This window comes from Sturnira hondurensis, unplaced genomic scaffold (genome assembly GCF_014824575.4).
Source record: "Sturnira hondurensis isolate 20B ecotype Veracruz unplaced genomic scaffold, ASM1482457v3 Scaffold0021354, whole genome shotgun sequence".
Taxonomy (NCBI): Eukaryota; Metazoa; Chordata; class Mammalia; order Chiroptera; family Phyllostomidae; genus Sturnira; species Sturnira hondurensis.
Genome location: NW_028093985.1, coordinates 7,279,882 through 7,345,383, shown reverse-complemented (window position 1 = coordinate 7,345,383; position 65,502 = coordinate 7,279,882). Strand labels below are relative to the sequence as shown.

Sequence of the window (65,502 nt, the reverse complement as noted above, 5' to 3'; positions counted from 1 at the left end):
TTTTAAAAAAAATTTGAGACACTATCGATTTGTATTTGATTTGTATTTCCCTCATAATTTAAAATGGATACATTTAAAGTGTACAATTCATTGTATTCGTAGTGTACTCAGATTTATGCAGCCAGCACCACAATCAACTTTCGAACATTTTCATCACCCCAAAGCAGTCATTCCACAAACACCCCTCCCCGCCCACGCCCCGCAACCCTAAGTAACTACTACAAATCATCTTTCTGTCTCCGCAGATTAAACTATTCTGGACATTGTATATAAATGGAGTGATACAATATGTTAGATCGGAGTTGCTCAAGAAACTGAGGGAGGCAATGAACTAAGGAGCAGGGTTTATTAGTGGGAAATAAGAGGGAAAGTGGGGCCAACTAAGTGAGGTTAGGACTCGCTGGGTTGTTCTTAGGTCAGGGTTTTTTAAGCGCAAAAACCTGCTAAGGATAACTGGTTGGATTGCCAGAGTCTGATTGGCTGGAGCTGGCTGCTGGGTGCCATTTCTGCTGGCCATCGTTCTTGATACATCTTGTCAGGTTCAAGTTAACGCTGCATCCTGTTATGACGGATAGGCCAACACCAGACCCCAATCTTTGCCGGGCATCTGTTTGTCCTGGGTAGGGTCAGCAGGCAGTTTCCCAGGCAGGCATACAGGCTAACAAAAGTTTCCCACAGTACAGTTTTCCCACCTGGTGATTTTCCATTCCTGCTAGGCCTACTTAGGTCTGTCACAATATATAGTTTTTTTTGTGACTGGCTTCTTTCACTTGGATTACTATTTTCAAGGTTCATCCATATCGTACTGTGTACCAGTACTTTATTCTTTTTTATGGCCAAATAAAATTCTGTTGTTTGCATATAGCACATTTTATTTATCCATTCTTCAGTTGATAGGCATTTGTATTGTTTCCACTTTTTGTCTACTAATGAATAATGATACTATGAACATTCATGGACCAGTTTTGAGTGGAAGTGTAAAGTATGTGGACATATTTCTCGTGTATATATACATAGGAGTGGAAATGCTCATTCACAAAGTAGCTTTATATTTCACTTTTTGAGGAACTGCCGGTTTTTCAAAACAGCTATACCATTTTATTTTATTATGTGTGTGTAATAAAAGTCTTTATTTAGTGGGATTTTTTTTTCCTTCATAAAAAAAAAAAAGAACCCTCACAGAATGGACAAGTCTTCAGATCAGGCTGTGTAGAATACAGAGGAAATGGTGACAGCATTAGTGCACTTTGGCCTAAGATGTTACAAACATAATGAGTAGCTGGGGATTTCTGGCACACAACTGTGTGGCATAGAAAGCCAAACAGCTGGCCATCCTCAACAAGGGCAGCTGCCACTTGTGTTTGCTTTTCGCAGATGCCCAGCTATACCACTGTACATCCCACAGCAGTGCATGAGAGTTCCAGTTTCTCCACATCCTCACCAACACTATCTGTTTTTTTCAATGATTACAGCCATTCAAGTTGATATAATAGCTCATTGTGTTCATGATTTGCACTTCCCTAGTGAGTAATAATGTTGAGCATGTTTTCAAGTGCTTATTGACTATTCTTTTATTTTCCTTGTTGACACTTCTATTCAAATCATTTGCTCATTTTTACATTGGGTTATTTGTTGAATTGTAAATTTTTTAAAATTATACTTTATTCATTATTCTATTATTGTTGTCCTGGTTTTTCCCCCTTACTCCCTCAGTGCCCCCTACTCCCTCAGGAAATACCCCCACCATTGTTCATGTGCATGGGTCATGCGTATAACTTCTTTGGCTACTCCATTTCCTGTACTGTACATCCCCATGACTATTCTGTAACTACCTATTTGAACTTAATCCCCTTACCTCTTAATCCATTCCCCCGCTCATCCCTCCCAGCTGGCAACCTTCTGGTAACTAACTTGCTTTTGACAGTCTCTCTTTACTGTTAATCTTTGGCCTTTTAATAATGATGTGTCTTGGAGTGGGCCTCTTCGTATCCACTGTAAATGGGACTCTCTTTGCTTCCTGGACTTGCATGTTTATTTCCTTCACCAGAGTAGGGAAGTTTTCTTTCACTGCTTTTCCAGATAGAGTTCCAATTTCTTACTCTATGGTGTGAATGTGGGAATGCTTTTAATTGTCTCACACACTGTTTACACTATCCTCATTTGGGGGGGGGATTCTTTTTTCTTCTTGTTGTTCTGCATGGCTGTTTTTTGCTTCCTTATATTTCAAACCATTTCTATGATTCTCGGCTTCATCCCTTTATTTCAATTAGTGTATCCTTCATTTCTGACTGAGTATTTTTTATGTTGCTGAGGACCTCACTAAATTCCTTGAGCATCCTTATAACCAGTGTTTTGAACTCTGCATCTGATAAATTGCTTCTCTCCATTTCATTTAGTTCTTCTTCTGGAGTTTTTATCTGTTCTTTTATTTGAGCCATGATTTTGTTCTTGTTTTGGAAGCCTCCCTGTGTTTGTATGTATTAGGTAGAGCTGCTTTGACTCCATGTCTCAGTAGTGTGGCCTAATGTAGTGGGTGTCCTGTAGGGTCCACTGGCACAGCCTCTCCTATCACCCAAGCTGTGTACTCAAGGTATGCCCTTTGTGTGGACTCAGTCCACCCTCCTTTTGTAGTTGAGCCTTGGTTGCTGTTGGCAGATCAATGGGAGGGATTTATCCAGTCCAGTCAGCTGCAAGGACTGGCTGTGTGTGACCACTTACCACTAACCTTGGCTCTCTGTGGAGGATCAGCAGTGCAGGGGCAGGGTGGTGGTGCTCTGACATGGTCTGTAGCTATCCCCTGGATGAGTTGGCTCTGAATCCCCAAATGGTGCAGGCCAGGGTCAGCCCCCACCTGTATTTTGCCCGAGGCACCCTGCGTGAGTTGTAAGGCAATCTGAGATGGCTACTACTTGTGCTGAGCTTGCAGATTCCCAAGTCCAGCCAAGCTGTGAATCTAATCTGGCTGCTCCCAGGGCTCACTAAAGCCAGCTGTTGCTTGTTTGATAGGATTTAGGAGCCAAGACCAGCCATTCTTGTGGAAAAGGCAGTTTACAGTGGGCTGGCAAGTTGAGTGGGGTAGAGCCCCTGGTGATCTCCAGAGTAGGCCTCCCAGTGTTAGCCAGGTTGATGGAGTCTCAGGTATGGCACCAGCCTGCCAGCTCAGAGTGGGGAGAGTGCAGCCTAAGAACAATGGCCTTTACTCACCTTGGTGCCAGACACTTCAATCTCTTTCTGGTGCCCTTCAGTCACCTCCTCTGTTGCCCTTCAAGCTGCCACCAGAGGAGGTGAATCTGAGTTAGGTGAGTCTGTGTGTGGGTTCCCCAAAAGGAACTGCTTAGGGCTCCAGCAGCTTCCTCTAGCCACTCAATCCCTGTTGGTTTTCACAGCCAGAAGTTGTGGGGACTTATCTTCCTGGCACTGGAATCCTGGGCTGGGAGGCCTGGTGTGGGTCTGGAACTCCTTCCTTCTGAGATATCCCTCCTGAATTTTTATCCACATGGGTGTGGGGCTCTAAGGGAGTACTAAGCTAGAGGTCCCCCAAGATGAAGAAAAGCCCCACAGCTATCACAATCGGGATGAGGGGAGTGGAGCAGGGCCATTGAGACCTACTTTGCATATCTGAAGAATTTGGCCAGTGGGTTAATAACACCGGGAGCCCAGGAGATGGGTATGACTCTAACTCATGATAAGATGTAGCCAGAGGGTCTTCCTGCACCTACAAGAACTGCTTGGAGTCAGCTTTTGCATCTGGGGCTATACTTGCTTGGTCAAACAATGGCAGCTGAGAAAGGCAGAAGAAATCAGACTTTGTAAAATAATCACAAAATAATAACATATTCAGCACTGGCTGATACAGCTCTGTGGATTGAGCAAGGGCCTGCAAAGCAAAGAGTTGCCAGTTCCCAGTCAGGGCACATGCCTGGGTTGCAGGCCAGATTCCCTCTGGGGGGGCACATGAGAGGCAAACACACTTTGATGTTTCTCTCCCTTACCCTCTCTCTAAAGAGAAATTAATTTTTAAAAAACTTTGTAATGAAAAGGGGCATTTTCTTGTGCCGGGCCTGTATCTTCCATTTGGTTGACAGCCTTTCTGTTTTGTTGATGGTTTCTTTTGAGTTTGATGTTGTCCAGAGACTTGAGAACTTAAATACTTACTTTATAGCTACTTAACTTTTTTAATTTAACAAATCTGTCAGGCATAATTGCCACTCAGCTGTGTTTGGTGTTGAATGAATCATGAAAACACAGAATGATGGATTAAAAATTAATCTTGCCCTGGCCAGGCAGCTCAGCTGTTTGGAGCGTGGTCCAGTATACAGAAAAAAAACTTTTGGGTTTGATCTCAGGTCCGGATGCATACAGGAGAGAAACTGATTAATGTTTTGTCTCACATCAGTGTTTCTCTCTCCCTTTGCTAAAATCAATAAACATATCCTCAGGTGAGGACTTTTTTTTTAAAGAATCCTAGACATCTAGAGAAGAGCACTGGGTGTAGTGAAAAGAGCATCGGTAAGGAGACTTGGCTTCTAGTTTCAACTCTGACCTCTAGCTTTATAAGTAGTCCCTGTGCCTAGAAATAGGACTGCATCTTTTTAAGTGAAAGGAGGGGCCATTATACTTCCATCTGGCTCTAAAATTATAAGCAGAGACAAAAAATCTGTGTGATTAATTTAATACACCTTACTTCACTTTCGGAGAGTCCTAATTGTAGAAAACTAGTCCTTAAATTTTAATTCAGTTAGTTCCTAGACATATGGCCAAGTTAATCTTAGTACTCAGTCTATGAAAATGCAACAATAAACCATATGGTAATTTACCTTTTACTAGTGCTTTATGAGATGTTAACACAACTCCAGGGTTGTGTGTTTTTTGTATTAGCATGATATGCCTTTTTTCATTTTAATTTTTAACCTACCATACCATCATGTTGCATGTGGTTTCTTGCAGATAGTATATGTTTTTTTTTAAATCTAACTTTTGTATTTTAATTGCCATTAGATCATTTAAATTTTTTATATTGTTGGTTATCATCTGCTGCTCTATCATTTATCATTAATTTCTATTTGTCCCTTCTGTTTTTTACTGTTTTCCTTTCTGGCCTCCTTCTTAATTATTTGAAATTTTTTTCGGATTCCATTTTAATTCATATATTGGTTTTTAAAAATATCCTGCTGTGGGTGGTTGCCTTTTTTTAATGGTTTCTCTCTTTCTCTAGAGATTATTGCATAGCAAACTTTTTGCAATCTATCTAGAATCTTTTATCCCTTCAAATAAAATATAGAAACCATACTATAACCATATAGGTCCCTTTACTATCCCATTAGGATGCAGTTCTCATATGTATTATAGGCTATATACATTGAAATTCCTGTCAATGTTATGCTTTTATTTCAGCAACTATACACATTTTAACAAACCTAAAATATGAAAAAAAAAGTCTACTCAGATATTACTTCTGTTGCTCTTCCTTCTTCCTTGTCATTTCAGGGTTCCCTCTGCTATTATTTCCTTACCTGTGAATTTTCTTTAGTATTTCCTGTAAAGCAGGTCTACTGGTAATGAATTCTTAATTTCTCCTCTTCTGAGATTGTTTTTATTTTACTTTTCTTACTGAAGGATATAATTGTTAAAAGATTCTGGGTTGATAATTGACTGTTTCTAAGCACTAAATACATGTTGTTCCACAGTCTCTGGCCTCCTTTTTTTTTTTTACTTTTTAACATTGTTATTCAATTACAGTTGTCCCCATTTTTCCATTACTCTCCCTGGCCCTACCCACTCCCACCTCCCATATTCAATCTCCCCTCCCCACCCCACCACACTGTCTTTATCCATGGATCCTTTATACATGTTCTTTGCCCCATTATCCCCCTCCCCTCTGGTTACTGTTGGTTATTTCATGTCTCTGGTTCTATTTTGCTCACTTGTTTGTTGATTAGGTTCCACTTACAGGTGAGGTCATATGGTATTTGGTCTTTCACTGCCTGGCTTATTGCAGTTAGAATGCTCTCCACTTCCATCTATGTTGTTGCAAAGGGTAGGAGTTCCTTCTTTCTGCTGCGTAGTATTCCATTGTGTAAATGTACCATAGTTTTTTGATCCACTCACTTACTGATGGGCAGTTAGGCTGTTTCCAGCACTTGGCTTGGTCTCCATGATCTCTAATGAAAAGTTGTCCTTAATTCAAATCTTTGTTTTTCCACATGAAGTGTCATTTTCCTCTGCCTGTTTTCAAGATCTTTTCCTTGTTTGGTTAGGAAATGCCTGGTTATGGTTTTTGTTTTATGACTCCAATCTTTTGGGACTCCTATGACTTTTTGATACTGCCCCATAGGTCCTTAAAGCTCTTTATTTTTTACTTTTTTCTTTGTTATTTAGACTGGATATATTCAAATTCACTCACTCTCCCCTTAGTCATCTACATTCTACTATGAAGACCCTTCAGTAAAATTTTTATTACGTTTCTCAATTCTAAAATTTCCACGAAAAAAAAATATATAGCTTCTGTATCTTTGGTTGGGACTTCTATCTTTCATTTCAGTAGTGTTTACTCTTGCCCTGGCCAGTGTGGCTCACCTGGCTGCATTTTTGTGTTCTTCAGTATAAACAGCATGCTATATTTGTATTAAAAAAAAACAGAAAAAATGTATGTATGTATGTATATATTTGCTGCTACTGCACCTAAACCTTGGTAAGATACACAAAACTAATACAACTGATTACTTGTTGAGTTTGGAGAGTGGAAAGGACAAGGTATATGCATACAAGGTGGGAGGTGAAACTTAGACTGGTTAAGTTTTTAATATATTTTTTGATATTTAAATCATGTATATACAGGATCCAGCAGAAGTAATGCCTGCTTGAATGTTGTTGGAAGGGTATTAATATGGCTGTAATCATTTATAGTTTTTACTTATTTATTTTTTTAGACAGAGATGGAAGGAGAAAGAGGGAAACATCCTATGCGTGGTTGCCTCTCAAGCAACCCCTACTGGGGACCTGGCCTGTAACCCAGGCATGTGCCCTGACTGGGAGTCGAACTGGTGACCCTTTGGTTTGCTGATGCTCAATTCACTGAGCCACACCAGCCAGGGCTAATGATTTATAGTTTTAATATGAATTTTAACCTAAAATGTCATATATGCCATGCTTGAGCGTGATATTGTTATGTTACTGAATTACATGCTTATGATTTTACAATAAAAGATTTGTAATAAAAGAGGCGTTATTTGTGCTGGACCCTGTATATTACATATATGAAACAGTTTTTTTAAAAACACAAAGAAAAATGAAAACCTAGTATGGTTTGGAGGTTTCTGGCTTATTTCAAGATATTTTCTTTTACGATATGAGTCAAGTTATCAAAGTTATGTTTCCTGTTTTTAAATAGCTGTTATTTACTTATGAAACAGTATCTAAACCCAAGTTTATAAACTTAGGTAACTGAGACACTACGTTCAAGCTACTACATTTATAATCATTAAATTATTAAGGTAAGATATTCAAACACAAAAAACTTTTTAAATTGCCTTAAAAGGGAAAGTTGGTCTTCTTATATATTACTTTTTAAATTTTTAACTCTTGCGTAGAAAGTTTAGTGCCCACTATCTAACAGGTTCTCAGGCTGCCTTCTCATTATTGGGACAGCTATCCTCCTGGGCTGTTTTCCAGGCACCTCTTGTAGATCCACATTTCTCATGGAGCAGTTACTTTAACTTTATTAATGATCTACTTCACACATTCAGCTCCAAAAGGAAAATAACTATTTTACTCATCTTTCCACAAGTGAAGGCTAATAAAGTGCTCTGCATACAGCAAGTATATAGCCACAAAGTTTGTTGGATGGCTGCCTAAAAGAGGCTAGATTTTATTTCATATTTCAAAATTCAGAGAAAGAGAGTAGTATTAAAAGGCATAAGACCCAAAACGGATCACTGCAGACTGAGTACAAAGAACCATTCTATTTTTTCACCTTGAAAAAAATTAAAAATTCAAATTTAGTTCCAACATGAAGAACATAACCCAATGAGTAACAAATGCATTCAGCATCATACATCTACAGAGAGATATTTAAAAGGTGCCTCCAAATTCCATAATTCTAATTCTTATGAAATATAGAAATTTTTAAAAAATAAATCCAAAGCTATCCCATCATGGGAACAGCCTTCTACCACACTTTAAGTGCCAGTATTCATAGATTGTACAGTTATTTATTGTAAAACAAACACAATGTAAAGAACACATAAACTGAGTTTGATATGTAATTGTTTTTACTTTATACCATTTCAATAAACTTCACAAGTTATTACATGTTACCATTTAATTTAATATCTGCAACATGTTACATTGTTTATGAAGTAGCTACTTCCAGAAGACTAACACTCCTTCATACTGTGTCTTTGGCTAGTACAACACAGGTGATTAGTAGGAACCTACGGCCAAGCTGATTAAAATTCTTAGTCTCTCCTAGCCCGAGACCTCAGTTCCTGAGTTAACCTTGACTTGGTCTTCCAGTTGAGATGCTTCCTAAATACTTTTTCTAAAGCACAGCTATTTAGTGTAATTTCGTTTTCTTGAGATACACAATTGTTTTCATACAAAAACATATACAACATTCCACATAAGTAAAAAAGCATCAAAATATGATTATATTTTATATAACTTAGATGACTGGAGTAACTAAAATATACTGATTACTTTTTTTAACAGAACATACTTCTCTTATTTTGCTGTCTGAAGTAAAGAAGAAAGCTCTAAGTTTTACAGACATAGAATTTAACTTGTTAATATTCTGTTATAAAAAATAACTACCATAGAATTTAAAATATGCAAAGTAATTAGTTCATTTAAATGTATAATTAATACACTGGTGTCAATGAAAATATGTAGACTTGCCTAGAAACTTCTAAGATTTAAAGGTGAGGTAAAAAAAAAAAACCTGTTTCAGGCTTTATTTATTGCTACATAATGACTACTTCAAGGGTCATCTGGCCTGTCGTCAATCACTATTATAAGTGGCAAATACAGTGGTATATTTTGGAAAGAAAGGAAAAATAATATATTGCAATACAAAAATATTGCCTATTTATAAATTATTAAAGATTTATAAAACACATACTGAATCATGTTCTTGTTATAAAAACAATATACTTAAATATATAAGCACAAAATCCTGAAGCACCCACAATTATTTTAAGAATACCCACTTAATCAAGGAAAAAAACATATAATTTGAGAAGAAAAAAGGCAAAATTCTGATTTTAATCCAGAGTTCATCTAGTCATGGAGGTAGGTCTCCACTCCAATTATACAAATAAGTTATCTGCCTTATTCAAAGAATTATCAAGCCTAATATGGAAATTGGTCTGTGCCATTTAAATACATTTTAACAGACTTTAGAAACTGGTAATCTAACTGGCATATACAGAAAACAGATTATTTCCCTCAATAAGGTTACATCTGAAAAGAGCCTTCATTAAAATTGATCTTGGCATCAAGAGGTGTTACCTAAGTGCAGATACTTTGGCATAGCATTTAAGTAACACAGTAATGCTACAAATTTCTTAAAAACAGAACTAATCCTTGTCTTTTTAGCATTTTAAGTGTGAAGCTTCAAAAACTGGATCTCATAAATTTATAGACTAAAATTGTGCTAATGATTTAAAAAAGATCATTCCTGCCTATAAAGCAAAGCTTTTTATGTGTTTCAAACATCAAACATATTTACTTTTAGTGTTTGTGGCCTTTCAGGTTTAGTGCTGGAGTTAGTTTTAACACATCAGCTTGCAATATATAATAATATGATTTACTAACATCTTTTCACTAAAAAAGATTTTCTATAATGAAAAATACTAATTCTATTTCTAATGGTAAACTAGTAGAGCTGGAGGTCCCGCCATGGATCACTGGGATGAGAGCACTGTCAAGGTCATTTAGATAATGCTGAGGAAGAAGTTGGCCTTCCGATCCTGCCTGAAATTCAACCTGGAAAAAAAAATGTTGATAAATCGTCAACCCCAGAAAGTAAGCAATCTTGAGTAGCCCAGCAGACAAATACAAAATAAACTTAAAAAAAAATCCAGTTTAAGGATCTTAAATACATGACTGACATTTTATTCATAATATACTCTCCTGTATTTTTTAATCCATCTATTACATAAATTATAACTGTTCCTCCCACACAGGTCATTAAAATTTTTAAAAACTGCCACAAATTCATATTTTAAGTTTCTTTTCAATGAAGATGTAAACACATTGGAGGGGTAAGGTTTTGAATGATTATCGACATGACTTGAATTAAAACCCCACAGCCCTGGCTGGTGTAGCTCAGTGGATGAAGCATGGGCCCACGAACCAAAGGATCGCAGTTCGATCCCCAGTCAGGGCACATGCCTCAGTTGCAGGCCAGTTCCCAGCAGGGGATGCACAAGAGGCAACCATACATCAGTATTTCTCTCCCAGTCTCCTTCCCTTCCCGTCTAAAGATAAATAAATAAAATCTTAAAAAGATAAAATGAAATAAAAACCCCACAGTATTAAAAAATAATCTACTTTAAAATATTTTGAATTTGTTGTTGCATAATATTTCATACTTGAATGTAATGTTGCTGATGAAAATTACATTCTAATTATTAACAGTGGTTACTCAAATAACAATTATCAAGTGTTTCCTGGAGAAAGGAACTTTTAACAGTGAGATGAAAATGTAAGTTCTTTCAATAAGAACTACAATACATCTTGGCTGACAAAGAGCAAAACTTCAGCACATGAACTCATTCATGTGTAGATAAACCATTCTAATGAAGAACCTGCTTTGAAATTATTTTGGATGTCGGAAATAGTTAGAAATGCACATTAAAATAATAACTGCAGTACTATTTTTTACCTATCAAACTTTGATTCAAAAGTTTGATTACATACTGCTCTTACAAGGATGTGGAGGGAAAGAATGCTCACACAAATTATGATAGAAATATAAATTAGCATAACCTCCACTTGAGACAGTATGGTAATACCTACTGAGTACATACTTGGACCTCACAATTCTACTTCTGGGACTGTTTCTGACATACACTTATGCAAATGCAAAATATTGTGGATAACCAAATGTTAATCAGTACATTCCAAACATGCACAAGAACCACTGGAATACATTATAATACATTTAATAAACTACTACTATGCAACTTAAAAAGAATATACAGTAATATGAAATATCTGTAAGATAAATGAAAGAAGCTAAGTTATAAAAAAAGTGTAAAGGAGGGGGTAAAAGAACACACATTTGTTTGCTTGTTCATATATAAAATCACAAAGAATATGTAGAAATTGGTAACATTTGATTGCTTCATCAGGAAGGAAGATTGAGAAGAGAGCATGGAAGCGGACTAAAGTTTGGAATTAAGGGTAGGAAGGAGATCTTTCCAAGTTTATTACTGTACACAACTGCATTGGACATCATTTATACTGTAGCAGAGAGTTAAAGGGCCAATTTCAGAGACTACAGTGTGAATATTGCTCTCTGGAAATGTTCAATGAGGTTGTACTGCTATATATACAATTTTAGTGTAATTTTAAATCCTGTGAATATAGTCTGTTCAGAATAATAAATTTAAAACCTACTTATCAAGCAAGACTGTTGTGGAGCAGGGGTCAGCAAACTTAAGTCTCACTGGAACACAACCAGCTAGTTAGTTTACATGCCGTGGAAGGCTGTTTTTGCACTATAATGGGGAGAGTTGAGTAGCTGTGAAAGAGACCCTTCAGCCCACAATGCCTAAAATATTTGTTGTCTAGACTTTTATAAAAATGTTTGCATAATGAACAAAACAAATGAGCAAAACATAAACGGAGACATGGAAATAGGAACAAACTGACAATGACCACAGAGGGGAGTGGGTAGAAGGATAACGAGGGAGAGAAGGGGGAAGGATTTAGTCAAGAAGCATGTATAAAGGATCCATGGTAATGGACAACAGGGTGGGGACTGACTGAGGGAGAGGGACTTGGACAGGGGAGAACAATGGGGGGAAAAATTGGGACAACTGTAACTGAAAAACAATTAAAAAAAGTTTGCTGACCCATTGTGGAAAGTAAAGGAGATAATGTACATGAAGTGTATGTACATATTACTGTTCAACAAATATTTGTTTTCATTCATCCCAAAATAAAAGGTAAAGAAAAACCTTTGATCATTTTCATATGTCATCCATTCATTTCAAAAATATATCATGAAAACATGCCTCACCATATCAGTGTCAATGGAAACTCTGAGGCCAATTTTATTCATCCCATTACCCTTTAGAGTTTTCAGATGAGGGCACAGTGCAGCACTACAAGCCATGGCTATTTCTTTTGCAAACTGGTAACGAGTTGCTGAAATAGATAAATCCTGGTCCTTTGGAAAGTAGAACACCTGAAATGTATTTAATTAGGAAACAAGTCATGATTTTAAAATACAACAATTACTACTTTTGTTTCAACTTTATTAATAACATTCCAATGTTAGTGTGTCATGAAATTCACTGGCTTAAGGGTAATATATATATGAGCATTACACACACACACCATGATCTGTAAGTTGATTTCAGTAGGTGGCAATGCCTTAACCATATGTGTGTCGTTAGGCCCAAGGACCTCTTCCATCCTTGTAAAGGGGAGTGCTAACCTTCTCTCCTTTCATACAACACTGTAAATAGATTTAAAATCAAAGGTTATGGAATTTAGGACTGACTTAGCTAGTTTTGCCTAAAGTTAACCAGTAGCAATAAAAGCCTTATGAACTTCTGTTTAGAGAAGGATATACTAGTAATTCTTCCCTATAAGATCACTGTTCTATACGGACATCTTAATAAAGTTAAGATGAAGCAAAGAAATAATGTTCTATAATTTCTATATCCTCTATATTTTCTATCTTGTGCATGCAGAAAATCACAAATAGATACACAATGAGTAACACTGCCTGACCTGGGAGAGTGAGTATGGAAGTGGACTAAGGGTTTAGGAGTCTATAGTTTCATATCCTCCTCTTAAGAAAGGAAGGAAGGAAGAACATTTAAAAATAACTTGCATATGTGATTATAAATAGATGTAAGATATTTTAATTTTTGTAATTAAGATAAAAATAAAAATAATATGGTCAGCCCTGGCTGGATGGTTCAGGTGGTTGGAGCATTGTCCCATACACCAAAAGGTTGTGGGCTTGATAACTGAGGTGGTGAACAATACCATCATACACTAGTCTGAAATAATAGTGTGAAATACAAATCTGGTGTTATAAAAGGAAGTCTGGTAAGAAATATGTGTCTCAATGTGTAGTGTAAAAAGTGTAATAAGCTGTACTTAAACATTCAGAGGTTGAATATTGTAAAATCTCCCAGTTAAAAAAAAACATATCCAAACATAGCATGTAAGGGGAAGGGAATCTTTCTCAGTTACCTCAGTACACTTGACAATCTTCTCATCAGTTTCAAAATCTGCTTCCAGTTTTATTTTTTCACTTGGAAATCCTTGTAATGATATTCCATCCACAGAACTAATAACACTACAGAATAAAACATAGTACAACAGAATTATTACTACCAAGGTGCTTCTTATGAAATGGATTTTTAGATTTGAACAAATATAATAAGGGGAAAAATTATGAAAGTTATAAATTTAAACCAGCAGTACTGTATCTGTTTTTTCATTATGTCCAATCCAGACCTGAGGTTTAAAATAAGTAAAACAGTCTCCTAACAGAAAAGCTGTCTCATGAATTTCAACAATTCTATTTTAGTATCTTTCAGCATTAGTTCTCTTCTCCCTTCTTTGCTTCAGACCCTTAGCCATGAGAGACAGAGAGAGGGAGAGGGAGGGAGGGAGGAAATAGGTAACTGAAAAGAGGAAGGAAAGGCAGTAATATTCTGTAATGCCTCTAAAGTATGTATTATTAGATTCAGTTGTTTGTATTTGCAGTGAATCAATATAAAAACAATAAACATCCAAAGGGGATCCTTCACCCACTTGACAAAAATAGGTCCCATACCACAGAGAAAGTACCTTGCCTTTCTCAGCCCAGGCATTAAGCCTACACTGCTATACAACAGAGACTTTGCCACTGGCCCCCTCTCAACTGACCACCCTTCAGTAATTTACAGCATCCTGGCCAAGGAAACACACACGGGTCTGTTAGGCACATGTCTGAAAAAAATCATACTGCATTCATTAATTGGAGGATAAGCACTGAAATCCATAGTATAATCCTGTATTTATTCATAAAATATTTTTATTAACATAATGTTTTTATTTCTCCCTCACCCATCAAATCAGTTACATTTTAGCAACAGAAAGTTCCTACCCTTTGTTTCCTTTTTCTTCAGAATCTACCCAGCAGATATCCACATATTCTCTCAGGTCTACAGCATCAGCTTTCCCACATGTAATTTTAAAGTCTTTTTGTTCTCGTAGAGCTATCCGCAAGCCATCCATGGTCTCTGGAGTTATTTGTACCATTAAACCATCTAAAAATAAGAGTTATGTTTCACATTTATTTTACTAAATACCAATTTATACGTCTAAGCCACATATACTTGTGATCCATGGACATGGGGGTGGGATGGGTGGAGGGAGGCAAAGGAGGAAAAACTGGGACAACTAATAACAAAAACAAAAAATATTTAAAAGAAAAAAACTGGTATGTCTAAGCCATAAAATGTGTATCAAAATACATATGTATTTTGTTCTGTACAAGACATGTTTTAAATCATCTGTTAAATCATCTTAATGGTTGTTTTCTATTGGAAAATAAAACTATTTCACAAAGTTAAGGATTCTTTCTTTAATGGTAAAAATTTTTTTTTTAAATTTCTGCCCTGGCAGGTGTGGCTCCATGGGGCGTTGTCCCGCAAACCAAAAGATCGCAGGTTTGATTCCCGGTGAAGGCACATGCCTGGATTAAGGGTTCAGTCCCCGGTTGGGGACCAGATGAGAGGCAACTGATCCATGTTTCCCTCTCACATCAATGTTATTTTCTCTCTCCCCCTCCCTTCCTCTCTCTCTAGAATCAATAAAAGAAAAAACATTAATGGTGAAAAAGGAAATTTTAAGGAAAGGCTAAAAAAATCTCACTACTGGCTATGATACCAAACTAGCCCTATAAAAATAAACAACGATAAAACTAGACAAAATGTATGGGGCAATTATTTCAGGTAGTAGACAGCAGGAAGTGCAATACCATGAGCCCACAACTGCCCAGGGTCTCTTCTTGGGACAATTTCTACATGGTGATCCATTAATCCTGCAATGGTGGCCTTATAGGCCTAAAAAGCCAGAAATAACAGTCTGGGGGATCCTGGAATCTGGGGTCATGACAGTGAAGAAGGGGCACCAGAAGGGGTCACTTTGCGTCCTTTGACTAGAACTGGGGAAAAGGGCTGGAGATTGAGTTCAATTAGCAATGGCCAATGATTTCATCAATCATGCCTATATAATGCAACTTCCATGAAAACCAGTAAAATCCAGGGTGTAGAAAGCTCCTGAGCTGGCAAACATATCAAGGTACTAGAGGGTGATGTGATGGAAGGGTGGTATGGCTGGAGAGAGCACTGACCCCTTCCCCCTCTCCATGACCCCTTCCCCCATACCTTGTCCTATGCTTATCTTCCATTTGGCTGTTCCTAAGTTATATCCTTTACAAATGTTTTATAATGAACCAGTAAACACAAAGTATTTCCTGAGTTCTGTGAGCTATTCTAGCAAATTATTAAACGTGAGGAGGAAGTGGTAAGATCCTGTTATTTATAACCAGTTAGACAGAAGTATTAAGAGGCCCCAGACTTCTAATTGGCACCTGAAATGGGGGGCAGTCTTAAGGGACTTAGCCCTTAACCTGTGGGGCCTGTGCTATATATAACTCTGGATAGTTAATGTCGGAATTTAATTGAATTGCTGGACACCCAGTTAGTGTCAGAGAACTAGAAAATTAGTTGATGTGAAGAAAACCCACACATTTGGTATAAGGTGGATGAGTAAACACCTCTATCACTAAAAAAACCTAAATCGTTGATGCTGGATCAATTCCTATTCAAATGCAGAAAAATGTCAGTGATCCCTACCTTACACATAGATAAAAATAAAGTCCACATACATTCATGACTTACATATTAAAGGCAGTACTTTAAATTTTTGGACACAAAACAGGAGGACATCTTTCTAACCACAAGGTAGAAAGATTTCTTAAAAAGCATTAACCATAAAAGATTAATAAATTATATTGTATTAAAATGAAAACCTTCTATTAAAAAGGTACTATAAAATGGTGCAGGAAATCTACAATATATAAAAAACTACAATTCAGTAGTAACTACAATTCAGTTAGAAAAATGGGCAAAAGATGTAAACAGGCATTTCACAGAAAAAACAATATATGTGTCCAGTAAATAGGTCATAAGATGCTCTACTTATTATGGGCATGCTAAGTATGACAACAGAGATACCTACCAGACTGACACAAATTAAATAATCTAATAAAACTATGTTCGACTGAAAGATCTCCAAGATGTAAACATGGCTTGCCTCCTCGCACAACTACATCAAAATTACAACTAAAAAACAGAACAACCAACCAGCACTCAGAACCAGGAAAAATCAAGTTGAATGGAGGTCCTGCATCCATAGAATTAAAGAAGAAACCACACCCATCTGGACTGGCAGGAGGGGCTGAGATGTGGAGACAAGGAATGGACTGGTCCCACACCCAAGTGTGGTGGATAAAAAATCAAGAGGGATATCCCAAAAGCCCCACACCAGGAGCCCCAGCCTAGGGTTCTAGTGCTGGGAAGATAAGTCTCTATGGTTACTGGCTGTAGAAACCAGTAGAGATAGAGTCAGTGGAAGAGACTGCTGGATTCCCAGGCAGTTCCTCTTAAAGGGCCCACACCCAGACGTACTCAGACTCTCTCCCACTAAGCTCCAGCATCGGGGCAGCAGCTTGAAAGACACCTTGGCATACAGGGAGGAACTGAAGTGTCTATCTGGCATCAGGGTGAGATGGGGGACAGCTTTCTCTAAGAGAAAACTGACGAGAGACCAGTACTCCTCTTCTGAGCCTTCCCACCATATCCCTGAGTGTGGCGGGCACCATATTTAAGACTCCATCAACCTGACTCCCACTGTTTGCCCCACCCTGGTGATTCCCTGAGACTCAGTCCCACCGAACTTACAGGCCCACCCAAGCAGTTAGAGCAGATTTTCCATACGAATGACTTGGCTTGGCTTGTGCTTCTGATCTTCCTAAACCCTCTCAAACAGCAGCTCCTGGCATTCTCAAGGCCCTTGTACCTTGCTAAGTGGCCCCAGGCCTGGCACTAGCAGCAACTGGACTTGCTTCAAAGCCTGGCCTCACTAGGGCACCTCCAAGCCCAGCACAAGAAGCAGCCAGCTAAAGATCATTTCATAGCTTATGCCAAGTGGTACCAGACAGAACACAAGTGGGCACCAGAGCCCTGCTGAAGTAAGCCCTGCCATGTGGAGTGGGTCTCTGCACAGCTGATCCTCCACTGAGGGTGGAGGGTGGCGGTCAGTGGTCAAAGCTAATCCTACACACTGACTTGGCCTGGGTAAATCCTTCCAATTGACCTGCCAACAGTAATAGAGGCTCAATTATAACAGGAGGGTGTACTCAGCCCACATGGAGGGTGCACCTCGTGTACATAGCTTTGGTGATAGGGAAGGCAGTGCCACTGGACCCCACAGGACACCTACCACACTAGGTCATGCTACCAATACATAGATTTATAGCTGCTCTACACAATGCATAGAAACTAACACAGGGAGGCTGCCCAAATGAGGAGACAGAGAAACATGGCTCAAATGAAAGAACAGATCACAACTCTAGAAAAAGAACTAAACAAAATGGAGATATGCAATCTATCAGATGTAGAGTTCAAAATACTGGTTATAAGGATGCTCAAGGAACTTAGTGAGGACCTTAACAACATAAAAAAAGATCTAGTCAAAGACAAAGGATACACTAATTGAAATAAAGAACAATGTATGGAGAAACAACAGTAGAGTGGATGAAGCCGAGGATCAAATCAATGATTTGGAACATAAAGAAGCAAAAACAAACAAACAAACAAACAAGAAAAAGAATGTCCAGGAAACACAGAGTGTCCCAAACAAGATGGATGCAAAGAGGCCCACTCCAAGACACATCATAATCAAAATGCCAAATATTAAAGATAAAGAGAGAATCTGAAAAGCAGCAAGAGAAATGCAGGTAGTTACCCAGAAAGGAGTTCCCATAAGAGTGTTGGCTAATTTGTAAAAAGAAACTTTGCAGGCTAAAAGATATTGGCAAGAAATATTCAAAGTGATGAAAAGCAAGGACCTATAACCAAAATTACTCTATGCAGCAAAGCTATCATTTAGAATTGAAGGGCAGATAAAGAGCTTCCCAGACAAGAAAAAGCTAAAGGAGTCCATTATCACCAAGCCATTATTATATGAAATGTTAAAGGGATTTATTTAAGGAGAAGATCAAAACTATGAATAAAATGGCAGTAAACACATATCTATCAACAACAGAATCTAAAAAACTAAGCAAATAAGAACAGAATAGATACGGAGACTGGTTTGATGGCTGCCAGATGGCAGTGGGGTTTGGGGAATAGGTGAAAAGATGAAGGGATTGAGAAGCACAAATTAGTAGTCACACAATATTCATGGTGATGCACAGCATAGGGAATGGAGAAGCCAAAGAACTTACACAGGTGACCCACGGACATGAACAATGGTGCAGGGACTGAGGGACTAGGGGGTGCTGGGTGGGCGGGGCAAAGGGAGAAAAATAAGGACAACAGTAATAGCATAATCAGTAAAATATCATTTTAAAAAACTATGTTTGAAGAAAATGTATCAATGGGAACTCTTATAAATTCTGATGATAACAATTTAGTAATATATTATAAAGTTGAACATTTTCTAATCAATTTGCCTAGAAATTCCACTCCTGGAGATTACTCCAGAGATAGATTTAGACATGTGCCCAGTGTCAGCACACACAAGAATGCTACTAACACGACTGTTCGTGATAGCAAAAAAAGAGAACCAACCCAGATGTCCATGGTTAAAAGATAAACTGTCAGACATTCACAGAATAAAATATTTAATAGCACTGAAAACGAGTAAGCTACAGTTGCTGGCAACAACATGCATAAATTTTAGAGACATAATGTTTCATGAAAATAGTAAGTTCCATAAGACTATTTGAAGAATACCATTTTTATAAATCTCCCAAATAACCATAAACAAACAATATATTGCATAGGCATATGTTTATACAGTGTGAAAAAAATAAGCAAGAGAATGAGAAACAGTATTCAGTCCAATAGTTAATTTTTGGAAAAAGAAAGAAAGTATAAAGAGACCCAAATATTGATCATGTTCTAGTTCTTGGGTGCATAATGATTTCACCAAAGTTTGTGGTACTTATATACAGTCCTTTATGTAACCTTGTAACTTACATATATTCTTTTATTTAACTATCAAATAGTTTCAAAAAGAAATGGAAAACATCTTTACATTAAAACAATGTTAAAGATGAAACTCCTACCTTCAACTATGCTGGACTTAGCAAGATATCCTGAAGATGCTTTCAGAGCTCCATTGAATACCACAAAACTTGCACCTGTCACTGACAAACAAACAAACAAATGACAATTATATTTTAACCTGCCCTATTTTATATGATTATTTGTTAAATGTATAATGTGGAGTATGGCACATTTAAGAATCTGATAAATGCCATGCCTATACCAACTTATATTGGAAAGCTAATAAACAAACAAAATTAAGATAAACATTACATAAAGGTAATTTAATGTTTGTAAAGTGTGTGTCTGATGCAGAGAGGGTGTGAGAAAATGAACATCCAGGACACTGGTGAGAGTGTAATCAGAATACTCTCTGGGTGGACCACTTGATAATTATCTACTAAAATTACAAATACATGTATCCTTTGATACATCAATTCCATTTACAGAAATTAACGGCATGTGCACAAAGTTATTAACAGTATATTTTTATAAATAGCCACCTAAGAATTGGTAAAAGTTATGTCCAATTAATAAGGGAAAATTTAATGATGTACACATTAAAGTAGAAAGTTATGTGGAATGTGAAAATTTTTTATATAACATAGAATAATATTCAAAATGTGTTAAGAAAAAGCCAGAGGCACCATGGAACAAATGTTATGACTTATTTTAAGAAGTGGAAGAGGTCTTGGCCTAGAAAATCTTTATTTCCTTAGACTCAAACATATGTAAAACAAAAATCCTGAACCTCCCCTTAAAAATAAGCCAGGGAGATATTTGGATGAGGGAGGTGAAAATAAGAAACATAGAAAATGCACACATACAGAAAACCTAATATATCCCCAAACAATATTTATCCATATTACAGATAGGGAAATAAGGCAGTAAGGTTAAATAATTTGCCCCATTTTCTCTCTTTCTAGGGATAAATATTTCACCAACTGTATGTCTTTAATGTGTGTGGGACTACATTTTTAACTGTTAAGCAGAGAATGACAACTGAGGATTTGCCTAAATGATTAAATCTCTCTTTTCAATTAAAAAATAATAGAAAAAAGGGGCATATGTATGTGCTTGCTTAAATATGCATACAAGCAAAAATGTCTCAGACAGGACATACAAGAAACCAGTAACATTGCTTTGGTTGCCTGTAGGGAGGGGAAGAGGGTAGCCTGAGGATCAAGGGGGAAAAGAGATTTGTACTATCAACATTTATACCTTTTGAACTTATACCGTAAGTATATACAAATTCAACAAATATTAAATAGTTGTTAAATTTTAATGTCTAAAATGTCAGTGACATGGTGAGGAAAGCACAATACAAAAGTATAAATATTCAGTATAAAATAATCTATTTAACATATATAAAAAGAAAACACAGTAGCAATGTCAACAATGGCCATATACTGACACTTAACTTTTCAAAACATATTTTATACGTTTACTACACATTAGTTTATATCACTTTTATAATCAGAAGAAAAATTTTATTGGCAGACAGATGTCAGACTATTTTAAATATGTAATTTTATAATAATATATTAATTTACCAAATACTTACTTACACTGAACTTTCCATTTGTTAGGCCCTACACTGCAAGGGTTTGGTAATCACAGTAGTCGCTGAGGCCATTAGCTACAATTGAGAGTAATGTCTTTCAACATGTTATTTACTCTACCACCTTTACCATTTTCTATCCCTAGCCACTTACAGTTTTAGAAATTACTCTACATTCTTATCTGCCCTGTGCCCCCATAATTAAGAGGGTTAGGGCAAAGAGTAAAAAAAGGTGGAAAAAACCCTTCATTTCAAACAGAAATAACTGGGGGGAAAAAAGGGTCCCACTATATGGGACATACTGTAAGTTTGAAGGTATCTATACAGTGTTACAAATCTTTAAACCTAATGTAGCCCCAAAAGAAAAACAGAAGCAATTTTATAATGCTGTGTAGATAATATGTTAAAGCATGCTATTTTTATTAGCACCAATTCAGCAAATAAGTAAAAACTATATATTTCCTCTTTAAAAGAACTCTATTTACTAAGATAGTTTAATGGATGAACACTAGGAACCGATACCTTTTCTAGGGTGCCCCGTGGCACTGTTGGCCTGTGTTTGATACACTCCATCATTCTGTACACAGACTAGATGAGAATCTGCTTCTGTACTAAAACTAGCTCCAATGCTAATGACATGCTCATTAGAAGAATTTATTACTTTCATTACCTGGAAAAAAAACAACACTCATTTAGAAACACTTTTAACATTTTATGCCTATACTAGTTCAGAATCACATTCCTGACCAGCTTCATAATTATCACACTTTAGTATGGACAACTTCCCAAGAATATGATAGAAACAAATGTATTAAGATGAAATCAGACATACAACTTCCGGCCAAGATGGAGGTGTAGGTGGAAACACTGTGCCTCCTCGCACAACAAAGTTTAAAGACAACAAAGTTTTAGTAACAAAAACGAAACCAAAACAGACAGAAAATTGAACTATACGGAGGTCTGACAACAATGAATCATTCATCCAGACCGATAAAAGAGGCGCAGTCAGCAGCTGGCCGAGAGGAAAAACTGGCCAGACCAACCCAGGCCCACAGGCAATGGTTGGCAGATCCCAGGCATGGGGTGGCAACGGGCGGACCCAGTGAGGGCGCAAGGCAGCTGGCTGACTGCAGTCACACATTCGCACACAGATAAACCAGGTGAAAAAATGGACAGTGAGACAGACTGTGCAACCCAGGGCCCCAGCGCCGAAAAATAAAGCCTAAAAGCTTTATTTGGAAAAACTTTCGGGGATTGAGGTGCGAGAGGCTCTCAGGTTCACAGAGAGTTTGCTGGAGAGACCCACAGGGTCCTGGAGGGTGCACAAGCCCATACATCTGGGAACCAGCACCAGAAGGGCCCAATTTGCTTGTGGGAAGCAGCAGAGGGGACTGAAATCTGAGAAAGTACAGAACAAACGCCATGCCCCCTCTAACACCACACCCACATACAGCGTCACAACTCAGCAACCAGGGTTGCCCTGCCCTGGTGAACACCTAAGGCTCCGCCCCTCATACATAACAGGCGCAAACAGACCAAAACATCTGCTCAAGCAGAAGAACAGCTCAAAGGCTCAGAGCCAATACTTCTAAGCAACCAAGAGATAGCCAACCTATCAGATGCACAGTTCAAAACACTGGTGATCAGGATCTCACAGGACTGGTTGATTTTAGTCATAAATTAGAGGAACAAATGAAGGCTAAACTAAGTGAAATGAAGGAAAATGCACAGGAAACCAATAGTGATGGAAAGGAAACTGGGACTCAAATCAAGGGAGTGGATAAGAAGGAAGAAAAAAATGACCACACAGAAAAGAATAAAGTAGTAAGAATTCAAAAAAATTAGGAGAGTCTTAGGAACATCTTTAAATGTTCCAACATCTGAATTATAGGGGTATCAGAAGGGGAAGAGGAAGAGCAACAAGTGGAATCTTATTTGAACAAATAATAAAGGAAAACTTCCTCAGTCTGGCAAAGGAAATAGACTTCCAGGAAATCCAGGAAGCTCAGTCCCAAAGAAGGTGGACCCAAGAAGGAACACACCAAGGTACATCATAATTACATTAGCCAAGATAAAAATGAAGGAGAGAATTCTAGAAACAGCAAGAGATAAGGGGACAGTCACCTATAAAGGAGTTCCCATCAGCCTGTCAGCTGATTTCTCAAAAGAGACCTTATAAGCAGAAGGGGCTAGAAAGAAGTATTCCAAGTCATGAAATCCAAAGACCTACATCCAAGATTGCTCTGTCCAGCAAAGCTTTCATTTAGAATGGAAGGGCAGATAAAGGGCTTCTCAGATAAGGTCAAGTTCAAGGAGTTCATCATCACCAAGCCCTTATTATAGGAAATGTTAAAGGAACTTATCTAAGAAGAAGAAGATAAAAAATATGAACAGTGAAAGGACAGCAAACACAGTTATTAACAACCACAGCTAAAACAAAAGCAAACTAAGCAGACAGCTAGATCAGGAGCAGAACCATAGAAATGGAGACGACATGGAGGGTTAGCAAAAGGGGAGTGGGAGGAGGAGAAGGGGGGAGAAGGTACAGAGAATAAGTGGCATAGATGGTAGGTAGAAAACAGATAGGGGGAGGGCAAGAATAGTATGGGAAATATAGAATCTAAAGAACTTGTGACACATGGACATAAACTGAAGGGGGGGAATGGTGGGGGTGGGGGTGAGGGGGAGGGGATTGAATGGGGGGAAATGGGACAACTGTAATGGCATAATCAATAAAATGTATTTTTAAAAAGATAAAATCACCTCAAGAGATAAAACAGTACAAAAAAGATTAAAAAATAGGATTAAACAAATGCCTTGTTAGGAAGCAAATCTGAAATTTCAAAAATAACATTTTGCCATTATATGAAGCCTATCCAGAAGATATCCAGCCATGTAATATGAAAAACAGAGACACTGACTGAAGAAGATACAAGATGCAAGAAACCTTGTATACGGGACAATGATGCCTCAGCCCCTGTCAAAGTAGGCACCTGGGGACCTCACACATTTCTCCCAATCACCATCAGCTGTCCCATAGTATTTTCCTGAATCTCATCAACGGTCTGAAATCTCTTCCCTTTCAAAGGTGATTTTTAGTTTTGGGAAAAGCCAGAAGTCAGAGGTTGCCAAATCTAGGCTATATGGGGGCTAAGTCACCTGCCCATTTGATGTTTGGCCAAAAACTCTGCACGAAACGGGCTACATGAGTGAGCACATTATTGTGATGAAGCTGCCAATTGCTGCCTTCAAATCATCCAAATAGTCCCCACAGGGGAATGTTCAAGCTTAATGCAAAGTTTAATGCAGATTTGTTGCTCTGCTTGCTCAGTCATTTTAACATGATGGCCACAGAGTACACATGCTCACTCAATTGCACCTACCACCCTACTGAGCAGTACAATGAAGTTGTCACTGTTCACGCATGCACATTGCAGTCCACTCTCCTTAGCTGCCAGGAGAATCAATGTTGTGCAAATGGTTCTCATTATAGTAACAATGACTGGACTTTTTCCAGATAGACCTCATATATTAGAATTGTCTGATACAAAACAAATTTACCCTGACACACTTCTAAGAAAATCTAATGTTCAACAATTATCTTCAAAATTTGAATAAAGCAGTTATACTTACATCATTATATTTTTTCCGAGGTATTTTTATGCAGCTTTTCCCCATTTCCATATGAATCAACAGCTGATCTATATTATGCAAGGTATACTGGTAATTTCGGAGGTCCTACATAAAAAAATGACATTTCCATAAACTTTAAAAACTACTATCTATGCACATTTACCCATTCATTAAATCCTTTAACAGTATCCATCATTTTGAGACTTGTGATACATAACTGTGAAAGTGCCATATAAAAAGCAGTAGCAACTTAAAAAACCAACTAATCCTTCTGGCTACTCCACAATAGTAACAAAGAATTTCATTCTCAGGAAGGATTACTCTTTGTAGCTGAAGTTCTTCCAACTAGGTCTTCAAACTGAATATTATAAATAAAATCAAGTCAACTCAAATACTTTTCTCTGGTAACAGTTAAACGCAAAATTATAGAAATCAGAGGTGTGAAGGGATCTGAGACATCACCTATACCAATTCTTCCTAAAGCAAATGAGGAAACAGACCACACTTGGCTCACAATCACCAAACTTAATGACTTTATTAACACTTTTTTACTAAATCTCCAAAAGCTTCAACATTTGTGTAAATCTCGTATTACCTAAATATGTAAGCCCTGCAGCAGGATGAACTGAAAGGCAACTAGAATCAGGTAACATATAAATCAGGAGATGTGTTCATCTAAAAAGCAACTCATTAAAAACAGTCCACTTATGTTAAATGAATTAGGATTTATTATAAGTGTGTAAAAGTGTTCTAAATACATTTTTAAAGTAACAATATAAAATAGTTCAATTACTCACAACAAGTAAGTTCATAATAGTGTGTCCTATCTCTCCAAAAAGAGGTTTCCGGCCTCTGATACTTGTTAGAGGAGCAGGGTATGCTATAGATAAGAAAGGAAAACTGATTACAGTAAAAATAATCTTGAATTTATTACCTTTAATTCTTTTATTTTTTTAATCCTCACCCAAGGATGTGCTTACTGATTTTAGAGAGAGGGGAAGAGAGGGAGGGAGGGAGAGAAATATCGATGTGACAGAGCAATGTCACTCAGGTGCCTCTTATACTCACCCTGACCAAGGACTAAACATGCAACCCAAGCATGCGCCCTGACCAGGAATTAAACCCACGACCCTTCAATTTACAGGACAATGCTCCAACCAACTGAGCCACACTGGTCAGGGTAATTACCTTTAATTCTATTTTTTAAACAGTATGGATACCCCATACCCCCTATCATTTCTTTAAGGAAAATAACAGATGACATTAACCCACACTGAGTATCTACTAGGTGTCACATTGAACTGGAAATTTTACAGATATTATCTTATTTAAACTCAGTAACAACTTGATGAGGCAAGTACATCTAGCCCTATTATGCAAATGGAAAGTAAAGAAACAGAGATGAATACATTTGCCTGTGGTGACTAAGTTAATAACTGGTGAAACACTTGAAACCAGGCTTGCCTGATTCCAAAGCATTTAACTTCTTACCACGTATTTCTACAAAATTATGACAGTTGGAAAATTACACCTGGCTAGATCCCCCACCCCAATAAAGTTTCGATAATTTAAAGAGAAATATGAAGAATTAAAGATTTTAAAGGCATGGCCTGGCCGGGTAGCTCAGCTGTTTAGAGCGTTGTCCTGAAATGTATGTCAGGGTTGCGGGTTCGATCTCTGGTCAGGCACACACAAGATCAACCAACAAATGCATCAGTAAGTGGAAAAACAAATCAATGTTTTTCTCTCTTAAATCAATATTTTAAAAAAAGATTTTAAAGGCAAGTAACAATTAATATTCAATTGTGCTAATTTATGACTTTATATAGTAAATTTGTATAGTTCTTGGGTCAACATGATAAAAGGAGCACAGAGAATCAGAGAAATCAATGCACAGAAGGAGAAGGGACATGGAGTCTGTCACCTAACTATACCTTTCTCTTTCTTTAGAGCACTATAAATATTGCACACCAAAAAGGGGAAAAAATACTTTGCTGGCAATGCAGCAGGACCTCTGGAAAAAAAGAAAGGTGAAAAAAGGAAGGTAAGACTATCTCTATGATGATAAAAAGCAAGTACCTTTTTAACCTTCAGCTTACAAGATAAATGAACAAACCTCTCTAATACCTAGTACGCAAATATATTTCCTTAAAATTCTAAGAAAAAAACACCCGACGTTATCTGGTTTAAAAACTTAAGTCAGGATAACTCACATCTTTGCTTTACAAACACATTGTGTAGTTTTTAAAAGGATAACTGAGTTATTTGGAGGACAGAAGACATGATGGTAAAAAAAGACATTAAAGTGATAAATAATACAGTTAAGGCAAATGCTGACTTCTTACTTCATCTCAGATGAATGAGGGAGTATCTCTATAACTTGATAGAGGTAATTTTATTTAAAGCACTGTTTTCAAAAGGCTATGGTTTAGAATGACACCCATCAGAGTTACAAAGGGACGTCATAAATCATCTAATCCAACATTTAATGACATTCCAACCAAATGTTCTCAACATAAAAGCATAAATAATGCTACTTGAAAATTACTAATTTCAGACACTTTCAGTTTTTAGTCATGGGTCTCTAATTTCTGTCACTAAGTTTTCCATAAGTACATTTTCTCTATACAAAATAAACACATACACCACACCACACCACACTTCCAAGTTCATGTAGCATGGGCACCAATAACACCAAAATACCAGAATTCAGCAGAACATAAAGAACTCAGAAAACCGCTGAGACTATTCATTTCTTTGTATAACTGCTGGTTTGCCCTCGTCACCACTAAAGAGCTACCACAGCTTTGCAGCTTCAACCTCTGTGTATCTTTTGAGAGGCCCTTCACGTTGCTCCACTATTTTACTTTCAGTGTATGAAAAACAAACTTAGTATCTAGAAGTGATACAGACCCAAAACTGGCCAAACTTATGAACTGTATGTTCCGTAATTCCTCAAGATTAGCTAGTATACTAATCTAACCTTCCATAAAAATGGCATTTAAATACTAGTATCAGACACAAAATATTATGTTGAATGGATGTAACACTGGGCTCAGAATGAAAGTTTTTTGGTTGCTGAAAGTTTTTTGCTGAAGTTTTTTGGTTCACACAGCACAAAGCCTAAGATAAAATTAAATTTTCTTACTTTTTACACAATTTTATAGCATCACATATTTTAATCCTAAATGATAAAGATTTCCCCCAAAATCAGTATAATAAAATTTGCCAAACAGAGGAATTTAAATGAATATCACTTTCACCATTTTTGTCTATTTTGAAATAATGATGATCACTTTATAACTTCCCCACATTTAACTTTTCTCCAAAAAAATACTTATAAAATTACACTAGAATCAAATGTATAAAATTTCATTAGACGTAGTGTACTTCACATGCAATAAATAACTAATCTATTAAAAAGAAGGATAAAAAGGGTAGGAATTCAAAAGTTTAACTTTGGAAATAATTTCAACTTAGATATAATCATACATATAAACTTAGACCATAATTTCCTAACAGCTTTAGAATCTCCAGTGTGTCAACGGCAAATGTATAAAGATACACACAAACTCACACTCCAAAATATACACATACACTATTATTATACATAAATGATATGGTCTGCATCACTGCTGGATGATAAGATGTCAGGAATAAAAAAACCAAAAAAACCCCCTCAAGTTTAGTAAAGATGGCAACCACTATTTTTAAGAATTTCCTTTTCTAAAAATAGTCAACTCTTCATTATAGTCGGTAGCACCAATAATCCAAAAATCCTTTATATTTGACTCTATAATTGAAGGGGGCAATAAATTACCTTTTTAACATTTAGGCCACATAAAATGAACTCTCTACAATACATGCTTTTAAAACTTTTCAAGGTTTTGTACGTTTTGTTCTGAAATTTAAAAAATATATTTTAAAGATAAGTTAATATAATAATTATGAACATGTAGAAGCTTCATGATATACCAAGGTTTTGTAGACTAATTTGGTAGTAGAGGAGGCTGTTTTGGAATTTTAAAAGCACAGCAAAACAAAAGTGGTCCCATTAACCCATTAAAAATTTGACTTTAATAATGATATCCCTGAAATTCTTATTTTACATTGAAACCTATGAAATTTAACTTATTAATCTAAAACGTACCTTTATATTCTGCACCCAATCTCAACATTAAACGCATAGGGAAAACCTTTGCCCAGGGAATCTCTAGCTTCTGGATAAGAATTCCACAGAGAAAAGGATTACTTGGTAATGGGAGATCATCAAGATTTTGAAAAGTAGGTGTAATAAACAGGAATCCTCCATGGTCCTTGCTACTGAGAAAACTCTCAGTAAAGGTAATATTGTCCAAATTTTCTATGTATTTTCCTGGAAATAAAATAATTTCAAAAAGATTTTAATTGTTTTAAAAAGACATTCTAAATTTGAATGTCCCAATATAAACTTTCTTAAATAAAGGCGATACAGAATATTTTTTTTATTTCCACTCTTGAAGAAGTATCTATTAAATACCTCGTGTGCACAAAGTTCAGATATTCCTGGACATAGGAAATTATGAGCAAAAATTTGAAAATGTTTCTAACCATAAGCTATATTTAAAATTTTTTCTTATTGCATGGTCAAGTGAAAAATTATCATGTGCTTCCAATCTTATACAAACAGTACATAAAATATATAGACACATAAAAAATCAAGAAAGCAAATGTATTTCACTTTTACAAATCTGTGTAAAGACACTATATAAACTGCTAGAGTTAAGGAGACTGAAAACGATGATTAAGATCTAAGAAAACAATAATTGCTTCACAAAATAAATATTTAGTACAGTTAGTACAGCCAAAAGCATAAATGCCTTTAATTAATTTATCCACCCCCTAGTTTAAACAGCAAAATAAAAAGCTATACCTTTTAGAGCATCCTTATATATGGAGATAAACAGTCTGAAGATGTCCTTAGGAATAGTATCTTCATTTGGCAAACATAACAATAGAATAATAATTTCTGCCTGTCCCAAGCCATGCAATCCATTGGTTGAGAAGTACCAATATTTGTCTGAGGAATCTTAAGTGATAAAAGCATACAACTATAAATGTCAACTTCTATTAACCAAAAAACTAAATATAATTGTCCTTTGCATAAAGCACAATTTTCAAATTCCTTATTTTCCCAGTTCTCACAAAAACTTTAAATTGAATTGTATAAGATTAATGTAAAAAAGAGAAAAGATGACAGATTATCTTATGGAGTCAATTAATAAATAACACTAAAATAAAAGATACACTAATATGCTGAAATGTAGTGGGTAAGAATCAGGTTAGTTTCCAAGAGAATGAAAAAAGCTGAGATGTATTGTTGAATAGTGAGGATTATTTATTACTGAAGATTAGTTATTCCTTACTTTTAATTAGGTCACAAGTCATTGACTTTAAACTGTCTTTAAGTACTGCTAATCGGGATTCTTGCTTATCTCAATTACCAAATTTCTATTCATTTAACAGCTATATGAAATATAGTTAGTTGTATCATGAGCATCAAAATACAGCTCAGCTGTGAGCCCATGAGCTGAATAGAGGACTTACTGAGAGACACTAGTAAAAATCTGTAAGCTTATATTTCAAGTCCCACTGAATATAAATCTGCAAAATTTTATTCATATTTGTATTTGGCTAAAAAATCAATATGCAGTGCTGCTTATTTTCCATGACTGACAGTCAAAATCTAACCTGAAGATGTAATTAACTCAGAAATCCTGCTTACCAATTAGGCAAAGAAAGATGAATCATTACTTACAAAGAACTAACTTGACATTCACAAGTAGATTAGCATTTAGGATAAATGTAACAGGATGAAAATCTTTGTCTTCAAGAAGCAAAGTGATCTGCTCATGAGATGGGTGTTCTTCTATTACAGGCACTAAATCATGAAAATGACATATAATTAGAAAAAATATGACTTCCTGTTAAATACGCTTGTAGTGAAAAACAAACAAACAAAAAAAAACCCCCAGATTTTAAATCCACCAATGGCTTGATCAAATTTAAACAAAAGCAACCACATTCCATAAAATCAATCAATACCCTGGACAACTGTTATATATTAATTTTTCCCTTTCCTACTTATGTAAAGATATCAACTTGTAATACATATAAATCCTGATATGTTATGTATACACAATAAATTTTGATTAAACAGCCTACTTACATAATTTCAACACCTTCAAAATTTTAAAACAAACATTTTTATAAAGTGGATTCCAGCCTTCCAGCCACTCTGATGATGAATTCTGAAATTTACCATGCTAGGAAAGTAATCTAGACCCAAGTTGCACTTGCTGCTTGCTGAGCACATGCCCTATGTCCAGTGATAAGTGGCTCAAGAAAAAAAAAATCTTGGCAATCAATAGAAAAATGTTCATGGCCTACAAAGAACAGGGATCAAGGTATTTTTGCCACTACAGCCAGGTTCGTGAAATAGCTCCTACTGACATAAAGAGATCCTAAGCTCCATTCCCATACATTATCATGCAGAGAACATAATCACTCCATGTTCCAGAGTGCAGCATAATGCCTGGTATAATAAGGATGTATGTATCCTAGACAACTACATGGGGTAGAAGCTAGTCACAGGATCTCCAGCTTGACAAGGGTCTTAGAGATTATCTAAATTCTCTTTTTTTAAAAAAGAAACTGAGGCCCAAAGATATTAGATAACACATTTCAAGTCATACACATATTAAGTAGCCAATGAGAAACTCAAATTCCTAGCTTTGTCGTCCAATCCAATACTCTCTTCTTTAGGCACTATGCTCCTTTAAAAAAATGATGTGGAATCAAAACTCTATTCTAATATAATGGAAATATTTTCCAGTCTAAAAGCCTGTGAGCTTCCTTGCTGTACTAGACTTCTGTTTCACTTTAAGTTAGGGAGTCAGATGTGATAAATGCATCATATTAAACTCAAAACTTCATTGTTTTTTAGAATTTTTAAAATATAGTAAGACCTTTTGTAAACTAGTTACCAAGACATGTTTCAACCAAATTGTCTAAGTTTAAAAAATGTACTTCATTCAACACAGATAATAAAATTCATCATACATTCTCAAAAAACCAAACCAAAACAAAACAAAACCTTTTAAAAATTCAAATAACTGCTGTTCCTACCTGATCCCTTTTCTCCAGAGGCAATCAGAAGAGGGGGCAAGCTGTCATCATCAGGCAGAAGACTAACCTTATTGCACACATTCTTGTCAATACCACACAATAACCTATAATCTGAAGTACTAGCTACAGCTAAACTGCTGTTAACTACGACACCAGGACAACTAGGGAGTTCTTCGGTTCCTGCAAAAACATCATCATCTAGTGTAAAAGAACCAGAAGTAGATAACCCCTCAGTTCCTGTGCTTATGGGCAGCTTTTCCATAGATGAAACCTGAGAAATAGGACTCTGAATTATCTCATTTCTTGCAATATCTCCTATCTCATTGTTTGGTTTTTCCACTGCAGTAGAATGGGTGTGATCCACTGTGTTTACTGTCTGTAAAATATGGAATAAAAAAAATCAGTTTATATTCTCTGTTCAGCTGTGAAATGTTCATCTCTATAGCCAAACATATTTTTAATAAGAATAAATAAAACCAAAATGGGCTCAGAAATTCTTTAGAAGCTCAATTTCCCAAGAAAAAGTACCAATTTGGCTTCTTTAAATTCAGAAGCATAAGGTTTATAACTTTACTGTATGCTCAGGTAAGGTACTGATGACTAATTTTACAGATTGGAAAAAGAAGGCAAGAACTTCAAGATCCTATACCACATCACACAGCTAGCAAGCTCAGTTCAACCCAAGGTTCTCCTTACCACGACAGCCAAAAAAGTCTTGAGTAAGCAAAGGAGATGAAAAAAGGGAAAGATGGGGAGGGGAGTGGTTAGGAAGCAGAGTGGTAAATACAGTCCACAATAGTGACCACCAGTAATAAACTACACCTCAAGTATGCTGAAATAAAACCCCTTTCTTTTTAGACTGGCCAAACCTGAGTCAATATTAAAACAAGACCATTTATGAACTCAGATCATATTTACTAGCTTATTTAGCATTCTCATTTTGTTAAAATATTGATTGAGGGTAGGTACTAGCTCAGAAACACTTTTGGTAATAATGGCTATTTGTAAAATCTAGATCCCGAACTCTTACTGACAAACAGTATACGTTTATATGGTGTGCAAACTTGAACACAGCATGATACATATTCATCTTGTCCAACTTACGTAATGAGAATAAACCAGGTGACTGACACAGAGTAAATGCCCAATAAATATTTGTTTAATGAATAAAAGCATTCCTGCTTCATGTATTAATGCCTGCTTCTATGAGCATTTTGCTACTTCATACTGAGAGTTCTTTGTGGACTGGGAGTCTATATTATATATTTTCCATTTAATACCTAACATATTTGTATAAATGCAAACAGAAATACCACCATCAGATACTTCACTAAATCTTAGAAAATCATTAAACAAATATTATTCTTAATGTCAGTTCTAGCCCTGGCTGATGTGGTTCAGTGGACTGAGTGCCAGACTGGAAACCGAAAGGTCGCCAGTTCAATTCCCAGTCAGGACACAAGCCTGGGTTGCAGGTTCTGTCCCTGGTTGGGGACATGTAAGAGGTAACTGATCAATGTTTCTCCCACACATTGATGTTTTTCTCCCTTTCTTTCTCCCTCCCTTCCCCTATCTCTAAAGCTAAATAAAAATCTTATCTCTAAAATTAAATAAATAAGAATCTTTAAAAAAAATAACAATCTCAGTTCTATTTCCCTGTAACAGTGTTTCTCAAAATGTGGTCCAGGGATCCCTGGGGTCTCCAAAACCCTTTCAGAGAGTCAGTGAGGTCCTAGGATTTTCTTCATATAATTTAACCAAGACAATATATCACTACAAACTGAATATATGAGTAGTTATGAGAATGTGTCTTCTATTACGCCAGACATTAAGCCGAAAATGTAATGTTATCCCTATGACTAAACTTTTGTCTTAAAATTTTTCTCAAATATTATTTCTATTACTGAGTTTAGTTTCTAATTAATGAATTTTTCTTAATTTTAATATTAATACAGCAATTACCCATAGGTGTAACCCACGTAACTCACAGTTGTTGAACATTATCAATAACTTTTAAGTACATAATGGGGTACTGAGACCAAAAAGTTTAACAATGAAAAAGGTAGTATCTAAAATATATTTGTTACATCACATACTTCTCAACTGAGGAAGCTCACAGCATTAAAGAAAAAAGTACTTCAATAATCTCATATGGAATTATCTATAAAATAAAATTTTATTAAATTAGCAAGTCTTTAGATTCCTTACCAGGGGCAGATCTGGTAAGACAGGACTAAAGTCTTCAGAACATCTTTTATTTCCAGATGAGAATTTTGTTGTATCTGCAACTTCACCATTGGGCAATATACCATCTGCAAACCACACTCGCTTCTGTTCTTTGGAACATAATCCTAGATTCAGTTTAAAAAGTAAAGCATTTTAATTTAGCAACATTGCAATGATTTAATGCAAAAATTAGTCAGGAAATGAAAATATTTCATAACAAAGAAAGCTTTTGCTATCTATTGTCAAGCCCTGCATTCTCAGGGTTGCAAAGGCCTAGAGAAATGGCCGTATGCACCCAGGGAGGAAATCTTTTTCTAATTCATACAGAGGCAGCATGACCCTGGGAATCAGCACTCAGAAAAGGAGCAGACAGGAGAGGTTATATCTTAAAGACACAGGGGTGCAGGTTTAAAGCCTATATTATTAAAACTAAGTTTATGAGTGTGGAATGGAGACTGAATAAAATTTAAGGACTAAGCCACAGGAAGGAAAAATGGACTAAATCAGAGCAGGGCAGATAAGCAAAGAAAAACATACAAGGAAAAGAAAGAGGCATAAAATGTCTAAAACAGGGTCACTTGTACATCAGAGGTCATTTCCTTTAATTTATTTAACAAGAGAAGCATAATATATTTTGTTCTTATATTACACTTTATTAATATTTATTAGTATTTTCTCCCATATTTGGAGGAAACGATTAGATATCAGCATAAATATTTGTTGTTATTATCAAACATCTATACAGGAAGGTTATGAAAGTTGCTGCCAGATGATTTTTTTAAAAATATTTTTATTTATTTATCTTTAGAGGGGAAGGGAATGAGAGAGGGAGAGAAATATCAATGTATGGTTGCCTCTGCCAAGGACACACAATGTATTGTGTGTCCCCTGGGAACTGGCCTGCAACCCAGGCATGTGCCCTGACTGGGAATTGAACCGCGATCCTCTGGTTCGCAGGCCCGTGCTCAATCCAGTGAGCCACACCAGCCAGGGCTGCCAGATGATTTTTGAACAATACAAAACTCAGCCCTGGTGGGGTAGCCAAGATTGTAGGATTCATCTCCAGTCAGGGCACATAGAGGAAGCAACCAATGAATGAGTGAATGGCTGAAACAATGAATCGATGTTTCTCTCTCTCTCTCTCAAATCAATACACAAAAAAACTTAAAAATATATGAACTTCAAAAATTGATATATCTAAAACATAATAAAGATAACACTGAAAAAACTAAAATCATATATACTTTTTGAAATACAGGTGTATTATTAAATAAGGTATCTTATATTTGCAATACTTTTATAATTTAATAATTTAGGATGTCACTACAAAAGAATATATAAATATTTCTAAAACAAATTTATTTATCTTTAGAACTGTAACATATAACCATACAGAGGTTGGCAAAAGTAGGTTTACAGTTGTTCACACAGAAAAAGACATGCATGTTATGATTATTACTATAGCTTTGTTAATTATATTTCATGTACTCACAACTGTAAACCTACTTTTACTCACTCCTGTATATCGAATCTCCTTATTTAAGCTATAATGAAAAATGGAAAATAGCTATTAAGTGACAGGTAAACTAAAGTCCAAAATAACAGTCACAGTATCTGAATTTGTCTTTAACCGGCATTACAGTTATTGTCTAGAGTGTTACAGACTAATAGTTAATGTTCAAAAATTTACAGACTTGACTCAAGATCCTAAACCACAACAGGTTGTAAAAGATAACAGAGTCCAAAGATTTAAAAAACATGTTTATTGTGGTAAAATATACACCTAAAAGCAAATTTTTAAAGAAAGGGAGATATGCCAGTTCTTTACCTACTGTCTCTCAAACCCAAGCCTACCCTTCTTCACCATGCTCTTGGATGCAAGGGTAGAAGTCTGGAAAGTGCAACTCCCAGACCCCCATGCTAGTTGGCTCTAGTCTGGTTTCACCAATGGTAGGCACTGGCGGAAGAGTAGAAGGCAAGAAAAGAAGGAATTCTTTGTTTGCAGTTCCTGCCAGGCTTCCTAAAGCTGCAGCACCCCCAGATATAGCTGCATGTCCCGTGATCTTCAGTACTTTCATCAACCCCAGAACCCCCTCCTCCAATCATCTGAGCACTAACCCTATTAGGCTCCCTGATGGTTCTAGCATTGGCCTGTTGGTGTTCCCCCAGAGGTCACAACACCAGCCACATGGTACCCCAACCCCTGAATCCCAGGTCTGAGAACCAAGTACCTCCTGGTGCTCCTACACTGTGCTCCAGTAATACTGCCTCTCATTTTCTGTTTCCCCAGCCGTAGGGGTGGCAGTTACTTCCTGCTATTACTAATTTCTCAGTCACTTGAGCATGCCCTTTTGCTCTTTCTGACTTTTCATATACATGTATAACCAGTATCCTGTATAAAATTCCTTCTGATATCTCTTTCCTCACTAGACCTTGTCGTCACTAGAAATTTTCTCTTAATAATTTATCTTTAGTCTTAGACACAGCATTTTCTTCTAGTTACCTTCACCACTTGGTTGTTTAAGGGCTGAGATTGGTAACGTTGTAGGTGAAGGTACACTGGATGTCTGGGTCTCCTGTAGAGGCTGGATGGTGGCACCTTCTTCAGAATGATTAGATTTGAGATTAGAACCAGTTGGGCTCATCATCCTTTCAAATGCCTGAGCTATAAAGGGGGGAAAATAACATTAAAATCTCAGATTTCTGAATTTTAAAGTAAAGTATGATAAATACTCTATTTTTTCAAGTTGTAAAGAGAAAGAAATCAATGGCTTAGCAACCAACTAGTTGTCTCAATATTACTTTTAGCTTATATTTGATATCTACTAAAGAAAATTATTTAATATGACTGTTTTTGCCCTGGGTCCCTCAAGTCTGTTTTCTAACATAGTTCCGAGTGATTCTTTTAAAGCATAAATCGTATTACACCATTCCTCTGTTTAAAATCCTTTAACTATCCCTAGTGCAGTGAACATTTAAATTGTCACAATGGTTCACCAGACCCTAAATAGCCTGCATCTCGACCTCCTCTGCCTTCCCAGTTACTATCTAACCTCATCTCTCACTACAATTTTACTTGCTCATTATGATCCACCCGCCCAGGACTCCTTGTTTTTCAAGAAGTTAGGAAGTACTCTGCTACATTGGGGTGTTTGCTCTCATTTGTTCTCTCTGCCTAGAATATTATTCCCATAAATGCAAAGCTTTACTCTCTTCCTTCCTTCCTTCAAGTCTCTGCTCACAAGTCATATTACCGTATTACCTTACTTTGACCACCTTAGGAAAAAAATACAGCCTCTTGTCACTAATCTGTTACTCTCTGCCGTCTTATACTCTTTTATTTTCATTTAGGATTCTATCATCACCTGCTATTCTTTTTGTCTCCATTTCTCCCACATTCGTAAGCTCCACGGGAACAGGGAGTCTATTCTGTTCTCAGCTGGAGCTCCAAAATGCTGAATGATACCAGAAGAATGCTGGCTGACTTTTCATCCAAACAACACAGAACAGCACTGGTAGTTCCCACTTCAGCATGTCTCCAGACTAATCTGCTGTAAATGCTGCCACTACTGAAACTGCCTTCCTGAAGTGACAGTAAATGACAGCAATCTCACGAAATGGCTTTTGTTAACCAAGTGAAATCCGAACACCTTACTCTGGGTTTCAAAGTAATTTCCATTTTGCCCTAAGTCAACTTAATGTGACTGACATGCATGCTGCCTTGAAACTTACAGTCTCAGTACAACTTCCTCATTGTCCACAATTTCTACCTCAACTATTTTTTCTTCTACTCCTTCATGAAATGTCTCACAACCATTAAGCCATCTTTCTTCTCTTATTTAATAACATTACTTTAAATGATCACTTGTACCATTTTCAACCCCAAAGGTGATATTAAAATAAGATACTTATGTTTTTTATGGTGTATAAAGATAAAGAGAACCATAAATGAAATTCCATGCTATAAGATATCAAAACAGGATAAGTAAAAGATAACTAAATACAGAAACCCATTTCAAAATATTTTCTTCAATAAACCAAAGCTTGAGCTTAATAACCTACTGAGAGTCTTTAATGACTATTTTCTCCCCTCTGGGTTCTTAAAGGGAGAATGTGTTTTAATGTTCACTAAAAATCTGACTTGTCAACTCAAATGTTTGAAACCTTCACAGCTAACAGCGTAAGTAGTTGTCTTCTAGGCTATTGAAACAGTGTAAGAAAAAACAAAACTAAAAGCACTTAAACTAACTTCTTCATAAACAATGGTGATAATATGGAAATATAAAAAGAGTTACACTCTATTGTCTTCCAGAACACAGGTCAACAGCAGGGAGTAAAGCAGCTTACCTCAAGCTAACAGACTCACATCAGAGCTTTTTGGAGAATTGCTGAAAAAATTTATCTTCATTCAAAAGAGAAAAACAAATAATTATCAGGAAGTTATTCTCCTGGCTAACAGGAAGCACTGCCTAAGCTAGTACATGGTCCTGGTCTTTAAAAAGTCCCAAGTAATATTTGTTGGGAATTAAACTGTCAACAAACCTTAGAAAATGCCAAGAAGTACTCAAAAAAAACAAATGCATATTTGAGGGGAAAAAACACAAAATACACACACACAACTGTGAGAACTTAAGACCACAAAGATTATTGCTGATAATGGTAGCTAGCTAGGGAGCCAGAGAAACAATAGGAAACACATACAAACAAAATTCTAAAACTGACAAGGGAAAAAAACATGAGACAAAAATGTACAAATAGTGTGGCAGTCCTATAAATTTTATCTATGAAATCATAGATATTACTACCTTATCTTTAATTACCATTTTAGGTTGTAATTTTCTAAAGGGTGCAAACTATTATCTTGCCTCTGCTATTAATATATAAGATTAAATACTATTTATTGGTAGGTATAGGTATTCAATAAATGTTTAGATTAAGATGATGATGACAACAATGATGATGGCAAAAACAATAGGCAGATGAAATGCAGCATTTAGGGACTTGGTACCTGTTAAAAAGTAATGAACTGCCACTCCAGAAATTGAATGCTTCCTTTCCAGACTGGTAGTATTAATTGTGACAGTGGAACAAAAAGAAGAGAAACCAAGCTTGGGATGTCCCACCTAAGCCAGATAAGTCAACACTAGGTCCTCGCCTTAAGGAAATAAAGAAGTTTATCTTTGTCACAATCCAATTGTTTTTAAGACATATTCAATTACTTAAAGAAAAATACGTCAGGTTACTACTCACCTTTACTAATAGTTTCATAGCAGACCACACATACTCTGGCTTCCTTTTCTAGGTATTGCAGCTTACACTTTCTATTACAACAGACACCACAAAATACCTATAAAAAATAAAATATCATATTTGGTTCTGTTTCAAGCATACTTATACCTACTGGAGGTAGGGGGAGGGGAAGACCAAACTCTAATCAAAAACCATTTTTCTTTTTTTTCAAAAACCATTTTTCTGATTATATAATTTTTCTAATCAATACAATAGGCAGTTATTAAAATGCTTTTATCTTTCACATAAATGAGGTTTCCCCAATTTAAAATTGTATCCTAACAAGGGGAATTCCTTTAACTCAATTCTGTTAATTGGAAGGCAACAAAAATTTTCTTTAATGAATAGTTTATAATTTAAAACACTATTTGCCCTGGCTGGTGTAGCTCAGTGGATTGAGCACAGGCCTGTGAACCACACGATCGTGGTTCGATTCCCAGTCAGGGCACATTGCCTGGGTTGCGGGCCAGTTCCCAGCGGGGAACTCATGAGAGGCAACTATACATTGATGTTTCTCTCCTTCTCTCCTTCCTTTCCTCTCTAAAGATAAGTAAATAAAATCTTAAAAAAAAAATTAAAACACTATGATTCTTTATCCAAAACCTTTAAAGTAGATAATTATTTTTCTGAAAGAGAGTAGCACATTTATGACAAATGCTGAATAACCTGACCTGACACCAGGCTAGAACCACACAATGATACTTCATTGTCGAATGAACTTAATAAACTCCCAAATGTCCCAACATCCCTAGCTCCCCAATAAAATGGGAAGAGTCAAACATAGCTTGTTTTTGCCATTTAGAACCAATTAGGTGTTTTTTCTCTCTCTGTGCTTTCTCCCCTAAAAAGTCTTAAACATTCTTATGGACACTAAAGCAATATTGTTCTCATAATTAACTGTTTGCTGGAACAATGGTCTAATCCCTTTTCATGTGTTTCAGGCAATTCAACAGTCTTTATATAATTTTTTTTATGATTTGCCATATAAAATATCTACTTGGAAGACTAAGAACAAAACTGCTTTTACCCCACCAAAAATAAAAAATAAAAATGCTGAATAAAAAATGCAATGTTATTTCTCAAAAATTTATAGACAATTAAGGCAGTCATAACACAAATGAGGTCAGCTTCACTGTGCTGATCCTTGTGTAAGCCAATCTGCTTTTGCTTTTGGTGTTTACCCAATCACTACACTAGCTGCAGAGTAGTCCTAAAACTAAGTATTCAAGGACAAACAGGAACTGGCTGAATTTGGAATATCTGATGTGTTAATGTTAGACAAATAAGGGCATGTATTCTTAGATTTTACAAAAATTAATAAACACTATTCCTCATTTTCCAGTACATAATACCCATTATGATGTGACATTTATTCAAGTCTCAAACCATCCATGACAGTACCTTCTATATTTCCATGTAGGTGAAAAACAATGATTTTAAACTAACTGAATGTTTTAACCATCTATTAATGAAATTTTTGTCACATAAAATTTCATTTACAATGTCCCAAAAGAATAAATGACTTAAAGATTTGTATAACTTACTTTCCCACACGCTCGGCAGTGGTGCCGCCGTTTTGTAAAAGTAAACTTGACTTGGCAGTTCATACAGTTTGGAGCTTCTGAATCAGGAACCCAAGTAGGTTGTTTCTGGCCTAAAACCAGGCCTTCTTTGCAAGTGTTTGCAGGTAGAGATTCTTCGTTTGCAGTTACAAGACTGGGTCCACCATCAGAATTACTTTCTATATCAATGTAATTAGAGTTGAAGCTAACCTGAGGATCAGTTGTAGAATCTGTTGTGCAAGAGGTTAGAGCAGTGGTATTTGTTATGCTGTGTTCACCTTCAGGCATATTTGGAATATCTGGCTTATTTGGTTCTTTTGAGCTCCTTGTTTTTGATGAAATGTTAAACAATTGCTTAGGTCTGGCCCCTCCAATGTGAACAGATTGACTATTAAAATCAGAGACTGATAATTCATTTGTAATCTCAGACTTACTGGTAGATAACCCTTGTTCAATTGGAATTGTACTTTTTTCCCTTAAAGAAATGCCACCATCTTCTGCTGTATTTTGTTTATCAACTGTTTCACAAATCATATTACTACCAGGACTTTCCCCAGTAGCTCCTGCTTCAGTGTTGAAGTATTTATTACTGATGTTTGTATCGTCTAGTTCTTTCACATGTACCTGATTCACCTGAAATTCTGTGTCATTCCCATTTTCTTCAAATGACTTTATGTCACTGGTCTGAAGATACTGTTCAGTCAGGAAAGCATCAAGTTCAGCATCACTGACTAGTGCACCACTTTTCATGCCTTCATCAATGTTAAAGTAATCTAGGTCTTGCCCACTGATAGCATTGCTCAAAAAAGGGAGGCCTTCACAATAATCAGGAGACTCTGGAGCATTAGCACCAGAAGGCTCCATTTGAGATTCTGCCACTATAGAAGAACTGGTGTTATTGGAATAATCCAAAGAGTCAACTCTGACTACTTTCTGGTCAGGATCTATCCTTCTGTCTCCCACCTTTTCAATTAGTGGCTGATGAAGTACGTTTTTATATTTTTCCTGTTTCAAAACATCAGTCTCCTTCAATGGTTCCCCACCTGGAATAATACTCTTCCGTATTTCTTCATGCATAGTCACTGTTTCTTGTACGTTATCTTCATGTTCACACTGATATAAACAATCATCATGCATTTTACTTTCAATTAATGATCCACACAAAGACCCGCGTACTGGAAGACAGGACAACGAGGAGTACATATCTTCATTTGAAACACGTAAAGCTGAAGAGGAATCTTGGATTACATCTTTATTATCTTTAAGATCTAAATTTGAGTCTTCTTTTGAAGACTGTTTTATAAATAGAGCAGTCCTATCTTCTTGAAAGAAGTCAGGTAATTTGAAATTTTCATCTCTTGAATTTGAATCGTTTAAGCACAAACCTTCATTTTTTGGAAGACCGCAAGGCAAAGCAATGGGGCTGTCTCCTTTTAAACATTCTGTGGCAGTTATGACTGTCCCGTGTACCTCGTCTTTTCCCACGCAGCCATCAGTTTTTACTAATTCACATGGCTGGGTCTTGTCTTGCAGGTTGTCTTTGGCATTAAGCATTTTGGAACTTTGTTGAGTCAAGGCAGATGGCAAGTTCAAATCAACAACAGGTTCTAACTGGTTAGAGTTCTTTATACCCTTTAAATTTTCTTTTCCACTGTAATTACATGAATCTGAAAGTGTTGCATCTACATTTATATTCAATTCTTCAGTTCTACTGATTTCTCTGTTTTGTAATTCACAGTTCACATCATTTTGTTCCTCTGTGACAGCATTATTACCATGGTCTGTTGATGAAACACAAAGAGCTTCTGACCCTGAATATAAATCCAACCCAGTCAAAGAATCGGCACTAGACTTAAAATCGTCTGGCAGTAATTTTTTAATATATTCTTCATTATTAGTTACATGAACTAAGTTACCCATGTCACTTATCAGATCACAGACAGGTTTATTACATCGTCCCATATATAAAGGCTGGGTTTCATCTGAAGTGCCACCGTCCACAGAAGAAAGAAGATCAAGTCCCGTTACATTTTTTTCATTTTGTATGGAAGTTAGTCCCTCATGTGTTTTCTCATTCAATGAAATCTGATTTGTTTCGTAGCATGTTTCTGATGAAGCACAACAATTAATGCACTGTTGATCTTTTGGTAGGGGTAGAGTTAACTGTGAGGAAGCCAACTCTGAAGAAACTGAACAGTGGTTATAATCATATGCATTTTGTCCATCTTGGAGATAATCTTGTTCATTATCTAATTGAAATAAAGATACAATGTTATTTAGGAGAATCAAATAAAAATTATTATAAAGATGATATGTTTTCTAAGACTTCCAAACTAACTAAACTTTATTTTGAGATTGGTAAAAACTCCAATTTTTTTTTTTTGGATTAAAAGTACTTGGGGTTTTCACTTTTGGCTGTTGGTATTACAAAGTGAAATAAATTCACTCAAAATAACCAATAAAAATCAAACTAAGGAATAGCTGAAAAACAATCTAACTTCTTTGTTCCACCTTCTAGTTTCCGTAATCTTCATTCTCTGGAATGAAAACACCATAGAATGGTAAATACCATCAGGAAAATACCATCTCTCATAGTAATGAAATACTGATTATGTAAAGCTTTCAAGTTACTTTTAGCTGGTCCATATGTTGGTTTCAAAGGTGTTTCTTTTAGCTATACTAGTATCTGGAAAGAAACTTCTAGTTATCTTCTATTGCTGCCTATTGGTTCCATTCAATATAAGAATGAATGAATATATTATAATGAAATAAATTAATCTTTTACAGAAGATAAACCATATGGCCCAAAACTAAATTTTGCTAAGAATATAGAATTCTATATCTGCGATATAGAATTTTGCTAAGAGTATTCTATATCTGTGATAACTGAATTAAAGATATTTGTAAATTTCATTAGTGACAAAAGTGAAAAACCAACAAACCTGGATTCTGTTCAAAATCATCAAGGAGTTTGTCCAAGTCACTGACTGCTGCTTTAAAATAACTGTCCATCCTACTTGTAGACTTACTCAGAATTTAATTCTTATATACCTAGAAAATAAAAAGTATGATAGTTCATTAAATTCTTGAATATATAAATATTATACCATCTACTGTGTGCCAAGAAACACAGTCAGGATACAGACACAAATTTATGAATATTGCTTCAAGGAATCTATAATTTAGTTGGGGAATTTACCTCTACATATATTAAAAAATGACATGAGAGCCAACTCTAACAACATAATATGCAAACATAAATTATTACAAATTTCACAACACATAAATAAATCACAGATCAAAAAAAATTCTTAACTGAAAGCTAAAAAAATAGTTATAAGTACTATATATCAAATAGTATAAATATATTACATCCAGATAAAAATACTGCATATAAAAGCTTGTGAGACTCAGCAAAAGTGGTACTTCAGCAGATGCCTAGGACCTGAGATGTTTATACTATTATAGAAAAGAAGACTGAAAACTTACAAGCTAGGAGCAGAAATTAAAGAAATAGAAAACAACCATACAGAGAGAGTTACAAGAAAACCAAAAGTTAGTTTTATGAATAAAGTAGATGAACCTCTGATCTGTGGCAGGAACTCCACCAAGTGAACCTGAGACACCCTGAAAGAATCTATCACTGACTAATGGGGTAACATCAAAAGAACACAGGAAACAAGTTGAAGGGCTCCTGCTGGCTTAAATGGGACAACTGGACATCAAACAAACAAAGACGGCAAAGGATTGAAAGCAAATCAAATAGATAAAAAAACAAGAGTTCATACTGATACTAAAAGCATAAACAAATCAACCCACCCACTGAGAGATTCTAGGGCACTAACTCATTACTCTGAAATTGATTCATTAAGGGAGAAAAAGCCAAGAATTTATCCTGCCCTTTCTTTACAAAATATGCTTTAGGATAACAGAATAGTTGCTGAGGGAAAGTTCTTTAGATAAGAATGCCAGCTAATAAATATAGATGGATCATTAAAAATCATCTGTTTGCATTCCCTAATACAATAAATTGAGTAGGCAATAGATTTCATCAATGGATGAAATTTAGATTAAAAGCTGGAGGGTAAACATAATGGTGGGGCCAGTCCAACATGTCTGACTCCAGTGATCAATTTCACCATCAATAAATATGGACAAATCAAACCTGTGCCTCATATGGAAGATACAGCATCATGTAAAAAGTATTCCTGCTTAAAAAAAATTTGAACCTGAATCTAATCAAGCTTTTAGAACTAAATACATGTTTACTGGAAATACAAGAATAGAGGAACAAGTTAAATGACATTAAAAGAAACCAATCTGCTAAATCCAGCAGATGGAATACTCTATGGGAGTGTTCCTCAAACTGTCTATGGTGAATGACCTTTTCTTTTTTCACTTCCAATCTGTTACAAACTGTTAGTTTTGTAAAACACAGTAAAGGAATACAAATTTTGTAATAATACAGCAAGCAAAAAATATACACTATTAAGTACACCCAAATGGTTGCCTAGAGCGAGGAACAGAGTAAGAAATGAGGGATAAGCTCTGGCTGGTGCAGCTCCGTGGATTGAGTGCGAGCCTGCAAACCAAAGGATCGAGGTTCAATTCCCAGTCAGGACACATGCCTGGGCCAGTTCCTGGCAGAGGACGCATGAGAGACAACTATACATTGATATTTCTCTCCTCTTTCCCTCTAAAGATAAATAAATAAAATTTTTAAAAAAAGAAATGAGGGATAAAACACAACAAACATGGAAGAAGACTTGGGGTAGTGAACACACAATACAATATACAAATGATATATTATAGAATTGTACATCTGAAACCTATGTAATTTTATTAACCAATGTCACCGCAATAAATTCAGTAAGAAAGAAAAAAGGCAACAAACGAGAGGGCTTTGCAAAGAACACTTTAAGGATAGTTACCATAAACTAAGGACACTTGAGGTCTAGAAAAAATAAAAGATGTTTTAAAGATGGGTTAAAAGCATTAGACAGAGCTTAAGAGAGAACTAAATGTATTAAAAGATCTATCTGGTAGATTTATTGGTAATTAAAAGAAATTACCAATAATGCAACCCAGAGAGACGAGGAAGAGAAAAATATGAAAAAGAGGTAGAGACATGGATGACAGAATGAGAATGGGGTCCCATAAAGAGAAGAGAGAGCATGGATCAAGTATATTTGAAAACAGAATGCTAGGAATTTTTCCAGAATTGATGAATAACCCAACTTAACAGATACAGACACCTCCCTATATTATGCAAAATAATTAGAGAGAAATTCACAGTTAGACTCCCTACAGTGGAACTTTTGAACTCCAAAGATACAGCAGCGAGAGAGAAAAGGTCAACTTCAAAGTAACAGTAATTACACTGGCAACAGATAACTTCAGTTTTCAATAACAATGATATATCATTCTAATTCAATACAGCATATCACTTCCTTTACTTTTATTTTTAAGCTGTAGTTATACCATCCATATATGAGTGCCCAAAACTTAAAGATATCAAAACAAACAAAAAGGAATTTAAAGGGAGACAATGCAGGAAGCAGAAGAAAATGTTAAAGAAATATTCTCAGAAAAAAGTAATGCAACTATGAAACAGGAAGGGGAAGCCATAAATAAGGAACATATGCAGAAAAAAATGATCATAAAAATTGATAGAAATGTGAGCTTTTAGGATGCAGTGAAAAGAATGCTTAGAGAGACAGTTATAGCATTAAGTACACATTTTTTTTTAAAAGATCTAAAAATCAGTAATTTAACCTTCCACCTTGAGAAACTAGGGGGAAAAGGGCAATTTAAGCTCAAAGCAAGCAGAAGATAATAAAGAATAGAGCAGAAATCAATGGAATTAAAAACAGGGAAACAACAGAAAAATCACTGAAACCAAAAAAGCTTTCTTAAAAAGATCAATAAAAGTGATAAACTAGGCTAATCAGAAATGAAAGAGAGGTCATAACTACTGATGCCACAGACACTTAAAGGAAAAGAAATATTATAAACTCTGCCCACAAATTCGAAAATTTAGATGAAATGGACCAACCCCTTGACACAAACTACTAAAATTCACACGTGGAGTAACAGATAACCTGAACAGTCTCATATCTATTAACAAAAACTGAACCAATAATTAATAACCTTCCACAAAATAAATCACCAGGTCCACATGGCTTCACTGGTAAACTGTATCAAACATCTGAGGAAGAAACGATAGCAATTCTCTACAGTCTCTTCTAGGACAAAAGAAGTAAACACTTCCTAGCTCATTTAGTAAGACCAGTATTACTCTAATACCAAAACCAGATAAGGACATTACAATAAAGAAAACTATAGACCAATTTTATTCATGAACACAGACTTAAAAAGTACTCAATAAAATATCCGCATATTGACTCTAGCAATGCATAAAAAGAATTCTATACAATGGCCAAGTGGGATTGATGCAGCTATGCAAGGCTGATTCAACAACTGAAAATTAATCAATGTAATCCATACTAACAGACTAAAAAATTATCATCACATAATTTTATTGATGTAAAACAATCTGACAGAACCATATACCTAACTCATGATAAAAACTTGGCAAACTATGAGTATAAGCAGAACTTCATCAATCTGATGATGAATATCTACATAATACCTATACCTAACATACTTCATTATGAGAAACTGTGTCCCTTCCTCCCAAAGACTGGGATGAAAGAAGGATGTCTTCTCTCACCACTCATATACAACATAGTACTGAAAACCTTGCTAGTGCAATAGGCAAAAGGAAATAAAAGGCACACTTACAATACAGTATAGTCAATGTACCTTTGACAAAGGAGCAAAGGCATTTCAAAGAAGAAGAGCAGTCTTTCAACACGTGGTCCTGAGAAAACTGGACATCCCTATACAAAAATATGAATCTAGATACAGACATTATGCTTTACATAAAAAGTATTTAAAATAGATAGTAGGCCTAAATATAAAATGCAATATTATAAAAAAACTCAACACTGTCAGAGGATCAATAATAAATTATGTCTGAGAAACTTGAAGAAAACATAAGAGAAAAATCTACATAACTTAGGGTTTGGTGATGAATTTTTTTTAAATATTTTATTTATTTATTTTTAGAGAGAGGGGAAGGGAAGGAGAAAGTGGGAGAGAAACATCAATGTGTGGCTGGTTGCCTCTCATGTATCCCCTACTGGAGATGTGGCCTACAACCCAGGCATGTGCCCTGACTGGGAATCGAACCAGCAACCCTTTGCTTCACAGGCCAGTGCTAAATCCACTGAGCTACACCAGCCAGGGCTTTTTTTTTTAATATGGTGATGAGGTTTTAAATACAACATTGATGCCATGATCCATGAAAGAAAATATTGAAAAATTCTATTAAAATTAAAATTGTATTTCATTGTCCCTGAAAAAGACACTGTTTAAGAGAATGAGAAGACAAGCCAAAGTCTGGGAAATATTATATTTTGCTGCATATAATGCACAGTTTTTTGCCCAAATTTTTTGAGGGAAAAATAAGGATGCTCATTATATGTGGGTAAAACCTGAAATACCTTGTATTTGTTCTTGGGTTTTGTAATCATTTGTTACCTAAAACTTCTTGTACCATAGTATGTTAAAAAGTAAATGCTAAAATTCCTTTATAATACAAAAAACAAGTATCTAAATATATCTAAATATAAATAAATCACAAATTGAATTAAAAAATTAAAACAAAAAAAATTTTTCCTGAAAGTTTGGGCCCAAAACATGAATAGACTCTATACACAGCAAAATATGGTAATAGTTGCAAAACACTTATTTGATGAAGAACTTGTATCTAAAATCTACAAAGAACTCTTAAAATTTAATTAAGTAGACAATAAACAATCTAATTAAGAAATGAGTAAGTTCTGAACAAACACCTCACCAAAGAAGATACACAGATAACAAACATTTGTCTTTAGGGGACTGCAGACTAAAACAATGAGATACTGTTTCACATCTACTATGATGGCTAAAATCCAAAAACCTGATACCACCAAATGCTGCAAAGATGCTGAACAGCAGGAACTCTTATTTATTGCCGATGAGAAGGCAAAATGGTACAGCCACTTTGGAAGACAATTTGGCAGAATCTTACAAAACTGAACGAAGTCTTACTATATGACCCAGCAATCATACCACTAAGTATTTATCCGACTGACTTAAAGATTTATGTTCACACAAGAACTTGAAATGTTTATGGCAGCTCTATTCATAATTGCCAAAATTCAGAAGCATCCAAGATGCCCTTCAGTAAGTTAATAGATAAACTGTGGTACAGACCTGTAATGGAATATAATTCAGTGATACAAATAAATGAGCTATCAAAGCCACAAAAAGCCATAGATAAATCTTAAATCCTTACTGCTAAGTGATAGAAACCAGTCTAGAAAAATCTATGTACTATACAATTCTAATTGTATGACATTCTGGAAAAGGTGAAACTACAGAGACAGTAATCACAGTGACTGCCAGTATTGAGGGCAGGGGAAGATTAAATAGGTAAAGCATGGTGGATTTTTAAAAAATATATTTTACTGATTATGCCATTACAGTTGTCCCATTTCCCCCTTCACTCCCCTCCACCCTGCACACCCCCTCCCCTGACATTCCCCCACTTTAGTTCATGTCCATGTGTCACAAGTTCTTCAGCTTCTATGTTTTCCACACTATTCTTGCCCTCCCCTTATTTTCTACCTACCGTCTATGCTACTTATTCTCTGTACCTTCTCCCCCTTTCTCCTCCTCCCACTCCCCGGTTGCTAACCCTCCATGTGATCTCCATTTCTATGGTTCCACTCCCGTCCTATCACATCTAGCAGTCCTCTTAGTTTGCTTTTGTTTTAGCTGTGGTTGTTAATAACTGTGAGTTTGCTGTCCTTTCACTGCTCATATTTTTTATCTTCTTTTTAGATAAGTTCCTTTAACATTTCCTATAATAAGGGCTTGGTGATGATGAACTCCTTGAACTTGACCTTATCAGAGAAGCCCTTTATCTGCCCTTCCATTCTAATGAAAGCTTTGCTGGATAGAGCAATCTTGGACGTAGGTCTTTGGATTTCATGACTTGGAATACTTCTTTCCAGCCCCTTCTTGCCTGTAAGGTCTCTTTTGAGTAATCAGCTGACAGTGTGATGAGAACTCCTTTGTAGGTGACTGTCCCCTTATCTCTTGCTGCTTCTAGAATTCTCTCCTTCTTTTAATCTTGGCTAGTATAATTATGATGTGTCCTGGTGTGTTCCTCCTTGGAACATGTTCCTCCATGTCCACCTTCTTTGGGACTCTCAGAGCCCCCTGGACTTCCTGGAAGTCTATTTCCTTTGCCAGACTGAGGAAGTTTTCCTTTATTATTTGTTCAAATAAGATTTCCACTTGTTGCTCTTCCTCTTCCCCTTCTGGTACCCCTAAAGTTTGGGTGTTGGAATGTTTAAAGGTGTCCTGGAGGTTCCTAAGCCTCTCCTCATTTTTTTTGAATTCTTGTTTCTTCATTCTTTTCTGTTTGGTTGTTTCTGCCTTCCTTCTGGTCCACTCCATTGATTTTTAGTTCCAGTTTTGTTTCCATCACTATTGGTTCCCTGTGCATTTTGCTTAATTTCACTCAGGGTAGCCTTCATTTTTTCATTTAATTTGTGATTAAAATCAACCAGTTCTGTGAACATCCTGATCACCAGTGTTTTGAACTGTGCATCTGATAGGTTGGCTATCTCTTGGTTGCTTAGAAGTATTGGCTCTGAGCCTTTGAGCTGTTCTTCTGCTTGAGCAGAAGATGTTTTGGTCTGTTTGCACCTGTTACATGAGGGGCGGAGCCTGAGGTGTTCACCCGGGCAGGTCAATCCAGTCCCTGGGTTGTGACGCTGTATGTGGAGGTGAGGTCAAAGAGGGAGCAATGGCACTTGTTCCCCCTCTCTCAGATTTTGGTCCCCTCTGCTGCTTCCTACAAGCAAATTGGGCCCTTCTGGTGCTATTTCCCAAGTGTGTGGGCTTGTGTATATTCTAGGACCCTGTGGGTCTCCCCAACGAACTCTCCTGTGAGGCTGAGCACCTCTCCTGGCATCTCAACCCCTGAAAGTTTTTCCAATCAGTGCTTTTAGGCTTTATTTCCTATTGCTGGGACCCTGGGTTGCGCAGTCTGTCTCACTAACCGTTTTGAAAGCTGCCTGGTTTATCTGCACGAAAATGTGTGTCCGAGATCAGCCAGCCGCCTTGCGTGCCTCACTGGGTTTGCTCCTTTTCTCCCTGCGCCCAGTCACCAACCACCACCTCTTCCTGCCCAGGACCCCTCCCTGACGGCCACCGACTTCGCCCCTCTTACCAATCTGAATGAATAGTTTGTTGTTGTCAGACTTCCGTACAGTTCAACTTTCTGTCTGTTTTGGTTGTGTTTTTATTTCTAAATCTTTGTTGTCCTTAAACTTGGTTGTGCGAGGAGGCACAGTGTTTCCACTTACGCCTCCATCTTAGCCCGAACCAGAACCTCATTGTCTCAGCACAGTGGATTTTTTGGGTAGATAAACTATACTGTATGATACTGTAATAGTGAATACAAGACATTAAGCCTTTTTTAATATCTATAGAACTTTAAAGTGAAAAGAATAAACCTCAATGCATGCAAATTTTAAAAAATTATTTAGAAGCTCAGGGGATCTCCCAATGGAATGCAGAATGTGACAAAAGAGTCTAAATGCATTACAAATGTATAAAACAACCCCACAGAAGGGAGTGAAGGAATCAAGTGTGGCCTTGGGAAATGAGTGGAGTATGCAAGACTAAAGGCAAAAGGAACACAAGCATTACAATCTAGTTGATAAAGTGATTTCCTATGAGGGTACAGGTTAACAATTCTGAAGCCAGTATACATGTATACTGGAACTGAAATTAGGTAACTGGATGGCTGATGGTAGAAGCCTGGTTTCTCTCTGTAGAGAGAAAGATTAGAGATAATTAAGGAAAGGAAGCTAGAATAATCCATGTAGTAATGGATTTAGGTTTGAGACATCAGTGTAAATAAACCCTTGTTTAGCTTAATATGGCACAGATGATTACACATAGAAATATATATAGATACTACTGTATCTATATATATAGAGAGAGACATGTATATAGATACTAATTATAGTATCTACACAACTATATATGCAATATATAATAGATTCTATATATACCATAATTACATCTACATGGCACATATATACATGACATATACATACATATACACACTATATGTATATACATACAACACACACATATACACTATATAGCACATACACGATATATACTGTATGTGTACATGCATATCTATGTATGCTATATGTGACTATGTGTGTACATATAGTACCTATGCCGTATATAGCCTTTTATATATCTATATATAATTGCATATATACTACATATACTATAATCACATACATCTATATATATGATATATAGATATTGGTATACATATATACTGATACCTATACATACATATATGTGTATGAATATGTATCTATATAATATGTGTGCGTGTACACACACACACACATCTTGTTCTGTCAGCTGAGAGGGGCCTAGAAGCAAGATATCTCAAAGATAACAAGCATTTAGGGCCCTGATCTTGGTTTCTCCAACAAAGGAATCAATGTTCCTTGGAGAAATGACTAATTCTAGGGCTGGGACAGGACATACATACAAGATGAGCATGGAGCATCTTATAAAAAAGTACACACGTGTGTGTGCCCCACACATACAAAAAAAAGGTAGGAATATGCCAAAAAGGTAGGAATTATGTTGGCTACTGCAACTGAAAGAGCTCCCAAGGGCCAAAGGTGGAAGGAACTGAACAGTACTAGGTTATAACCCAAAGCATTAAAAAAAATCTATGAGATAAATAATTAAATAAATAAATGGGGGAAATAAATAAATAAATAAGGGAACAAGACATATTTCCCATGCAAAAAGATTCAAAATAACTTATGCAGATATTTTGCACTTAAGGAAGTGGAACATAACTCACTACTCAGATGTGTGCTGCACACAGTAACTTTCTAGAGAGCATAGTATGAAAAATATCTTCACAGTGGTAAAACCTGACAAACACGGCCTCAGGCTTGGGATCATGGTTAAGATCAGTGGTGTAAGTCATGCTGACAATACGTACCCTCAATATGATGTGATAAGAATGGCACTTTATCTCTGTTGTCTTCCTCCCAAAACATATTACCACAACCTAATCATGAAAAAAACATCAGACGAATCCCAATAGACATACTACAAAATGAATGACTCAACACTGTCAAGAGGATCAATAATAAATTATGTCTGAGAAACTGTCACAAGCATGAGGAACCTAAGAAAACAACAATACTCAGTATAATGCAGTATCCTGGAACAGGAACTAGTCTATTAAGAGAAAACTGAGGAAATGTGAATAATGTATGGACTTTAGATAATAATACTATATAATAGTGGTTCATTCATTATGACAAATGTACTATATTATTGTGAGATACAATAATAGAGAAAATGGGTATGGGATATATGTGAACTCTGTACTATCAGTGCAATAATCTTGTAAATCTGAAATTGTTCTAAATTTAAAAACTATTTAAAAAATGAAATCAAAGCATTGGAAAATATAGTTGAGAAAATATTCTAGGAAATAAAACAAATGAAAGGGATGGAGAAAAGGAGAAAAGATTAGAAATTAGAAACTCAATCTAATAAGGTCTAATATTCAAATTACAAGAAGTCCAGAAAGAAAGTGGAGGGGGAAAAAAGAAAGAGTCAAACGAAATAAATACCCCAGAAATGAAGGGTATGATTCCTAGGTGGAAAGGACCCATTTGGGGCCATACACAATGAGTGAAAAACCCTTACCAAGGCATATCATTATGAAGTTTCAGAATACCTAAGTGGTTTAAGGGAAGATCACATCATTTCATACCACTATTTGCATCCCCCACCTTTCCTTTCCCCAATACTACTGACCACCCTGTCCCACCCTGCTCTCTTTTATCTTTTTCCTAAAGTACTTACTTTACAACTTTCTAACATTTTGTATAGTGTATTTAATTCATTTGTTATTTACCATCTAGAACCACTCCCTATGTGAATTTAAGCTCCGTGAGGGAAGAGATCTTGTATTTTTGTTCACCCATATATTCAAAGTATCTTGACCAGTGCCTGCCACACACACACACACAAAAAACCTTAATAAATAATTAGTGAATAAATATAAAAGCTTCCAGAGAGAATTAAAAAGGGCTATCATTTTGCAAGTAGACTTCTTGATAGCAACACTAGAAGCTAGAAAACAATGGAACCATGCCTCCAAAATTCTTAAAGTAAATAATTTACAAACTAGAATTCTATACTCAGCTAAGCCATTAATCAAGTGTGAAGGTCGAATAAATAAACATGTGTAGACTTGTGAGAACCCACCCCCAAATTTGCCTGCCATTCAATCTTTCTCAAGAAGCTACTAGAAGATGTACTCTACTGACATGAGTGAGACACTAAGAAAGCAGAAGACCTGATATCCTGGAAACAAACTACACGACACAAGGAAAAACAAATGGAATTCACAGAAGAGCACATAAGGACACTCTGGGAAGAAAGCTGTGCAACTGGCCTTGATCTTAACCCCTCAAGATCAACACACAATGACAATTACAGGAAAAGTGTAAAAAAAAAACCAAATGATCTGATGTGTTTGAATTTACGAAAAGGAGATTTATCTATCTTGCCTGAAGGGTTGTTAATACATTAAACAGAAGATATAAAAGATATATTAAAAAGATTTAAAACACATTTTAACTCCAGGAAAAACAAAAAAATCATATAAGGAAATACCATCACAATATACTACCAGACTCAGCTGCACACAATATTTACATAATTAAATGATGTCAACACTAAATGATAATTCAAATAAAATTAACACAACTAATTTTTGAACATAATGAAGAGGGGAGGAGCAGTGCCATGCAGTGTTTAAAGGTGGAGGTTGATGTAACAAACCTAGACTCTGATTTTCTGTAACAGGAAATTGGTAAATAACATCTAAAACTATGGTAGAATGGAGGTAGAGAGGGGAAATAGCTGTATAAGCAAGCATGCTATTTTTAACAAATTAGAGGTAAAAAAAGAGTTGAATAGTCATTACTTTAGGAGACGCCTTTCTCAATAAGGTTTCTGTGAGACAATTAAGACCTACTGCCCTAAGGCATTCACTTTACGTAATAAATTAATTGCTCTTCTATACATCTAAATTGTTATTAGTTATATACCACCCTTGGGGGAGTTAAGAAAATAGTTGCTCAAATAATTTTCTTTATTTTGTGATTCTGATGAGGAATGCTGATTGAGAAAAGATACTTCTAGAGAATGGGATGCAAGGAAGAGAAGGACTGAAAGAGAAAACTATTATTTTTCATTAAGTCTTATAGTATTACTTAACTCTTTATGTACCGGTATACCTTTGATAAACATAAATATTACATTAAAAATAAATATAATAGTAAAAAGTAGTAAAGGAACTCTGAATATAGCACATATTAAAAAATGAAGCACAGGAACTGAAAGATCTAGAAATAGTTTCCCATTAGAGAAAGCCAAAGGATTTTTCTAAAAAATTGTGGAGTTCAATAAATATTCACAAAATATTTGTCTATATAGCAATGTACTATTCATTATATTATTTGATGCTTTAAAAGATATTAAAAAGGTAAAGTAATCACAAAATAATGTATTCTGCCCTAGCTGGTGTGGCTCAGTAGATTGAGCGCTGGCCTGCAAACCAAATGGTCATTGTTTAGACTCCCAGTTAGGGCACATGCCTGGGTTGCAGGCCACGTCCCCAGTAGGGGGTGCTTGAGAGGCAACCAGACATTGATGTTTCTCTCTTTCTCCCTCCCTTCCTCTCTCTCTAAAAATAAATAAAAAATAACATATTCCAAGAATTTGTAGATTTGATAAAGCAATACTGTACACTGAAACCTAAACATGAAATCTTACTAAACTGCACATACTTCCCATTTCAGTCCACCAAGATGTATTAATACACACTGTGCCAGTAATCTACCATGGACAGAAGATACAAAAGAAATGTAAGCCTTTCCCTGACTGGTGCAGTTCCACAGGTTGGGCGCCGTCCTCCTAACCAAAAGGTCACAGGTTAGATCCCCAGTCAGGACATGCCTGGGTTGAAGGCCAGGTCCCCGAATGGGGACATGGGAGAGGCAGCCAACTGAAACTTCTCTTGCACATTGATGTTTTTTTCCCTCTCTTTCTCCCTCCCTTCTCCTCTGTAGAAAAATAAATAAAATCCTTTAAAAAGAAAGGGAGAAAGAAAGGGAGGGAGGGAGGAAGAGTCCTGACCGATGTGGCTCTGTTGGGCCTCATCCCATAAGGTGAAAGGTCACTGGTTCCCTTGGGGTTGAGAGATGTGCCTGAGTTGCAATTCCAGTGGGAGGCAACCGATGTTTCTATTGCACATCCATATTTCTCTCCCTTTCTTTCTCCCTCCCTTCTCCATTTGAAAATAAATAAAATCTTTTAAAATGCTCCCTGTTCTAACAAGTTTCTCACACTTACATATGGTAACCTGTTTTAGGTAATATGCTTACTCAACTTATGCTTACTCAATTGGCCATTTATGTTCTCTCAGATTTACAAAATATTTACAATATTTACAATATTTACAAAACAGCTTTTGAAAATCTCTTCATGACTTAAAAAACTGGCAGCAACATGAAAGATTAATCAGAAAATCAACAAGAATAGTAAGGAGTCACCTAAAATGGTTAAAGTGACAGATGATGAGGGCCTGAACTGAGACAGTGAAGTACAGATGGAAAGGAATTAAATATAAAAGTGGGTAAAGAGTAGGATCTATTGGAGAGTGAAAACAAGGTAGAATGCTGAGGCTGCTGCCAGGCTTCCACGGTGGATGACTATGTAGATAGTGCCACTGACCACGACAGGCAATAAATACAAAGAGGAGCAGGACTGAGGGAAAAATGAGTTCACGTTTCTACTGTGGTCTGATGTACCTTGAGAACATCCTGTGGGAGATGTCCAACAGGCAGTTGGCTATAAGGATCTGGACTGCAGGAGAGAAGTCTGAGATAAAGAATTGGGAACTGGCAGCAAGAGATCACCTAGGAAAAGAATATAGAAGAGGACAGGAGCCTGACATCAGGTAAGTAAATATCATATATAATTAGTGTTCCTAAAGCCACACTAGATAAAACTTTGCCCAGAATTAGATGATGTATTTCTACAGAAAAATATTCAATATGTAATGTTAAATGACAAAAAACCCCTCCAAAGCTACATGCTTAGTACAAACCGATTTTTACAAGTATGTTGTAAAAAAAAAAAAAATTAGCCCTGGCTGGTGTAGCTCAGTGGATTGAGGTCGGGCCTGCAAAGCAGGCGATCGCGGTTGGATTCCCAGCCAGGGCACATGCCTGGGTTGTAGGCCAGTTCCCAGCAGGGGACACACAAGAGGCAACTATACATCGATATTTCTCTCCCTCTCTCCTTCCCCTCTAAAGATAAATAAATAAAATCTTAAAAATAAATAAATAAAAATAAATAGTCCTAGCATAGGCATAGGAAAAAAACAATAGAAGAGTAAGTGCCAAACTGTTAATAATGGTATCTATTTGAGATTATATAAGCCTTGTACATCTATATGTCTCTATAGTATTTCACTCAAGAAGTACTATTTTTATAAACAAGAAAAAACGATAATTGTTCTTTTCTAAAAAGTTATAGCATGTATCCTTGCAATATAAAAATGTAATAAAATCTGTTAGAAAAACACCTGGACAATGGACTATCAAAGAGCAAATAACACGAACATACAACTTGTAAAATCATGAAAAAAATGTTCAATACACAATTTGTACTATCAAAATAATGCAAATTAAAACATATCATTTGTTGCCCACTAAATCAGAACACAATTTTTTTAAAGATTTTATTTATTTATTTATCTTTAGAGGGGAAGGAGAGGGAGAGAAACATCAATGTATGGTTGCCTTTCATGCATCCCCTGCTGGGAGTTGGCCTGCAGGGAACCAGCCTGCAACCCAGGCATGTGCCCTGACTGGGAATCGAACGGCGATCCTCTGGTTCGCAGGCCCGCGCTCAATCCACTGAGCTACACCATCCAGGGCTCCAGAACACAATTTTTTAATAATAAAATTACTCAATGCTGGTAAGGGTATATAAAAAGAGCATCTCAGACATAATGATAGAAGTAAACTGGTATACCCTTTCAGGTAAACAATGTGACAACATGTATCAATAACTTTCAACAAAATTCTGAACATTTGATCTAAATTCTCTTTAGAAATTTAAGAAAACAGCCCTGTCTGGTGTGGCTCAGTGGATTGAGTGTGGGCCTGAGAACCAAAGGATCGCAGTTCAATTTCCAGTGAGGGCATATATACCTGGGTTGCAGGCCAGTTCCCAGCAGTGGACACACGAGAGGCAATCACACATTAACGTTTCTCTCCCTCTCTCCTTCCCTTCCCCTCTAAAGATAAATAAATAAAATCTTTAAAAAAATTGAAATTTAAGAAAACAGTCCAAAACAACTAAAAATATGCAAAGATATTTCACCAAATCATTAATTCAGACAATCTAAATGCCAGCATTGGGACACAGCATAAAATTATGCAGGCATCAAAAGTAATGTTCATCAAAACTCTTTTAAAAGTACATACTCTACAACCTAGCAATTCTACTAGTATAGAAACCCTAGCACTTGTGCACAGGAACACATCATAATGAACTTTTGTTGTGCAGTATTTGTACTAGAGTAAAATTTTGAAAAACCTAAATGCTCAATACATTGGTACTTAAATCAGCTTTCTCAGACTAAGGTCTGAGATCTTTTTAGGGGTGAGGTCCTTCCTTTTCCAAATATACATCAGTGTAAAGATGGATTTTCTTAATATGCTTCAGCCTAAATAAGATGGTAGGCCAGATTGAAGAGAGAAGCAGATAAGAGAACCCAGCTATCTTCTAGTAAACCAGACATTAAAGCGATGTGCAAAAATGTAAAGCACCTGGCTGGTGTAGCTCATTGAGCTATGGGCCTGAGAACCAGAGGATCACGGTTCGATTCCCAGTCAGGGCACATGTCTGGGTTGCAGGCAAGTTCCCAGCAGGGGACATGCGAGAGGCAACCATACATTGATATTTCTCTCCCTCTCTCCTTCCCTTCCCCTCTAAAGATAAATAAATAAAATCTTTTTAAAAAATGTAAAGCAATGCTACCTTTCTCACTAAATTTTTAAAAATATATTTTTCAAGAATATCATTTAATATATAATGGCTTATTATTTTTAATGAACAAACATATTTTTAAATATTCTGAGTTTTCACTTCTAAAATGGTAAATACACTTCATTAGAAAACAAAACTTTTAGTCTTTAATAATTTTAAGCATGTAAAGAGATCCTTAGACCCATCCGGTTAAATAAGCTATGATACCATCATATTATGTAACATTATGATTGGGAACGATAACTTAGCTTTATCTATAATGTAACTGTTTCAAAAGACATCTGAAATTTAAAAAACGTTACATATATAAAGATTTTTTATCACATGGGAAAATGCTTAAAATACAATGTCAAGCAAAAAAGCAGCCAATCCAACTGCATATAAAAATCTCATTTTAATGAAGAAAATAGCATGGAAAAAAGACTCGAACATAAAAAGTCAAAACATTAACTGTGGTTGATTACCTTTAAATAAAGGAATTAGAGTTGATTTTTCCCTTATTCATTATTATGCTTACAATTTTTTTTACATTAAGCATACAGTTTAACATCCAGGGGAGAAAATAAAGAAAAAATTTGGTGCAAATTTATATATTTCTACTGGATCAAACCATTCAACTTCTGCCAATTCAAAAGACTACAAATTCAAAATAATAAATGAAGAAACCTAATTCGACCGACAAATTGCCTATCTTGTTAAGACATTAATGTATCAAATTTATGGGCTAGTTTCCATTAAGAGTCTAACAAGAACACCCTTAATCTGGAATACAATTTGCGATGACGGTAATACAAGTCACTAGTTTAAAAGTTAGGTCATCTTTTAGCCTTTTTCAAAGGTACCAGGGTAAAGATAATGGATAAAGAATACTAACTCATCCTTCCTGTTTAAAATGATGAAGGAAATGGATCCGTGTGGATGACATTCACAGGAGGGGTCGACTCCTTTCAGTGAAGAGGCTACCACTCCGCAGGAACAAGTCCCCTCCGCAGGCGCAGCCCCTCCCCTGGCGCGACCGACTGCCCGGGGCACGCTGCCGTCGCCACCCGCTGCGGCCCGGGGGGCGCTCCCTCGGCAGTGCCAAGCACTCCGAGAGACCAGAGTAGGTAGCCCCGGACCAAGAGCCAGCAGATGCCCAGACTAGGCTCCAGGCCTGACCCGGTCTTCCAGGATTCACAGTGGGGACGTGAGGCTTGAGGGTCTTGATTCTCTGGCCCGCGGAGGGGGAATGGGAAAGGAACGGGTCCGGTGGCCTGGCTCGGCCCCCGGAAGAAAAGGAGAGCCAGACCAAGACCCTAGGGCAGAGCGTCCAGTGGCCACCCCGCCCCCTCCGTGAGAGCAGCAGGAGTGAGAAGCCAAGATGCTCGTCACCGGAGGCTCTTACCTCCGCCCCACACCTCTGTCTGCCGAGCTCTCTGGAGACTCGCTGCGACGCTGCGTCGAGGTCCGAAGAGCACGTCCGAAACGGAGTCTCGGGAGTGTGCGACGTCGGCTCCAGGTTAGTTCCCCAGATCTGGGAATGAGCAAACTGCGCAGCCGCAGGCGCAGAGCCCTTCCACCGGCTCTCACGCCTCCTCCCTTCGCGTCCTCGGCCTCTCTAGTACTGAGGCGCCTGCGCGCTGAGATCCGAAGCCTGAGCCTGGGCTCGGGGCTTCTTACCGGAAGTGCCTGAGGATATTCCTCGGTGACTGGATTGCGGAAGATCGGCCTTAGCTCGACCTCAGTTTCCCATTACAGGTTTCGGAATCGAGGTCGGGGAGCGACCGGCGCCACTATTGGGCCTCCTTCGTCCTTCGCTGACCTAGAAGCGGCTCCCTTCGCCCTCATCCTCAGGCGTCCTCAGCCGGCTCAGCGATCCGGCCTGCACCGGACACACCCGCCTGGCTGACAGCTAACCTGGCTAACGCGTCGACTCGCCGCGCTGCTGTCCTGGAAAACCTGTTTACTCCAGATTTATTTTGCAAAGCCCCTGCGCCCCGCCCCCGCGGCCGCCAGGAAAATGCTCCTGACCCTCCCGGAGCTTCAGGCCCCGCAGCTGACTGGCCATTTCCGTCGGCGGCCTGGTCCCTCCCTCTCCCTGGTTTAGTTCTGCTTTTTCTAACAGTGGCCACAAGGAAAGCTGCCTCCCTCTAACAACGAAAACTAATCTGATGGAGAAAAAAAATGGCATGCATGTGATACGTATTTCTGCTTGTTGGGCTTTACTGTTTTTACCACGAGTTTCTTAAAGTTTAAATGAGGGAAGAAGAGACAGCTCCGTGAGTTGTGGGATTAAGGAATCATTACTGGGTGGGGGGTGGGAGGGGAGAGCTCATCAACTGATAACAGGTTTTACCAGTTCAGGTTTCATAACTAGCCCCTCAAAACTTGCACTAGTCACAGTATCTCGGGAGTATTTCAGACAGATGTGATTATGGGGAAACATTTAAGAATCAGTGCTCAAATCCTAAATCTGCAATTGACAAGGTTGTTATCTACTCGATGTTACTTTTCTCTCTCTGATCTTGAGTTTCCTGAACCCTGAAATGGAAGCATGTGGTTTTAGTGTTTCAACAGCAAACCTTTTATTGGTTGCTTAAAATAATCTGTTGAACACCTGATATGTGACAGGCACTGCGCTAAATGCTTTGCTTATTATTTCATTTTATCCTAAGACTAATTTTGGAAAGCATAGTGTTTATTTTCTTTGTATTAGGTGTTGTTCACACATAAATAAAAATGAGATAACTGTCCTTGTGGAACCACAGTTAAATAGTATGCAGGGTCCAGAAGTAATATGTGCTTGAGTGTGGTCGGTAGGGTAATAATATGGGTTTAATAATTTATAGTTTTAATGTGAACATTTCACGTAAAATGCCATATGATGCTTGAGTGTGATATTATTATGTTACAGTTATATGCTTATGACTTTGTAATAAAAAAGGTGTTATTTGTGCCAGACTCTGTATGTGTGTACATATACATACATACATATTTGGAATAAAAGTACATAGTACAGTGTGAGGGACAAATGATAGTAATAAGAAACACTAAGAACTTAAATAGACAAATGGCAGATGTATATACATAAATAGTCAATTCACAAAACAGGAAATTTAAGTGCCTACTATGTATTTTGCTAATGTTTAAGTAATGAAAGGAAGACCAAACATATTATTTCCCATGGATCTAATCAGCCAGCTTGTTTAAAATATGAATGAACTCCATTGGTGAGAACAGAATGAAATCAGCACTGGTATTTTCTTTGGGATCTGAATTAGGACAAATATTTTGTGAAGTCATTTGTCAGATTCTACTAAGAAATGTTCGGATGAACTAATTCAGTAATTTTCCTTCTGCAAGTTGTAAGGAGATACTCCAGAATACAGAGATTTATATGGAGTAACAATAAGGAAAGTAAACAAGTTATCCAAACAAATGTCTTTTATATAGAAATGCAACTGTACTTTGTTATCACATTTATTTGTTGATCAGCGTTTCCTCTGTGTAGTATAGTATGCTAGGAGTTATAAAGAGGGATAATTTGTGATTTTTGCCCTGAAGCTCACCATCTACTCTATTGCTCTTTTATTTACTACCATATATGGTTGAGAGATTGCTGTAATATAATACAATTATTTGTACATCAAATGCAGGGTCAAAAAAGAGTCCTCAGAAAAGTCTGAGTAATAATTTCTGAAAAATTCCATGTATCATCTTTAACTTCTGAAGATCCAATTTATAAGCAAATGATTTCTGGGCTCGAAGAAATCATCCCAATTGTAACATATTTGGCCAATTTATTTCTTAGACTGACTAGTCATTGCCTGAATCATCAGCAGTTTATTTTGAAAGGTAATTAGAATCTTGATTTTAAGAGGCTTAAATTCCACAGTAATATGAACTTGTAAAGCATTCCCTCTTCATAAGTAATATGAGTGGAGGAAATACCAGAAGCAAATGAAAACAACTATTAGAATTATTCATTTGTTTCATGGCTGGTCTAATACTAACAAGCAATTTTAGAACTAGGGATTAATTTCTCTAAAACACATAATGTAACCTGGAACTGTTAGTTAACCATTAGTATTTAAGCACTACATAATCATGTTTTGACACTCAGGTTATGAGAAAAGGGGCTAAAACATCTTATAAAAAATTATTTGTTTCAGGGCCAATAAATCAGCTATTGAAGCAATGTCACTAATAAATAGTTACAGCATGAAAGCTAGTTTTGTTTTTTTAATGATAGAAAACTTTGGAAAAATCCACCAAAATACTAACTGGATTATATTTTGAAGATGATATTATGAGTGATTTCTCTCTTTTAGTTGTCCATATTTTCTATGTTTTTTCTAATAATATTACTTTAATAATCCAAGAGGGGAAATGGAACATTTTCTTCTAAAAAGTATTGCTGAGCAGTACATAACCGAATCTACCCCATTACCTTGCGTTTATTTTTGCAGTCTTTGCATACAACATATTGCATGACTGTGAGTCAAAGGAGAGAAATAACCAAAAAGGATGGATGAGCACTTGTGTCTAGGTGCTGTCTGAGAGGTGGCAGCAAGATACAATCACTCCCAGGACTGAAGTCTGATACAGTTTCAGCATCATGACACAAGTTCCCTTAACAATAACGTCATTACAATTCTTTGCTAAATATTTCCAGTTCTCTCTTCTGGGCATGTGATGGCAATGCACTTCCCAGCCACCCTGTAGTTGAATAGGGTGATGTGGCCGATTCAAGCATACGTGTCATTTTTAGACTGGACTGTTTACTCATCAATGTGAGATACTCTAGAGCTTGCTTCCCCTCTGGCACAACAATAGGCAAGACTTGATATTGTCTTGATATTGGCAAGACTTGATATTGGCTGCTCCATCAGTTTGAGTCAATGAGAAATTCCAATGAATAAAACACTTCTGGGGGAGTGCCAAGGGGGAATACAACAAACCTTGTTATATGCTGGTGAGATTTTTGGGGTGGCTTGTTACTGCAACAAAACTTAACCTGTCATGGCGGATAAACTTTTATGCCCCTGAGATTTATGAGTGGCTATTCTGTGCTGTATAAAACACTGAGGCAGTGATTCAAAGAGGGTATCTGCAACAGCATTGTTTTCTAATGTGTTTTTCCTTCACAGGGGAATTGCTCTATACTCATAATTGTCATGACTTGCCAGGTAAATAAATACATTTGTTGTAAGATCAGTAGTGAATTTTTTATTTTAATTTTTATTGTGGGAAAGATCAATCACATATAAAAGTAGAATATTGTAATAAATCATGTACCTACCTCTCAGCTTTAGTGTCAACAACTCATAGTCACAGATCCTACTTCATCTATACAATAGACTCACTCACTCTACCCATCTGCCCATAGCTGGATAATTTTGAGGCAAATGTCATGTACCTTTTCATCTCTAAATTTTTCTCCATGCATATTTAGAAGATAAGCCCTTTACAAAGTAAAAATAATAATGCAATGAACTCTCTTGTATCCATTACCATAACCCAGCTTCAATATGGACAATCTTGTTTTATCCATTCCTTTACCCACCCATATATTTTTAAACAAATTCCATGCTTCGTATGATTTCATTAATAAATATTTGTATACATATAATGTATACATATGTATCTCTAAAGAAAATAGCTTGTTACAAAAACATAATACCATGTCACATGAAAAATTTAACAATTCTTCAATAATGCTATATATTTAGGCACTTACGTTTAATTTTCCAATTGTTTAAAAAATGTTATAATTGAAATAGTTTGTGGGAATCCAAATAAGGTCAACATATTGAAATTGGCTGCATTTAGTAATATTCCCTCTTTCTTTTTCATTCCTTGCAATTTAATTTTTGAAAAACCACATGTTTTGGCCTGTGGAATTTTTAGTACGTGAATTTTTCTACACCTACCTCCCCACGGTATCTTTTAACATGTTTTTCTTCCCCCATGTTTCCTATAAACTTTCAGCTAGATTTGGAGGCTTACTTTATACAGGTACAGTTTTTGGCAAGGCTGCTTCTTAAGTGGTACAGTAGTCTCCCCCTTCCCCCATTCATATTTTGCCACAGTCAGCTGTAGTCTAAAAATAGTAAAAATGGAAAATCCCAGAAGTATATAATTTTTTAAGTTTTAAATTGTCCATTATTCTGAGTAGCATGATGAAAAT

General features: G+C 36.4%; 1 protein-coding gene and 1 non-coding gene across 5 annotated transcripts; both read right to left on the bottom strand.

Annotated features, from left to right (window-relative positions):
• Positions 1-7,843: 7,843 nt before the first annotated feature.
• On the bottom strand, positions 7,844-61,077 carry ZFYVE16 (zinc finger FYVE-type containing 16). Of its 4 annotated transcripts, XM_037032033.1 has the most exons (19): positions 60,718-60,800; positions 57,083-57,190; positions 43,955-44,063; positions 40,995-43,261; positions 39,412-39,508; positions 36,665-36,826; positions 34,144-34,286; positions 31,936-32,311; positions 30,566-30,688; positions 29,681-29,836; positions 28,919-29,143; positions 25,566-25,648; positions 24,769-24,873; positions 21,658-21,805; positions 19,595-19,675; positions 14,339-14,501; positions 13,438-13,543; positions 12,248-12,415; positions 7,844-9,984 (listed from the first exon to the last, which is right to left on the bottom strand). In XM_037032033.1, exons 3-19 carry the CDS (start codon positions 44,022-44,024, stop codon positions 9,823-9,825), a joined length of 4,635 nt encoding a protein of 1,544 aa, XP_036887928.1. In that variant the 5' UTR covers positions 44,025-44,063; positions 57,083-57,190; positions 60,718-60,800; the 3' UTR covers positions 7,844-9,822. The 4 variants fall into 4 exon arrangements, with proteins under 4 accessions (XP_036887928.1, XP_036887929.1, XP_036887927.1 ...); XM_037032034.1 differs by lacking the exons at positions 57,083-57,190; positions 60,718-60,800 and adding an exon at positions 60,993-61,077; XM_037032032.1 differs by lacking the exon at positions 57,083-57,190 and having other exon boundaries at positions 60,718-60,803.
• Positions 12,569-12,689, bottom strand: LOC118977557 (U6atac minor spliceosomal RNA). The gene has a single exon (XR_005064561.1). It is a non-coding gene; the product is annotated as a U6atac minor spliceosomal RNA (small nuclear RNA).
• Positions 61,078-65,502: the final 4,425 nt, after the last annotated feature.

What these genes read in the sequence shown, in the direction of transcription:
- ZFYVE16 (XM_037032034.1), bottom strand. Translation starts at nt 44,024, where the DNA reads ATGGACAGTTATTTTAAAGCAGCAGTCAGTGACTTGGACAAACTCCTT. An exon ending in TAAACAACCAAGTGGTGAAG is followed by an intron (nt 34,287 to 36,664) that starts GTAACTAGAAGA and finishes AACTGAATCTAG; the next exon opens with GATTATGTTCCAAAGAACAG. An exon ending in GAAGAAAAAGGAAACAAAGG is followed by an intron (nt 13,544 to 14,338) that starts GTAGGAACTTTC and finishes TTTATTCTGTAG; the next exon opens with TGTTATTAGTTCTGTGGATG.